At 42.0% G+C, this 69,389-nt stretch overlaps 1 long non-coding RNA gene across 1 annotated transcript; it reads right to left on the bottom strand.

Moving 5' to 3' along the window:
• Positions 1–13,841: 13,841 nt before the first annotated feature.
• Positions 13,842–56,449, bottom strand: LOC134809998 (uncharacterized). The gene is made up of 4 exons (XR_010157065.1): positions 56,062–56,449; positions 19,624–19,700; positions 15,971–16,115; positions 13,842–15,077 (listed from the first exon to the last, which is right to left on the bottom strand). It is a non-coding gene; the product is annotated as an uncharacterized LOC134809998 (long non-coding RNA).
• Positions 56,450–69,389: the final 12,940 nt, after the last annotated feature.

Here is a 69,389-nt window from a genome sequence, read left to right as displayed (position 1 = left end):
TGCCTGTTGACATTTTTCTGCCTGCTTATGTTCTAGCCACACTGGCAGCTGACTACATTGTGCCCACCTAGATTAAGGGTGGGTCTGCCTTTCCTAGCCCACTGACTTAAATGTTAATATACTTTGGCAACACTTTCACAGACACTCCCAGGACCAATATTTTGTATCCTTCAATGCGATGAAATTGACACTCAGTATTAACCATCACAATTTCCCACAAACACTGAGTTGTATCAATTCAGAAAGAATCAAAGAGTTGCCAAGTGAGAAGCTGCCAGTGGAGACAGGAATGATGTCTTCCCAAGGTCCAAGTTCACCTCCACCAAAACTGAGGGTACAGAAAAGTAGCCACAGACACCTTTGTTTAACTTGGGTCTGATAACCTACAGGTCACATTCGGCAGCTTCCAAATGAACCACCTAGGGAAGGTCTTATGATTCATAATGACATCCTGTTCCTAAGCCAAGAATCTTAAGTGAGTTTCTCAAACCTTATCCTGAGCTCCTCAAGCCGTTGATGTACTGATAAGTATGTAACCTACTGACATTGAAAAGGACCCTGATTTGTTTCTGAATCGTGAACTTTTGCCAATTGTCTTGCACATAGAACATTTTAGCCTGTATGTTGTTATCTGTAGCCAATGAGTGTAACCTCTGTATTGTACCCTTTAATGAAAACGACAACTGTGACATGAGAAGTCTCCCTCCCTCTTCCTAAACTTTCTTATAAAAGTCTCCAACTTGTAGCAAACTTTGGAATTCACCCAACTTTGTTGGTGTGTCTTCCTGAGTCAGTCCTCAAATTTGACTTCCAGTAAACTTATATCTAATTATTTCTGCCTCAACAGCCTTAATTTCGGTCAACAGGTCACACCCTCCTGGCTGGGAAGAAAAGTGACTAGATCAGCAGATCTCATAGCCCCAAGATCCCTGTGGGACAATTTCTGGTAAGGGCTAGAGTTCATACCTCACTGAGGCAGTGGTGCCTGTTTCAGACGTTATCTATTTATTTATTTTCATTGATATATAATAATTGTACATATTTATGGGATTGGTGGGATTTTTGATACATGCATAAAAAGTATAATGATCGAATCAGAGTAATTAGGATATCCATCACCTCAAATGTACTTTTTTTGTGTTGGGATGTTTCAGATGTTTAGAATGCTCAGCAGATTGTACCCTCTTCCTAAATTTATACTGATTTAAATCAACCAAGCTAACAATCAGACACTTGCTATTTACCTTTTTTCCCCAAACCAATTACACGTGTTGATAAATTACCCCCTCCTGAAATTAGCTTATCTATGTTATATTCCATACTTCTCCATAGTTTAAAGTAGAGATTAGAAATAGTAATTTGCCAGCCCTTATGTTAAAGCAAATGACTTGGGCCTCAGTGTATTTTTGTCTTAAATTTTCAAGATGCCAAGATCTTTTCCGAGTAAGTAAATCAGGTAATTTGAAATCCCTTTATGCTTTGTGCAATACAAATATTACCTAAATCTGAGGGCTCAATATATTTGGAAAACAACATGTAGTCAGAGAAATCAGGAGTGATGACAGCATTGAGTGGATTCATTGTTTAATTCAATCAATACCATCTTCAATGGAAAAGAAAACAATCCATGTTTAAATTTAACTGATTTATGATGCTTCCCTGGCCCTAAAGAAAAAGAATGTGTGTCATTTATAGATGGTGACATCTACATCAGAGTAATTGATGTTTACAGTGTGGGGTAGCCAGGGAAGTCTGAAGACAGATTTCCCATGTATTTTCATGCAGGCTAGTATAGAAGTTGTATTAATTATGGACAAAAATGATTTTGGTAAACGCATTGCAGATCTACTAATTCATGGGTGATTACAAGGCCCAGATATTCACCCCTTTTTTTTGGACCCCAGAAGATACTGTCCTATTCCTTCTGTTGCAAAATAATATTGTCACTTATAACCTGGAAGCAAGACTGTAGCAGATGAGTGTGTAAAGGGGCTCAGTGTATGTAGTATTGTCTCCAATAGCCACTGAGACCTCTCTGATAGCCAATTATATTTTATTTCTAAACCTGTCACTTTCAGTAACAAAGAAGCCTAATGGGGTGGACCACTTAAGTGTTCACCATGTGTAGGGATTGCAGGCACCAGGTATTCATGCCTGCTCCTCCCCATGTTCACATCAGTGAATTCGGTTGAGTTTGCTGCCAGGTCCTGAGAGTGTGCTGGATCTGGGTCTACAATATATAAAGGGGGTTTCCGATTCCTCCCGTGGAGGTGCTGGTGCCTACTGGGCATCTGTGTAGGTTATTCCTACTGCAGACTTTTAGGTTACTCCCAAAGCCTCACTGGTGTTACATCCAGAAGAACATAAAACAGGGAATCATGGTCATTTTCCCATCTCACTTTTATGTGGTTAGAAAATTCCATCTAGAGGCCCGTTCCTCAGTTTCTCTTCACGACTCCAAGTTCTTGGTGTTCATGTTAATCTTTCCACTGACTGAAATTCACTGAAAAAGGGATTCCCATGGAAACACAGGGGGCCATGTCTCTACCACAGCAGAAACTGGGCTGGTGTAGAGAGGCTGAGACCCATGAAGCATCTTTGCAGGAGCTCATGAGGCCTGTGGAAGGAGGCTGCTTTGGAAGCTGGAAGGAGGCGGCCATGGTGCGAGCAAAGGGCATCTGTCAGCTATGGGCAGCTCGTGACTTGTAGCCCTGCTCAGAGCCTCCAGTGCTGAGAACCCTCCTCCTGCCATCTTTCCTTCCCTTTTATCCCCACCCCTCCATTAAAGACATCTTCAGGGCACCAACACTGAGCTGCTGAGGGCAAGCCCTGTGTTTTCAGCCCTGAATGTTTCACACCCAGCTCAGGTCACAACACAGATGAGGCTCTGGCAGTGTTTGGTGATCGAGTGAGGCACTTTCAGCCTGAAGGTGCCCTGAGGGGAGATGAACCAGGTGAAGAGAGAGAGAGGGAGGTGGGGAGAGATGAAGGGAGAGAGAGGAAGGCTGAGAGAAAGGGAGGAAGACTGAATGGGCACAAGAAGTTCTAAGATGGACACTGGCCTCCCCATGTGACACTAGGGATGGGAGGTGATCCTCAGCACCCGAGCGTGTCATGTGTCACCCGATCCTTCAATTTCCAGAACACTGAGATTCCATAGCGCATCTGAAGGCTGCTGGGAGGCTCTCCAAGAATTAAAGGCAAAGACCATAGCAGTTAGGGTCAAAAAATGCAGAAAGCTGGAGGAGGACAAACAGAAGTTTCAGCTGCCTAGTGCCCAGTGACAGCAAGGCCAGGCCACATGGCCTATGATGGAGGCAGGTGGAACTGGCAGTAGGGTGTTCTCTTCTCAGGTCAATAAAGCCCCAGCTGTTTTAATGAAAAACAAAGGAACTATTTTAGCCACTCTATTTATTTTAAAGGTTACATAAATTCCAAGGTGTTTATATAAACTGTATTACCCTAATACAATCCATATAATTTAACTGCAAAATCACTGGTTTGCGAATTTGGTGGCACATTCCAGAGCCTATGCCGTGCCTCTCACAGTATAACGTGCACACAAATGTGACCATGCAAACTCCGATTGGCCCATATCACCCCGACGACTCCTGAGATTCTGAATTTATGAGGCTCCCACAGATGCTCACTCTGAGTAGCTTCTTGGCAGAGGGCTCTACAGGTTCCTAGGGTTCCCACCTGGGGTCTAATCCTGATTTCTCCACTTACCAGCTCGTGGTCTTGGACCAAGGTACTTAACTCCTCTGAGCGCAGGGTTCTCTCCTTTGTGTAAAGTGACTGATCCTGGAGGCTACATTCTGGAGTTTGTGTGAGGGATCCAGTGATTTGATACACACAAAATGTCTTGGACATTTCTTGGCCCATGGAACAGGTTCACAATGGTACCTGTTAGCCTTGTTCTCATTGGATGCTGTTGAAATGTATCCAGAACCATTAAGGGGGGACCTGGGGATCAGAAGGCATCAAGGCAGCCTCCCCGGCAAGCGCTCAGAGAGAGAGAGAGTCTGAAGACCACAAGCTCCCCAGTGCGGCTCAGCTCTCCTAGGCCCTAGGCATGGGTCTTCGAAACCCTGGGCTTTCTCCCAGTGCAGCGGCTAGCCACATGATTGCGTCCTCATTCATTGCTGTCCTGTGTCCAAGTTCCACATAAGCTATGGAATAAAATTACACTGAAGACTCAGACAAGTGACTCCTCAATGAGGACATTAAAGCTGCCTTCAAACTGCTGACCGCCCCTTTGGGTCTTCCTGAAGATACTTTCCAAACCGAAGACGACACCCAAACCTCTTTCATATAACTTTGAGAAGTGTACGGATCTCATCAGAAAGCCATTGATCAAACCTTCATATTCCAGACTAATTTCACAGGTGGCTAAGCTCATTATCTTATAATGATTTTTATTATAACTCTTGGAGAGTGATCTTTACCAATTTGTCTCTAAATTCTGGGAATATGTCTCTTTTTGAAGCATATACACCAACTATCCCTGGATATGAGAAATGAAATTTTGAGTAGCTATTATGTTTCTATATATTAAAATTATATCTACAAAACTTTCTTGGAAACCTTAATAACAAGCAAAATCTATATGATGTAACCATTTCCATGTATTATTTTTACTCATGTTTCCAGGGCAGGAGCTTCACGGTATTAAAGATAGCTGTGTCCAGTGGTGGAAAAGAGGGAAGAAAGCCTTAAAGATTATCTAATTCACCTTCCCTCTTTCTACCACGGTTGAAAAATGGGAGCCCAGGTAACATAAATGACTTGTCCAAGGTTACTGGATTTAGGTCTCATTTTAATATATTTTTAAATATGTATGAAAATAATTACCTGAATCGAAATGTGGGAACGAATGGGTCTAGATGAGATTAACTTTCAAGAAATAATCTCAATAAGACATTTAATTGTATGAATTAATAATTCTAACCAGGGTAAAAAGAAGCCTGTTCTTTGTATCCAGATAATATGCAACAGAGTTGGACCATGCCACTGCCCCTTATGGTGTGGTTCAAGAACACGTGCTCTACACCCGATAGGAGTTTGGTGGGAAATGAGTACAGGAAGTGAAAGAAAGAGTTGCTGGTGATCAACAAGGCCCTCAAGGAGCCAGGGGGACATCAGGACAGCTTCCACCTCTTCCTTCTCAGCAGGACCCTCATTGTTTCATCAGGGTGGTTTCTGACCGTCCCAGGAAAAAAAAAATGTCTGCAATGAAAAATGCATGTGCTACCTATCAACACAGGGCCACTGGGTTTTGGTCTTGAGTTCTAGGCACAGAGATTAAATCATCTAATAACAGTGGAGTCACTTCACAGCATCTACTTTTTTTGAGAAAGATTAACAACTGTCTTTTTTTTTTTTTAATGGAGTCTTGCTCTGTCACCCAGGCTGGAGTGCAGTGGCATGATTGTGGCTCACTGCAACCTCTGCATTCCCAGTTCAAGCAACTCTCTCTGCCTCACCCTCCCATGTAGCTGGGATTACAGGCACCTGCCACCACGCCTGGCTAATTTTTGTATGTTTTGGTAGAGACGGGGTTTCACCATGTTGGCCAGGCTGGTCTTGAAATCCTGACCTCAGGTGATCCACCCGCCTTGGCTCCCCCAAGTGCTGTGACTACAGGTGTGAGCCACCGTGCCCAGCTGCCTGCTGTAATTTTAAAAGAAAAAGTGAGTTGGCAGAGAGTGCCCCAGTCATCTACAAAAGAGACACTCGCTACCCCGATCAACCTTCCTGTTCATCCAGGATTAAATAAGCAACAAAGTAACTTTGTCCCACTCAACAAAAAGAATGTCTTTTCCGATAGAATAAAAATCCGGTAGGAGACTTTGACCCATTTTTTATTAGAAACCAGGGAGCAATGGTGTACAGAGAGGGAATGGCTTTATTGCTGCCCAAACAAGAACACTCCCCAGAATCTTTCCTCACACCATTAGTCTAAATATTTAATATACTATGGGATTAGCTGAGAGGAATCAGAAGTTTTACTAATGTCTGGGGATGTTTTACAGTCTGCCGCAAATGAGTTCTAGAAGGTTTAATGTATGGATCTGGATAATGAAAAACAATTATAAAGAAATAGCCAAGCTGAATGTAGGCAACACGAGTAATATACAGTAATAAAATGGAAACAAGCTTGGGGTGATAAGAAACTCAAATAAGTGTCTTAGGAGAAGTCAATATAATTATAAGTCGGAGGACTCAAGATGAGTGCTTTTTGAACATTTGAAATCAGTTCAAGAAAAGGGGCATGATGGTATTTTAAGTTTTCAGAGAGCTAATTGTCATTGTTTCCGATGAAGATGAAATTTCACTAAAGTCCCTCCTTGCCCACCAAGAGGGAAAGGCCCCGTTCTGACCCCAAATGTATTAATGTCCTATTCTTGGCGTAGGCACGTTTTCTTTTAAAATTACAGAGGGCGGCCGGGCACGGTGGCTCATGCCTGCAGTCACAGCACTCGGGGGAGCCAAGGCGGGTGGATCACATGAGGTCAGGAGTTCAAGACCAGCCTGGCCAACATGGTGAAACCCCATCTCTACCAAAACATACAAAAATTAGCCAGGCAAGGTGGCAGGTGCCTGTAATCCCAGCTACACGGGAGGGTGAGGCAGAGAGAGTTTAAACCACAAATTGTGTGGTTTAAAAAGGCAGAAATGTATTATCTCCCTGGTCTAGAGCCTGAAGTCCAATCAAGGCGTCAGAGGGCCTTGTTCCCCCTGAAGGATGGAGGGGAGGGTCCTTCCTTGCCTCTTCTTCATTTCCGGCCATGGCCATTGCTCTCCGGGGTTTCCTGGCTTGCAGCTGAGTCACTCCACTGTCTGACTTTATCTTCACGTTGCCATCTTACCTCTTTTCTTCTTGTCTTCTTTGTATAAGGGCAACAGTCACATTGGATTAAGGGCTCCCCTTCCTCCAGTATGGCCTCATACTAACTAGTGAAAAATGCACTGACATTATTTCCAAGCAAGGCCACATTATCAGGTGCTGGGGCTTGGAGCTTCAACGTATCTTTTGGGGGGACACAACTCAACCCATAGCACCAAGGAAGAACAGTACCTCCTCTGTAATTTGAACACGTGCCTTCCTTTGGGCGTAACTGCTGTTAGCTTCATGTTTTATGTTCTTTCCTGGTAACTACTGAGTATCTCTGCTTAAGGGAGGCCTATTCAAGAACTTTTTCAAGTATACACATGGCAGCAGACTGGCCACATTTGTAAGAATTTCACCGTCCCAGCAGTTCTCAGGGTCCAGGAAGCTCTCTTTGTTAGTGCATAACTGGGTCACAACCAGGAACTTAGAAATGAGAAGGCTGGGACTGGAGAACCGCACCAGGCTCCTGGTTCCTAGGAGTGACGACTTCTATTACTAGATTCCCTATGGGGTGTCTGTGTGTGCATGGACGCACGCTGGAGAGAGACAAGCAGATGTATTTAAATAAGTGACTTAAAATCTACCAGCATAGCTGAGCACACAGGGAAATCTGATTTACTGCAGGCTTACTCTTTGAAAATCAGTGATCCAGGGCATAAGTAGTATGCAAACATTTTTTATTTATCATTTTTCTCTTTTATCTCTCCAAATATTTCCACCCATCTTAACACAAGGTTTTACTAAGTCCCAGTATAGGAAATCTATGAAAAAAAAGAAACAAGAGCACTGGCTGAAGTGGATGGGGTGGCTTCCATTGCACCTCTTTTTTTCATGGATTCTCACCCAGCACAACTCGCATTGCAGCTGCAGCTGTGTGCACAGTTTGGTGCAAACTCAGACTCATCCGAAGTTAGTGGAGTGTGATGGGATGCTCAGTTTTATGTTCAGTTTTATGTGTCAGCTTGGTTAGGCTGCAATGCCCAGTGTTACGGTCAAACACTTGTCTAGATGTTAATGTAAAGGTATATTTTAGCTGTGACCAAAGGGCAGAGCTAAGAGCCTAGGTGGCAAAGTTAAGCCAAAAGCCTTAGGAGACGTGAATGAGTGAAACATGTCTAAGGACCAGGAAGGATCCTAAGCAAGGAGCATGCCCTTTTTCCAGTCTGGATTATCCTAGTGGGCCATAAATGTAATCACAAGTATCCCCATATGAGAGAGATCCAGGAAGTTTCAGCACAGAGGGAGGAAGAGGCACCGTGACCACAGAGGCGGCGGAGACGGGAATGATGTGGCCATAAGCCAAGGGTTGCCAGCAGCCACCCCAAACTGAAAAAGGCAAGGGACAGATTCTCCTCTTGAGCTTATGGAAGGGGAACAGCCCTGCTGACACCTTGATTTTGGAATACTGGCCTCCAGATATGTGTGAGAATAAATCTCTGTCATTTTAGACCATGTAATCTCTGGTGATTTGTTCTAGAAGACACACAAAACTCACAAAGAGAATGAGAATGACATGACAGGGCCCACAGAGAGATGGGCAGGCACATAGGTCTCCTCCAAGGTGCCCTGCCATGGTTAGAGCCACCCTCAGTGGGCAGCCACTCCCCTCACCACTGCACTCTCCTTGGTGCGTGGCTGCCACTTAGATGTAGGGTCTAGGCCTGGGCGTTGTGCGAGTAGCTGCAGGCCTGGGGTGGACACAGCTCCCAGCCAGCCTCCATCCCACTGCACAGACAATGCAGACATCTGTCCGGGTCCCTCTGCCAGCTGAGAAAACACATGATAAGGGAAGCATTTCCTTATTTGTCAACAGGGCAGTGGCGGGTTTGACACGGCTGCCAGCTCTGCCAGCTCCCACAGTGCTCCTGTTCTCCTTAGATGTGAGGCCCAGAGCAGTCTGACTGGCATGACCCTGGTGTCCCACAGCCAAGTGCCAGTGCTTAGAGCCGCGTTTTCACAAAAGCTCACAACAGTCCTAAAAGAAGAGCTTGGGGAAAGAAAACCTGACCAAGGCAAAGCCAGGAAGAGCCATTCAAGGCCCCGTCTTTCCATGATTTATGAACACAGCAAACCAGAAAAACTGGGGTATTTCCTGGGGGTTGAAAGATACTATACCCAGCCTAGAATCTGTCCCTAGACTGGGCTCAGAGACTGCAGCATCCCCTCTTCCCTGTGACCGTGGCTGACAGGGCCAGGACATGGGAGGATGCCAGCAATGGTACCGACTGCTCAAGGGTGAGGATGACAGGGTGAAGGACAAGGTGCCAGGCAGCACAGAGCAGGGAGTGCCCCCGGGCCAGGACTGTTGGAGTCTCACTGGGCTGAGAACTCCCAAATATTCTATGATTATTAGGAAATGGGAAAGAGACACACTGAATTAAAAGAACGTACAACAGAGAGGCAAACACAATAGCCGCTCATGCCACTTACCTGGATTCCAGTTCCCTCCTTCTGTGGTCTGGTGGGTGGGTGGGGTTCTGTGCTGACGGCCAAGAGCAGGTGGCATTTCTGCATCCCAAGTGTATCACCTGCTCAGAGCTGGCAGAAGGTCCAGTTCTACCTGCAGCCCTCTGAAGCTCTACCCTCCCCGTTCCTGACATCCTGGAAGACCCCTGGGAGGACTGGTCTGGTCTTCCTGGCCTTCAGGCCTTTGAGAGTGGCACAGGAGACCCGAAGCGTCTCTCCATTCAGAAATGAATCTTTCAGAGTGCAGCAGCAGAGCCCCAGTGTGGAAAATGATGTCATCCGCCACCCATGTATGCCTCGCGCACCTCACTCTTCACGCATTCAGAGCTTGGGAAGTACGTGATGATCTTTCACAGTGGGGAAACCTCCTATCTTGCAACCACTCCTTGTCTTTCTATTTATTTTTAAAATTAATCTCTTGATTCACTTTATGTTTGTTTTGTCTTTATGTTCTTTTGTATTCCCATCTGTTGAATTGTCTTAATCCTTAATGCCTGTGAATACCTCAGGATGCTTATTTGTGAAGGCTGCTGCTCTACCCATGAGGGTGCCTGACTCAAAATAAAAGCCACACCAGGTGGCCAAGAACAGTCATACTTTTCCAGGAAGGGGCACTACACCCCACTTGGAAATCTAGGCTTTTGCTCTCCTCATGGAGCAGGTATAGTGAATTTCACTGACATACAAAATTATCTTTTTGTTTCAGAATGAGACTCCCAGACAATATCCCCTAGAGGGTTATAGAACCGCAGCCTGAAGTAACATAGGGGATATCGGACTCATTACATTAACTGTGTTTATCCAAAATTTACATAATCATTTAGGAGCCTTGAAAACCCATTCAGGGTCGACTGACTTTGAAATATATTTCCATATTAGCAAGGTACCTAAAGAAAACCACCTCCACAGTGAAAGGTATTTGTAGGACCTAGGGCTTGAGGCAACTTTTCTAGTTTCTGTTTGGCCTGGACTTGGATTGTCCATTTTGCTTGATCTGAAAGAAAGCTGACAGTAATGGTTCCCAGTGACCTCCCAAGTACAAGACACCAACAGACTTCATTTTCCTGGGGCTTATGGTGAAGCCAGCTGTGCTGGGAGGCTTCCAAGGCCAGGTCAGGTTTGGGGGAGGCTTTCAGGTTGATGGCACCCCTGGGTGGGTTAGGGGGTTAGTGGGTGGTATTTGGGTTCCACATCTGCCGTGCCCTACGGATCCCCTCTTTCCCACCTATTTTTAGATTTGAACCTGTATCTGCTTAGTGGCAGATGTCCCAAAAACCTTTCACAATTACCTAAATAAGTATGGAACGAAGGTCTCATTTCTAACCAGTGTCAGAGGTAACTCATCTCACAAGCTCATTCTTTTCCAGTCGACTCACAAACTAAAGGCTCAAAGGTACAAGTAATGCATTTTTTTAGCTCCATCAGTGCTGTACATTGCTGTTTTATCATTCTCTAAATTCTAGTTTCCTTTTTTTTTTTGATCAGGGTGAAAGTTTATTAAAAAGCTTTAGAGCAGTAATGAAAGGAAGGAAAGTACACTTGGAAGAGGGCCGAGTGGGTGCCACGAGAGACCAAGTGCACCTCTAATTTACTTTTAAAGCAAATGAAAAACAATCTAAAGAGGAAAAAATGCTGGATTTGGTTTTGGAAAGTAACTGCAGTCTGCCATGGTCTGAGCATCTCAATGGTCAATAAAAACAAACAGAAAACCACTTAGAACAGCTGTCTTCGGCCTCCGTGGCCACTGGTAGGCAAAGCAAATTAAGCTTCACGTTCATTATAAAGCCAAAGGCTGTTTAAAGTCCCACAGGATCTTCTTGTGTTCCTGGAATGTTTGCTCCTCAGTGCCTTTGCTCACACTGGCCTGGCTGTCTGGAATCCCATTTTCTCTTCTGTTTAAGCCACACACATCACTCAAGACCCATTTCAAAAGATGTCTTCTCGAGGAAACCATCTCCAGCATGAGCTCTTCTCTGCTCTGTGCCCAGACACCTCTGCTTGGAGCATCACAGAGCTCCAGATAGCTTGATTCATTGCTGGGATCCTGTCTCATGGGCTTCCATAAAGGAGCTATGAGATGTTTCAGAGCTTCCCCTGTGCTTTTTTTTTTTTTTTTAGTTCAGTAATACATGACATCATTACTATTATAAGATTCACTTATCATATCTATTTCCTGCATTGGAATACGACTTGTTAAAGGTGGAGAATTGCCTTATTCAACTTTTTACTTTTTATTGTTCTCCTCCCACCGAATACTCATCCTTAGATAAAATAGGTAGTCAATTGTTTACTGGTTTTAGCCTTTCTTAAATCATATTATTCACTGTTTTGACTTTAATACAGTATATTATGTCCTGCCATCTGTGGTAGACAGAATAATCCCCTCCACCCCCGTGAAGGTGTCCATGATCTAATCCCTGGCAGCTGTAAGCATGTCACCTTGTGTGCAAAAGGGATTTTGTAGGTTAGATTAAGGTTACGGCCTTGAGATGGGGAGATTATCCTGAATTAGTCAGGTGGGCTCAATCTAGTTACATGAGTCCAACTTTTCCTGGTTCTGGTCAGAGGTAGATATGATGACAGACGCAGGTCAGAGACATGTGCTGTGAGAAGGACTCAGCCATCACCACTGATTGTGAAGGTGGCAGAGGCGACCGGGAACCATGGAAGGCAGAAGCCTCTAGGAGCTAGAAATGGCAAGGACTACATTCTCCCTGTGTTCCTTTCCTAGGGACCGTCACAGCCACTTACCACAAACATGGCAGCTTAAAGCAACAGAAATTAATCTTCTTATAGTTCTGGAGGCCAGAAGACCACAGTCAAGGTGACAGCAGGGCCCTCCTATCTTGACAGACTCTAGGGGATGGTCCTTTCTTGCCTCTTCTGGCATTTGGTGGTTGCTGGTGATTCTTGATGCTCCTAGACTTGTAGACACATCTCTCTAACCTCTGGCTTCCTTGTCCCGTGACCTCTTCCCTGAGTCTATCTGCATCTCTGTTTCTCTGTTTTATCTTCTTATAAAGGCATCAGTCATTGAATTATGGCTCACTCTAATCCACTGTGGTTGCATCTTAACTTCCCTAATTACATCTGAGATTCCAGGTTGACATAAATTTGGAAGAGGCATGATTCAATCTAGTGCACTCCCTAAGAGCCTCTAGAAGAAACATAGCACCGCCAGAGCCTTCACTTCATCCCAATAAGACCCAATTCCTACTTCTTTTCTCTAGAACTGTAAAATAGTGAATTTGCATTGTTTAAGCCACCCAGCTTGTGATAACTTGTCACAGCAACCATAGGAAACTGTCTGCCACTGAGACTGGGGTCACCAATTTTGTCTTATTATGAACCACAAACTTTACGGGTATCTGGTGCTATGTTCATTCCTGAGGACGACATATTCATAAATATGTCAGGGAAACAATTCACTGCCAGTGATCTCCTTAATACATTCCAACAAAGGTCACTGAGAGGTTTTGTAAAGTTTCTACTGGTGTTAAAATAGAAAGGACTGTATTATTATCATAAGATGCATTGCTTTGAGGCCTGGCTATACCTTCACCATCCTTGGAACTTCTTGCATTTGATACCTTGAGTTGCTTAACTCCAGTTTCCACATATGTGCTTTCTTGCAGTTTTTCATTAAAACTCACCAAGTGATGGTAAACAGAATAGCAGAAAATAGAGGGTTTTTTTCTATTTTTATAGCCAAATCTGAGAAATGCCGACAACAGCAAAAGCATCTTTCTGATTTCACACTCAAACCATTATAAATAACAGACTGGGGTAGCAGAGTGGCTTACCTGCTCCTAAACCACCACTTTCCAGGAACAGACATGCATTAGACACAGGTTTCAAAGCAAGGCTCACTCACTGATGGGCACTGCTGTGAAGAGGACACGCTCCTGCCCCCTCTTCCCCATGAAGGCCGTCCTTGTGTCTCAGTTCATGCTGGGGCTGGAAGATCCAGCAAACAAGGCACAGCTGCAGGATGAGAGTGCAGGGGCCCCAGAATCTGGTGAAATTCTTAATTAAGGGACGCAATTCTGCAGTAATAGTTGTGCTATTCTTATGGCCCCTGTCCCAGTCATTGCCTGAGAACCCACAGAACTGGGTTCCTTAGAATATGGCCAAGCACTATAAATCAGCCTGTTTGTCTAACCACGTGTCAAAACAATTGATGAGTCTTTTTTTTTTTTTTTTTTTGAGACGGCTAGGCTGGAGTGCAATGGGGTGATCTCAGCTCACTAGAACCTTTGCCTCCCAGGTTCAAGCAATTCTCCTGCCTCAGCCTTCAGAGTAGCTGGGATTACAGGCATGTGCCACCATGCCCAGCTAGTTTTTGTATTTTTTTGGTAGAGACGGGGTTTCACCAGGTTGGCCAGGCTGACCTCAGGTGATCCGCCTGCCTCGGTCTCCCAAAGTACTGAGATTACAGGCGTGAGCCACTGCTCCCAGCCCAATTGATGAGTCTTCATTATTCATTCCTCAATTTAGAATGTTTATTTCAGATTATTTTCCTGAACTTTGAGAATTATCATATAGAATTGTAATACATTTTTTCTGTAAAAATGGTTTACACTTTAAACACAGTAGCTCTCTCTAAAGGATCAGGGAAACAAACTGTGAAGAATATGGAAAGCATTATGCTGTAAGGGCTAAGTGCAATGTGGTTTCAGAATTTCTGACTTGACTCTATATATTTATACATATTGATGTCTATATATAAAAAGATGACAGCATAGCCATATATATTTCCTGACATAAATCAAGAAAATGGCATTGAATAAATTCCACATTTCTGTGTATCTGTTCAGGTTAAAAGAATTTCTATATGAAGTCCTGCTGATGAAATCAGAACTCTTTCAAATTAGCAAATGCAGGCAGTGGATAAATTTCATCCTTGACATGGTCTCTTGAGGGGCGTCTAGGCATTTTAATACAAAATAAGGAGCAAGATATTCTCTACAGTGAGCCCAATTTGCCTTTGCGTTCCTACCAAAGCATGTAATAATATTCATTCATTAGCGGTTTGGTTGGTGTTATCGTGCAGAAAAGAAATGAGATAAATAATAAGCACTCTCTAGGCCACTGGAGCACAATTCGGTCAGTGTCACCATGGATGTCACTGTCTGTTTCAGGGAGCTTATTCCATAAGCCCACAGGATTCCTAACCACTAAGAGAACGAGATGATCTTTGTCCTAACTGCAGCATCCAGACCATCCCTGTCCTGGAAGTCGTACTGGGATGGAGCTTTTTCTGAGGCAAGAGCAGTTATAAAAATAAACTCCAGTGTCAGCTGCAATGTACATTAGCACCAGCATCTTGAGACTGTGAGTTGAGAATCAAGTGACAAAAGTCAGTGCCCCAATCTGGTGAGCATGCTGGAAGATTGTCAGGTTTCCCTCTGGGTAAGACTCACATGGAGCCAGCTGGCCTCTCTGACAAGAGCTCTCCGAACTTCCGCTATCAGTGAGGCCGCATTACTGGAAATGACACGGTGGGGAGGTCAGCCATGCCCTGTGTTGAAACTCTCAGGGATCTCAAATAGAGGGTCTAGGCAGTTGGCTCAGAGCCTTGAGAGCTGATCGGGGCAGGGGTTTAGCCATACGTTACAGTGGCCACGGCTGGGCCAGCGGGCTGAAGACTGGCTTCTGGTGTCTTCTGTCTTTTATGTGTGCCATTGACAAGTCCTGGGAGTCTTGTTTCTCCTCCCTAAAATAGAGATGACATTACTGCTGTAACTATTTGATAAGGTTTGAGGAACAATCACAGGAAAATATATTGACAACTGTATATTTCTCTGTCAATGTGAAATAAAGTATTCCTATCATAACATTGTATTTCAAAAACTATTATTTTTTCCTCCTCTAAGTCAGAATCTACAATCCCCACTCCTCAGGTGGGAGACTCGGGCCACAGAGAAACTGATCACCTGGCCCCAGATCCCAGAACAAGGTGCTGTGAAAGGAAGCACCATCACCCCTCTTTCCTCATTTCCAACGGTGCAGGGGGCATGGGTGAGAGGTGGCTGCTGTCAGAGTTTCAATCCGGGACAGGCCAACTTCACGTCTACTTTTTTTTGACTCCCCAGGATATCTCTAATTATTTTAAAAGATACACTAAATTATCAAATGTATGTTTAGCCAAAAATCGATTTCGATTTGCTTTTGAGGAAGGTTGGCAGGTTATGCTAAAAGTGTATCCATTAGGCCAGCTCCTCAAAGAAAAAAAAAGACAGGTCTTTAAAATAACAGTCGCTAATATTAATCGCAGGTCTTGTCTCAAGAGACTCACAGCAAGATCCAGGAATTGATCTTATCGATCTGCATAAAAACCCCAGGGAAGGAGGAAGGAAAACAGGTGCAGCTTTTATTTTCTCACTGAAAGACAAGACAATTAAGCCTGGGAACCAGCGTCGGGGATCTGCCAGGATAGGGGCCTGGGGGTCTGACTCTGGGGGTTCATCCATGAAGGTCCCCTCTGTGGTGTGAGTGTTCTCATAACAGTGTTGCATGAATATTCATGGATGCAGCCACTTAACATGGGAGCCAGCTTTATCCCATTTGGGCCATCACCATCAACAGCAACCAGGCTTTTAAATTCACCTTTAACATGTTCAGCCCTTTGATTCCTTTCCTTTTAAGATAACACTCTTTATAAAAGAGCCGTCATGTTTAAATAATTTGTCGATGAGAATGTGAAGTTGGAAGGCTCTGAATTTACACTCACACAGTGGAAGGCATCTGTTCTCTGGAAAACAAAGGGTCATAAATATCAATATTAGACAAGAATTCCAGGCACCCTTCCCCCACAGGCACATTTCAGACTTAATCATTAGCAAGAACGAGCTCTGCTCATTAGTTCTACCCATGGGATAAGGCTGCTTTATTATTGTCAAGACTTAGGTCTCTAATTATTTACAGAACATTTAGTTGAGGGCAGAGAGACCACGAAAGAGACTCCTGACCTTCAGGACCTTGGTGAAGGCAACCTCCAGGCTAGCAGGGGGAACCCGGGACAGAGTTGCACACAGGAAATCGTGGTGGTTTTTCTCTGAAACCACAGCACAGCATCAGATGGAAAGATTCCCCAAACCTGTCAAAGGGGAGATGCTGGGATATGAATCCCATGATTTTAGTGCTCTACTCTAATTTTTCATAATGACTGTTTCTCAATGTTACCTATATTGTTTTGACAAGTACCTATTTAAGGACACAAAGAAGACGGATATTTTAAGGTGTGGGAGCTAATGTGTGTCAGACTCCATTATTTTCAGTGAAATAGATAGATTCTCTCTGTGTGGGAGGAAATGGGGCACAAGAGACAGAGAGACAGTTTCTCGGCATCCCCAAAGGTATTTCCAAGTTAAAACCTAGATGCCTGTGAGAAGATAGAGCAAGAAACATCGTATTGGATGTTCGAGCCAGAGGAATGACTGACTTATGTGAAGGGGAGGGACCATCAGTGTGTCCTCATGAGCCAGGATGGAGGCAGGCTCTCTGTGAAAGACTAACTCACAGCAGATGAGGACTCAGAAGGACAGGGCTCTTTAGAGATGCCTAGACTCCACAATCCTTGCTGTGGAACATCTGGGGCTGGCTTGTCACTCAACTGTGATTACATGTTCCTTGTGGCACATCCAGGTCAAGATGTCAAGATTCTTGCAAGTTGAGTGGCTTTTGGGGGGTCTGGTTGTAGATTTGAGCTTGACAATGTGATACTCATGCTCTTTGCATCTTAATTCAACAAATATTTATTGGATAACTCCCACTGCTGGACAGTGCTCTATGTGTTAGAACTTCTGACATAATATTGCACATATGACAAGATGGTCATAGATACAAATTGCAACAAGATCCCACCAGATAGACCCATCTGGGTAATTTGTATCCCATATACAAATTCATCTGGGTAATTCAAAATCTCGTATGTATAAGGAACCTTCCAAATAAAGTTCGAACTCTAGAATTGCCTCCAAAAGGGCTCTTTAGATAAAGGCAATAAAAAAGTATGAAACTTACAACTGCCTCACCCTCCTGTTTGTGCACTCACTTTCCTTCCCCAGCCCCACCTTCTCCTGACCATCCATACCACCCCAATATCCTTAAAATTACAAACTTCATGTGAAACATCCCAGTACTTCCTAGTCCATAGACTATGCACCTTTTCCTTTTCCATCTCTGAGCCATTGCTAAGGACTTCCGAATCCAAGGATCCCATGGAGTGAGAAACAGAAGAATTGAGACTTGTTTTAGATACAGAGCTTTCCCTGACTTCTTGCTCACGTGATCTTTGAGTGAGATCAGAAAATGCAAACACTTGGCTTGAAATGGCTAGCCGGCATGACCCTGAAAGGAATTTACAGCAAATAAAGAAGAGAGCCCTCCTACTGGCAAATGATGGCAAAAGGCTGCGATGATGATGATAGCTTGGTCTAGAATTTCTGCTTAAAAGCACAGCAGGGAGGAGAAGAATATCTGAGGTCAGGCAGGGAGTCCTGAGGTACCTCTTGGTGCCTCTCTGCCCTGTGGCCACAGGGGAGAGGCAATTACAGTAACCACAGCCTACAAAGAGAAATGGAATCAAAGACCAGACTCAGACAGAAGAGATGAGGCTAATGCAAGCAGCAAATGCGGAAAAGGGAGAGACAAATGTCAGTTACAACCTGAGACAACCCCAGCAATGGAGACTTAGCTTATTCTAGAAATTCCCTTCTTTGATGTCTTCTAAATTGTGGCAACATATGCATAACACGAAATTTACCATTGCAACCATTTTTAAAATGCACTGTTCAGTGACATTAAGTACATTCACATTGTTGTGCAACCATCACCACCACCAGAACTTTTTCATCTTTCCCAACAGAAACTCTGCACCCATTAAACACTAATCCCCTATATTCCTTCCCCCAGCCCCTGGCAACCACGATACTACATTCTGTCTCTATGAACTTGACTATTCTAGGTGCCTTATGTAAGTGGAATCATAGGGTATTTGTCTTTTGGTTACTGGCTTAGTTCCTTAGTTCACTTAGCATAATATCCTCAGAGTTCATTCAGGGTGTAGCGCATGTCAGAATTTCTTTTCTCTTCAATGCTGAAAATATTCCATTGTATGGAATAGTTTTGTCCATTCATCCATTGATGGACCCTTGAGTTGCTCCACCTCTTGGCTGTTGAACAATGCTACTATGAATATGAATGCATAAATATCTGTTTGAGTCCCTGCTTTTAAGTTTTGGGGTATATAATCAGAAGTAAAACTGCTCGATCATTTTATGTCTTTTTAATAGTCTGTGGCCAGCCACCACCTTGACGATTAAGATAGAGTGAGTTCAGTGTGATCACGCATAGATCCAAGTGGTGCTGGGGCACGGGGAACTGCAGCTTTGGGTACCCCATGTCCTGTGGTCATGTCCCCGCACAGACTTTATGTAGAGCAGGTAGGCCATTCCTACATGGGCTGACAGCATCCCACCCCAAGAGTTAGCCTCACCTCTGCCTCAGTTTTGTGTGTGTGTACATGAGTGTGTGTGTGTGTGTGTGTGTATGTTTCATTCCCCCCCCTTTTTTTTTTGAGACAGGGTATCACTTTGTCACGCAGGCTGGAGTGCAGTGGTGTGATCTCAGCTCACTGCAACCTCTACCTCCTGGGCTCCAGCAATCCTTCCACCTCAGCCTCCTCAGTAGCTGGGACCACCGGTATGCACCACCGTGCCCAGCTAATTTTTTGTATTTTTGGTGGAGATAGGGTTTTGCTATGTTTCCCAGTCTGTCATTTTATTTCATTGTTGTTTGCTTGCTTGTTTGCTAGTTTTCTGGAAAGTCAATGTAGCATTTTCAGCTTGAGGACAGGGCAGCCTGGAAATGTTTGGGAGAAACTTCCTCTGGGACACACCTTCAACCAATGGAGAATAAAATTAGTGACTAAAACCTGCAGCGTGTCATTCTCTAGATGGGCAGTTCTGAGGCATGTCCCTGTGATGCTTAAGTGTCCCTGGCAGGATCAAGCTCCAATTCCCTCAGTGGCAAAAGCTCAATAATTCACGAATCATCACTTCTATTTCCTCCCTGTCTTACTGTCTGCACTCTCAAATAAACCACCTGTGCCCAAGCCCAAACCTCAGGTTCTCTGTTAGGATGATGCCAGAAGAAGAAGATAATAAAAGTCCTCAGTTGGCCACATGGATGGGCAATAATTGCCAAAAATTATACATACATAAAGCAAAACAGCCCCCTCTGCTCACAGATTTCCTAACCTTCCAGAGTTGAGATCTTCTGTTTTGGAATAGGAGTCTGTCCGATCATTAGAGAAGAGAGAGCATGTTTTTCTTATCTGAAAAGAAGGAGGAGAGATTAAAAAAATTAGACAGAAATATGCCAAGAAACCTAACAAATCAGAAATATTCATTTGTACGTATTACCAGCCAAATAAAAGCAGAAGTTTATGATAGTGGTGTGTGTATAGTGGTGTGTGTGTGTGTGTGTGTGTATGAGGTGTGTGTGTATGAGGTATGTGTATGTATCATGTGTGTATGTGTATACATGTGTGTGTATATATACACATACTGTTTGTTATGACCATATTTTACCACTGTTTCTGAATTCATGGTATAGATATAACATTTTTTGCCCAACTCATAAATTTATAAAATATACAAAATCACGAGGGTATTTTTCAGGTTATAATTGCTCACCAGTTGATATTTCATGTCTAATTAGCTTGGTTTCTTTCTGAGAGTGTAGAAACCTCTGAGCAGGTACACACTGGAAAACTTATTTATTATGTGCATCTACATTTTGAAATGAATAGGTCATATAATAAAAAATGGTTGATCTTAATAGGCTCTGCTTAATTTCATACTTTATCATCTTTTGAAATATCCCAAGAGTGAACACCAAGGAAACTCTTAATGTTTATGATTGAGATGATTTATGTTTTACATTACAATGATTTCTTCAGTTTTAGAAACGAAGAAGTTCAGTTCATAGTACGAGAATTTTTTAGAATTCTTGGAATTTTAAGTGAGCATGTTACATTAGTGTCTATTTGTTTTATGCTAAATCACTGTAACAAAACAAAAAGTTGATACTGAAAAAAAAGTTGAAACAGAAAAAAAAAGATGGTTCCCATCTGTTGTGGACTGAACTGTGCCCCCCCAACCAAATTCACGTGTTGAAGCCCTAACCCTCCAGTGTGACTATATTAGAGATGGGGCCTTCAGGAAGGTAATTAAGGTCTAGTCAGGTCATAAGGGTGGGGCCCTAATCCAATAGGACTTGTGTGTTAGTCTATTTCCACACTGCTGATAAAGACATACCGAAGACTGGGTAATTTATAAAGAAAAAGAAGTTTAATGGACTCACAGTTCCACATGGCTGGAGAGGCCTCACAATCATGATGGAAGGCAAAAGACACATCTTACATGGCAGCAGGCAAGAGAGAATGAAAACCAAGCCAAGGGGAAACCCTTTATAAAATCATCAGATCTCATGAGACTTATTCACTACCATGAGAATAGTATGGGGAGAAACTACCCCCACGATTCAATTATCTCCCACCAGGTCCTCCCACAACAAGTAGGAATTATGGGAGCTACAATTCAAGATGAGATTTGGGTGGGGACACAGAGCCGAACCTTATTAACTAGTGTCATGAGAACAGGAAGAGGTGCCAGAGGCTGCCTGTTCTCCCTTTCTCTCTCTCTGTGCATGCACAGAGAAGAGGCCAAGCAAGCTCAAAGTGAAAAGGCACTGAGAGGCCTCGGCAGAAACGGTTGTGTAAGCACACAGCCTGTGATGTTCTGTGTGACAGCCCTTGCTGATGAATATGCCAGCGCTCCTGCATTGGATGATCCCTAAGAATGGGTGGTTTCACTTAACTCTGTGCACCCCAAACCACTAGGGCAGTATTTTAAATTTGGCAGATTATCCGTGAATTCATATTTATTGAATTTGGATCAATTCAGTAAGTGTTGATGGTGATTACACTGAAATGTGAGGTCTCTATCTTGAAGATGAACAAGTTACAGGCCTCACTTTTAGAGGTCTTGCACCCTCATGACTGGTGAGTGGGTAACTGAGCTGTTCCTGTGCATACATCCTATAATGCACACATCAGACAAGCCAGGGCAGCATGCCCATGCAAAGACAAGACGATCTACTTATCTGTGGTGGGATTACTCCTTGCAGTCCAAATGTCTAAACAGTAATGTCATCATCAGTCAAACTACTACAAGCAAACATCAAGCAGATCCAGTGAATCCTAGAGATGGGGTCAGAGGTTGCCCCCAATCTCGCTGCATCCCCCAACAAGATATCAGCCTAAGGCCCACTTCTTTCCATGGACAACCCTTTTGGTATTTGTACTCAAATCCCATAAAAAAGTTTTGGCAAAACACTTTAAATGTACTGCACTCTCTCTTTGCACCTCACTCCCATGGAAGTGCCAGAAGCTGGGCTGGGCCACTGACTTCTGCCCCTGCCAGGACTCCTTCCCAAAGAAGCTGGGGGAACACATGAAAAATCCCATGATGCTGAATTCGACAGCCACCTACAAATCATAAAACATGGAAGGATGTCCCTGTGTGGCCCTGTGTGCACTGCCTTGGTCACTGGGAAAGGTCAGGTGCAGCCTGCACTTCTTCAGAGATATTGCTGCCTCCACAGCTGTCCTGGCTGGTTCCCATCCACATGCCATCTCTTCAGATACTGACATAGGAAGGCAGCAAATTTGTGTCCCCCTTGTCAGCTGAGATGGGTTCACACTTTGATGAGGTTCATCAACTTCCAAAAGCTGTGTTAAGCAGCATCAAAACATGTTTCCTAAGGAAATAATTTGGGAAAGACTGAGTGTCTAACTCATAAGCCACCTTATGTTGAAGGATATCTAGGAATAATTTTACCAATACTTTAAAGAAATTTGTGGAGCAGAAGACGGGCAGAGTCAAAGTGCCACACCCACAGCAGAGGGCTCCAGCTTTCTAGTAACACTTTGCAACTCACTCAGGACCCAGCTGAGGTAGGAGAGAAACAAAGCCCAGGAAACAAAAGGAGAGAGGGAGAATCATTACAGTACCAACAATGACATAAAAAAACTACATAAAATAGAAATGAGCTGCAGCTGCTTCCCCATCCTAGGGATGGCAGGGCCCTCCTTCCAGTGGAATAAATCATTGTCTCTTGGGTCCCCATTGCAAAACTCACAGCAATATCTGGAAGGAGGAGTCAAGAGGCTGAGTTGTGCTGCGAAATCATGAAGGGAAGTAATTTGAAGTTCCTGCAGGCAGTTCACAATCAATGTGCGGAGGGGTGTGAAAATGAAAAGAAAAAGAGAGCAGAGGGACAGAAGAGAGAGGAGCCTGTGAACTGGGTGGGAGGCCTAGGCCCTTCCAAAATATACCATCAGTAAAAGAAATCCCTGGTGCTAGGAAGAGTCAATGCCTTTCTAAGGATGGAAATGCTGGCCAGGACAGCTGGAACTGTTTGCATCCCAGCAGACAAATAATTCCTCCCAGATTCATCCTTTGCTAGGCCCTAAATGTCAGTAAGATTTTCTATACATGTTAGCTTTATGTTCCACGTGCTTTAAGTTGATGAAGGAAAAGGGAACTTGTTATCTGCAGCATTTCTCCACCCTACTCCCCACTTCTGGTAATCAATGTTAAAAACAGGTCAAGCCTCCCCCACTCTTCCCCACTCACATTTTCATTTGCAAACTCATAATCAGCCTCCTCTGCTCCTGGCTTCTCTTGCATAACAAATAAGTGCTCTGTGAAAAGCCTGCTGGGTCAGTGAGGAGCTTTGGAAAGACCACATAACGTTTTCATATTTACAAACGTGTTTGCATTCTTGTTTCTTTTTTTACAGCTTCCATTTCTTTGCTGAGATTTTCTATCTTTCCATTTGTTTCAACAATGTTTGCCATTACTTCTTGGCACATTTTATAATAGCTTCAACTTTTTAACATATATTTCCAAAATCTCTGCCATCTTGGCATTGAAATGTATTGAATGCCTTTTCACGGGTAATTTGAGATCTTCCTAGTTCTTTCTATGATGAATTTTGAATTATATTTTGGACAACTGAGTATTATGTTATGAGACTTTATGTCTTGTTTAAATTTTATGAAAAATGTTGACATTTTCTGTTTCAGGTGACAATCATTGGGTCCAAGCTATAAGTTATATTTAGCCTTCTGTAGGTCCACTATTCCATTTTCAAAGACTTTGCTGCACCATTATGATCTGTAGCTCTGTAGGTGACATCCAGTCTAAAACCTAGGCAGTAGAGTATATCCTTTATTCTAATTCTTGGGGTTTTTGGCATGCTGTTTTAGAAAAGCACTATGCATCTGTAATTTGAGTTGAGCCTAGGAACTGGTAAATAATTTCATGGGGTTGTTTTCTAAGTTATTCTCTCTCTATAATGCTCTCAAGTACTTTTTGGTTTTCTAGAATTCCCCTTTTTTTAATTCTATACCCCAAAAAGCTAGGGCTTTATTTAGCCTACCTACTATACACTTCCCTGACTATGCCAATCATTAGGGCCATGGAATGGGAGGACATTAAAAAAAATGAAACAAAACTGTTTACCCCACCTTCTTAAGATGAAAGCTCCCTCGATCAGAGAAGTTTCCTTCCTTCATAGATTTAGGCACTTATGGGTCCAGCTGCCCTTGTATCTCCAGGAGACAACTTTATTGCTTCTTGTGCTGAGCTAGAAGTTTTCTTCTGGAGCTTTCTTTGTCCACACTGATGCCTACCTCTGAGTTTCATGTTATCTTACATCTGGGACAGGAGAAATTACAAACTTGGCCCTGGTTTGATGGTCCTCCAAATTCTGGCCATTTTCTTCAGTGCACCTGGTACTATTTAAATCCAGACTTCTCAAATAGTTGATCCCTGCATTCTGTCCGGGTCTTATAGCTTCATTCATAGAGGCACACAAGGTAACATGTGCTTACTCAATCTTACCTGGAACTAGATTCTTGCCAAATGTGTTCATCATCCTGATTTCATGTCTTGTGATTGAAATAATCACTCCCCTGTTTAAGTGGAAATGAATTTAAGTTTTTCATATACATTTCTTAATTGATTTCTTATAAGATCCTTATTATTTCACCACTCTAACAGAAGAGGAAATTCAGACAAAGAGCCTAGAGTCACAAAGCTAATATGTGGCAGAAGGGGCTCAGAACTGTACCTTTAAATGCCGAGTCTAGCACTTTCAGTGCCACTTCCTAGAATTTTTTATAAGCAACATAATCAGCTGGGACACATATTCTTACAGAACCAAGATTTTCCTTCTGGAATGAGGAATCAAAAGCTTTGCATAAAACAGAATTTTCTTCTCATAGACTTGAATTAGAGTGATGATGATGATGATAATGGTAACAACGATGGTGATTTAAGAATTTGTCATAGCTGATGTTCAAAGAAGTAATTTTCAAAAAAATTTGTGTGTGTATGCCCCTACAAACCTCCTCTATCAATATATCCACCAAGGATAAAGTATAACCATTATCATACTGTTCTCCCAAATCTTGATATGTATGTATTTATTCTTTATATAACCCATGTAGCGTTTCCTTAGGGACCTTCGTGATGAAGAGTATCAAGACCTCAGATTGGGTAGATCACATTTCCGTGGTAGAAAATATTGTTTTATTTTCTTGGAGCTTGATGAATAAGAAAAGAAATGAGTTATATTCTCTTCCTGTTTACAGAAAAAGTATTACTGAGAATGGATGGCTAATAGTAATTTCAAAATTTCTGAAACAGAATATTGAAACTAATGAACATATATTTTCCAATTTGTGTGTGTATATATAGAGAGAGATTATATAGATAGCTTTATAAATCACCTCCTTTCCTATTGAGAAGTAGGAATTTTATATTTTCTACTAAAATTGAAAATGGAAATTCCGGTTATTTAAAACTCTGAAAATGAAAGCCCTCTCACAAGAATTCCCCTGATGATGAAACTTGCTAGAGGCATCTGGTGTCTCTGAATTTTAATAATCTCTTTTTTTAAAAAGTTTTCTTTTTTATCACACACATTGAATGTAAGCATTTGTTTTCAAGCTTTCACCTCACTTCCATGTAATCAGAATAATAAATATGGTAACTCCGTCTTTCAGCCGGAGGCTTAGAGAAGTATGCCACTGAAAACCTTCCACATCCTTTGATAAACACTCCCTTAAGGCTTTCTGCATGCCTTGGAAGCTTCCAGGGTGTCTTTGCATTTTTCCCTTTTAAAAGGATGAAAACGAAAGATATATTAGAGAAGGAAAGGAAACAAATTTGGCATACGATTCCATAATAGGAAGTCCTATTTGGCATTGAAAGGAAGAAAACTACAAAGAGATTCAGGAGAAACTTTGCTTCAAATAGACCTTTTTTATTCTAACAAAAACAAATAATAAACAATGCCTCCTTCCTTTCACTTCATCTGTTCTGGGGAAAGAATAATTTGTCACAATGACGTCACTAGAAGCAGACTGCCTCTTGGAAAGCCCTTTCTCCACTCTGCTCCCTCACAAGGGAAGCCACATCTTCAGGGGCCAAATCCCTATCCCTCCGGTTCCAAACATGCGTATGTATGCTAAGAGCCAGTGCTAGGAGTCAGAGAGAGGCTATTAATGTAAATATGTTTTCTGATGGTTACAGTCTCCGTTTTAAGTTCCTGTCTCTCCTCACTAAAGAATATAGTTGTCATGACAAAATACAATGTACAAGACAATAAAGTTTCTTTTTTTTAATTATTATTATTATACTTTAAGTTTTAGGGTACATGTGCACAACGTGCAGGTTAGTTGCATATGTATACATGTGCCATGTTGGTGTGCTGCACCCACTAACTCATCATTTAACATTAGGTATATCTCCAAATGCTAAACCTTCCCCCTCCCCCCACCCCACAACAGGCCCTGTGTGTGATGTTCCCCTTCCTGTGTCCAGACAATGAAGTTTCTAATTATCCAACAGATATGAATGCTGACCATTACATTTGTACCTTAATGTAAGTAAATCCAATAAAAATGTGTCTCAGTGCCAAACTACATATCCAAAGTCTCTTCTAATTTTAATAGCTTATGATTCTAGAAAACTATTAGAGTTAATATCTAATCCAAATTATAAATAGATGTATATATATATATATATATATATATACATGAATACTTGTGGTGTTTGACTACCTTGTAAATTATTTTGAATAGTTGAGTCTAAGTATCTAAAATATTTAGTCTTTGAATTTCATGAAACTATTATATTGATTCCACAGTATCATTGCAAAAAAGAATCTACTCAGCAAAGAAAAATTTTAGCCTGGTCACATTATAACTTCTGAATGAACTGGAACTTAAAAGCTGAAATGTAACTGCATTGTTAACCAAGTTTCATCTTAAACTGAGCAGGACTTAAGGAAAACCCTGGCTTCTGTTTAAAAATATTACTTTTTAACAGAACAATGGTTATGATAATTCAGTCATTGCTTCGAAGGAATTTATAAAGAATGTGAATTATTAAGATTGGCACCATGCCTCTCACTTGGAATGTCATTCCATGAGTGTTCAGAAAGACAAATGCATACATTCACCAGAACTGATCACAGAGCTACTTTGTGACAGCAAGTCCATGCGAAGGCTACAGGATTAACCAAAATAGAGCTCTATTCTGCATGGGTCAGTCCATACTGACAGTCATTCATTGTTGTTATTCTGAACATTATAGGAAAGACTCATTTCTTCTTGATGATTCTAAGAAATTATCCTAATCTGTTACTAAAGAGTCTGTTACTATGGTTTCATTGTAGAAAATTTGGAAGAAAAAAATTTAAATGTATCTATATCTCAATACACAGATATAACCACTGATAATAATTTGATGATACAGTGTCTTTCTTACAAGTGCTTTTCTATGCAAATACACACACACTGTATAGGTATATGTATGTGTACATGTACATGTAGAGATAGCTAGATTGATGTTTTGAAAGTGAAGTTTACCTAAGTTGGTGTTTTATGTGTGTGTTTGTTTGTCTCAACATCTGTAATGTAACTGCTTCCCATGGGAGTAGGGTGTGGCTATCCGGCTCTGAAGTTTAGGACTGTAGCCTGAATGGGTGGTTGTGAGCCATTGAAGCCATGGTCTAGGCTCAACACCTCAGGAATCTTGTGTCTTTTGTCTGTTAAGCACCTGCTATGTGCCCCACTAGGTGGGCTTATATTTGTTTGTTTCCTTCCCATGAATCAGCCAGGTGCCTCCTGGTTTAAAGTCAGGGAGGGTGAGCAGCGAGGCTGGGTCCATCCCACAGGGATATGGATTTGCAATATGGACTCCTGACCATTTAAGTGTTGCCGCTATCAAAATTAAGCCCAGGCGTATCTTCATCCTACTGCCTCATTCTTTCACATTCAGCTGGTAGCCAGTGGACAAGATATTTTTTTTTTGAGACTGAATATCCACCCAGGCTGGAGTGCAATGGTGCGATCTCAGCTCATTGCAACCTCTGCCTCCCAGGTTCAAGCGATTCTTCTGCCTCAGCCTCCCAAGTAGCTGGGACTACAGGCCTGCACCACCACGCCTGGCTAATTTTTATATTTTTAGTAGAAACGGGGTTTCACCATATTGGCCAGGCTGGTCTTGAACTCCTGACCTTGTGATCCACATGCCTCAGCCTTCCAAAGTGCTGGGATTACAGGCATGAGCCACTGCACCCCGCCTAGTGGACCAGATCTTAGGGTTCTCTAGCTGAAGGCAGAGGGCACATGCAGAGCCTGTGGGTCCAGAGACAAGTTATCCGTGGCCACTGCCCAACACACTTCTGCAATCGGAAGCTGGAAATAATAAGAAGCAAGAGCAAAGGTGATTGGTTAAATCATTTTCTATTGTTAGAGAGAAACATTTCCTGATGGGACCCAAGATTGTAGAGAAAGAATACAAAAATCACTCCTGTTAATGGGACAGCAACAAATATTTTACCGTCTCCAAAAATCAAAGCTTAAAAGGTGGCAAAGAAAAAGCTGAGCCTTAGAAATTTATTTCTAAGAGAAATATATCTATTTCTCTTAGCTCTCAGGCTACCCTGATTTGTGTGCCCCTGCATGTATGGCAGATGATAAGGGCTCTTCCGTGGAGAGGAGCTCATTAAATATCCAGCAACTTAATACGATCAGCCATGGAGCCCCACCCACATGACATGCATGAGCATCTTCCAGATGAGAACTGCTAATACCAGAATGTCCTCTAGATGAGGTATCTATGTACCCTCCCACCAGCTTTCAGGGGAGTCCCAGCTTGCCACAACCTAGCCATATTGGATCTAATCAGTCATGTCCTTTCTGTATCAATTAGATGTATGAAAGCATGTCACTGTTGCTTTAATTCTGTTTCTGTTATTGTTAGTGGATGGATGTCCTTCCACCATGCCTTCCCCTCTAGATCTCATCTTCTGCTATGGCCATCTTTGCTCCATGTGCGCCTTGCTCTTTTACCTGTGAAGTTGCCTTTTTTCCATAAAAAATAATAGTAATAACTACATTTTCTGAACTCTTACTATGGTCCAGACATAATGCTAAGGACGTAATAGATATTACTTACTTGGGCTGGGCATGGTATCTCACATCTGTAATCCCACCACTTTGGGAGGCAGAGGCAGGTGGATCACTTAAGGTCAGAAGTTCCAGACCAGCCTGGCCAACATGGCAAAACCTCATCTCTACTGAAAAAAAAATACAAAAATTAGCCAAGTGTGGTGGTGCCTGCCTGTAGTCCCAGCTACTTGGGAGGCTGAGACAGGAGAATCGCTTGAACCCAGGAGCCGGAGGTTGCAGTGAGCCAAGATCAAGCCACTACACTCCAGCCTGGGTGACAGAGTGAAACTGTGTCTCAAAACAACAACAAAAAAGATATTACTTGAATCTTCAGAACAACCCGATGAAGTAAGTACAATCATTATCATCCCATATTACAGAAGGACAAGGTAAGGTGCCAGGGGGTTAAATGACTTGACCAAGATCACACAGGTAAGGATTACACATAGTACTGGACAAATAGTAGATCCTCGTTAACTAGTAGCTACTATTATTACTGGTATTATTGTCTTATTTATGTATTTTTAAACAGACCTTAATGTTTAGAGCAGTTTTAGGTTCACAACAAAATTCAGGGGACAGCACAAACAGTTGCCATATAGTTCCAACCCCCTTCACACACACACAGCCTACCCTGCTGTCAACCTCCCCGCCACAGTGATAAATTTGTCATGCTTAATTAACCTGTGCTGACACATCATGATCACCAACGTCCCTAATTCACATTAGGGCTCACTCTTGATATTGCGCACTCTGTGGATTTGGACAAATGTATAATGACATGGACCCACTATTACAGTATCATACAGAATCATTTCACTGCCTTAAAATCACCTGTTCTCTATTTATTTTTCCTCCCCTTGACTCCTAGCAACCACTAAATTCTTTCTTTTTTCTTTTTCTTTTTTTTGAGATGGAGCCTCACACTGTTACCCAGGCTGGAGGGCAGTGGCATGATCTCAGCTCACTGCAACCTCCACCTCTAGGGTTCAGGTGATTCTCTTGCCTCAGCCTCCCCACTAGCTGAGTTTGCAGGCACCTGCCACCACGCCTAGCTACTTCTTGTATTTTTAGTAGGGACGGGTTCCACCATGTTAACCAGGCTGGTCTCGAACTCGTGACCTGAAGTGATCTGCCTGCCTCAGCCTCCCAAAGTGCTGGGATTACAGGTGTGAGCCACCTCGCCTGGCCTAACCAATGAACTTTTTAATGTCTCCATAATTTTACCCTTTACATAATATCATAGATTTCGAACCATATAGTATGTAGCCTTTTCAGATTGGCTTCTTTGAGTCAATACACATTTAAGGTCTCCACGCATTTTTATTGTTGTTTTGGTTGTGTGTGTGTGTGTCTGTGGGTATGTGTGTGTGTGTGTGGCTTGATAGCTCATTTCTTTTGGTGCTGAAAAATATTCCATGGTCTGGATGTATCACAGTTTGTTTATCTACTCATCTACTGAAGGACATCTTGGATGTCTCCAAATTTTGGCAATTATGAATAAGCTATTATAAACATTTGAGTGCAGATTTTTGTGTGGACATAAGTTTTCAACTTATTTGGGTAAATACCAAGGAGTGCAACTGCTGGATGATATTGTTAGAGTATGATGAGTTTTGTAAGAAACTGCCAAGTTGTCTTCCACAGTGCCTGTACCATGTTGCACTCCCACCAGCAACGAATGAATGCTCCTATTGCTCCACCTCCTTGCCACCATTGGGTGTTGTCAGTGTTTTGGATTTGTGACATTTAAAAGAGTACCGTGGCATCCCAGTGTTGTTTTGATTAGCTGTTCCCTAATGACGTACGATGCTCAGCACCTCTGCATGTGCTCATGCCACCCTACGTCTGCCTTGGTGAAGTGTCTGTTCAAGCCTTTGCTCACTTATTAATCAGGTTGCTTATTTCCTTATTGATGAGTTTTAAGGATTCTTTATATGTTGTGGTTGACGGCCCTTTATCAGATATGCCATTTGCAAATATTTTCTCCCAGTTTGTGGCTTGCCTTCTCATTCTCTTGACAGTATTTTCCACAGAGGAGAAGCTTTAATTTTAATGAAGTCCAGCTCATTAGTTATTCCTTTCATAAATTGTGCCTTTGGTGTTGTGTCCAAGGAGTCACCACCATGCCCAAGGTCATCTAGATTTTCTCCTGGGTTATCTTCTAAGAATTTTATAGTTTTGCATTTTTCATTCAGGTATATTATCCACTTTGTTAATTTTTATGAAGGGTATAATGTTTGGGCCTAGATTTATTTTTTTGCATGTACATGTCTAGTTGTTCCAGCATCATTTGTTTAAAAGACTACTTTTTCTCCATTGCATTCTCATTACTTCTTTATCAAAAATTGGTTTACTATACTTATATGAATCTATTGGGTTGCATTTTAAAAGGATTTTAGAAACATTCATGCATCATGAACATTAATCCCTTGTTTATTTTATATGCTTAAATCCTTTCCTTCTAGACTGTTGCTTACCTTAATTTTTTTCATGGGACAGAGATTTTAACATGCAACATTTTAACCTATTGTTTCTCTAAGCCTCTGTGTTTTCTATTTCACATAGACAGGTAGGTATATTATATTACTAACATTATTATTATATATTATTAGCATAACAAAAGGAAGATGATGAGGTGTTTAAAAGAAAATGAAGAATAGTAACATAATAATAGAAAATTTAATAAAATAATATAATATATAATATAATCATAATTTTCTGTCATACAAATATTCTATATTTCAAATAATATATTTTCTATATATTATTTATATATAACAATATTCCATTCGGTTATATAATATAATATTCTTATTATATTTTAATATAATATTTTATAATTATATATTTATATAATGATTAATAAAATATTAAATACATATCAATTAATATATAACATTATATAACAGTAATAATATTATATATTTTGTTCTCACAGCCTCATCATCCTGTTTTTATGTTATACTGATTCATCTGACATTTATCTTTGTGTGTGACATAAAATAGAAATATATCAAACTTTATTTTTCCCAAATTGATGGCTTTTCTAAAAAATATGAGACCTATTCCATATGTTCCCCACTCTATTGAAATAGCTTTTCCACACACTTACTATAAAAAGGATAAGTTATTCTCCACTGTGTTTTTTTATTTTGAAATTTTTATAATGCTTATCATGAACTTTACAATGCTTTTTCCTTCCACACAAATTTTATAATTGGATTGTCCAGTCCCCCAAAGCATATTTTGTGACCTTGCCAGGTGTGCATTAATCCGTCTGTTTCCTTGAGAGTGGGACACAGGCTGACGCTCCACCCAGGATCCCACGTGCATCTCCTCACATTTCTTTTACGTTCTAAAGATTGTTATAGATTTCACATATATTTAGGGAATTATTTCTTTACTTTTCTATTAGTGCAGCTGTAAAATTTTAGTTATAAAATGTTCTAATTGCTTATTCTAGTACAGGGAAGGTTATTGTTTACAGTTCTGATAAGTGGCTGTTTTACTCAGTGTGCAAAGGGCTTTCCGTTTATCCTCCTGGCTTTCCTAGGCATCTAATTACACTGTTGGTAAGTTCCAGTTTCCTCTAACTGATTTATTTTTATTTTCATCACCGTGATGAGGACATTGGGCGACAGGTGCTGTTAGCAGGAAGAACAGGAATCTCTGGCTTACACATGACTCTTACAGAAATGGTCCGAGTTCACAAATCTCTGGCTTACATATGACTAACGGAAATGGTCTGAGTTCACGCACATGGAAGATTTAGTGCAGGGTTCTAGTAGACAGCATGTATCAACTTAAAGAACTTTCCACTTTTACTACTTTGCCAGTTTTTTTCCCTTTTGAAAGGAATGGTGGTGAATTTTGTTACATTCTATTTCAGCATCTGAGATAATTTTCTACTTGAAAATTACCTAGTTGAAAATGCTGATGTGATTAATTTCAAAACAGATCACTTACCTTTCTAGGTCCTTTAGTGACTTAGAAAGGTAAGTATTGCTGTGCCTGTCTTTACAGATCACCACATCGATGCTCAGAGAAGCCAGTTAACTTGCCCGTGGTCACAGCTATTGAGTTTTGGAGTGAAGGTTAAATTAGGTTTGTCTGGCACCAAAGCTTATGACCTCACTTGGGCTGGACCTTAGGGCTAAAGTACTCTTTTAATCCTCCCTTTAGACTGTGGGACACTTTTGAATTCTGGAGAGGGAGGAATGGCAGGGAATCATCATCAGTATAAAGTGTCCCTGTAGAAAGCTTTTGTCCTGCTGCTGTGGATGCAGTTCCACCTGGTCCCAGGGGAGCAGGGATGGAGCTATGGCGAGCACCTCCTTCAGGGATTCCTCAGCCACTACTCTCATAGGCAAGCTGTCTGCAGTGCCACCTGAGAGCCCATGGCCTCAGCACTGCTGACTGATGGTGGGGACAGAGGAGGGGAGATGGTGTCTCCCTTTTGGCCAAGGATGGCAGTTTTCTCATCTACTCCCTGCTCAGGGTGGGACAGACCAGTGTCTCCACTAAGCTGCAGGCCTGAGACACTTTGTCATCACCCCCCAGTCTTTTTGTCAGATGTGGGCAATTCCATGTTGTGGCAGCACCTGTCTCCCCAGGGTTGCCCTGGGTCCTCATCCTCCTGGGCAGTTTCTTCCATTCATGAAAACAGGTGAGTCACCTGGGCCAGCCTAGACCCACCTGGACAGCCGGCCAACCTCAGTTTCACCTCAGTGGAGGTTTCCATCACCTTCCCAGCAATCTATGCCCTCCTCCCTCCTCCTGCATCCCAGGGGACATGGATGCCCAGCCTAGAAGTTGATCCCAACTGCTTCTGCCCTACGCACAGCCAGTCTCTCCAGGCTGTATTAGTCTGTTTCCACACTGCTGATAAAGACATACCTGAGACTGGGCAGTTTACAAAAGAAAGAGGTTTAATTGGACTTACAGTTCCCTATGGTTGGGGAAACCTCACAATCATGGTGGAAGGCAAGGAAGAGCAAGTCCCATTTTACATGGATGGCAGCAGGCAAAGACAGAATGAGGAAGATGCAAAAGCGGAAACCCATGATCAAACCATCAGAACTCGTGAGATTCATTCACTACCAGGAGAACAGTATGGGGGAAACCGACCCCATGATTCAATTAGCTCCCACCAGGTCCTTCCCACAACACACTGGAATCAAGGGAGTACAGTTTAAGATGAGATTTGGGTGGGGACACAGCCAAACCCTATCGCAGGCTCTGTTGGTTCTGCCTCCTCAATGTTTCTTGGCTTCGTGCCCTTTTCACATCTCCATGAGAACAGTCTCAGCCACCCCACCTTCTGTAGGTATCACAGAGCTCCGTGGTCTGCCTCTACATGGCTTCTTCCAGGCCTTTCTTTATTCTGCACCATGGTGGTCCTTCCAGAAAATAAGCCCCTGAACGTCCACCTCCATGGCTGTCAATTGCTCTTAGGACAAAATCTATGCAAGGTTTTCAAAATCTGTACCATCTGGCCCCTGCTTCCTTCCACACCTCACAACCCCCTCCTCCCTTGTATTCTACTTCCCATGCCAAGTGAAATTCTTCAGCCTGGTCCCTCTTACCTCCAGGCCCACACAGACTGCCTGGTCACTCTGGGGTCCTCACACCCTGTCTCCCCAGTGCAACCCTGGCAACGTTACCTGCAACTGCAAGCAAGGCACATCTCCACCGGGGAGACAGTGGGACATCTGTGTGTCCATTGCTACAGCCAGAAGGATTCTCAAAACAGAGCCTGGAACTGAAGATGCTTGGGAAGGACCTGTTGAAATGGTGTCGTGTCAGGGCTATGGGTTGAACTGATCCCCACCCCCTACCAAATTCTTATGTTGAAGTCTTAACTTCTGCTGTTTCAGGACAGAACCTTATTTGAAGATAGGCCCTTTAATGAGGTAATTAGGCTAAATAAGGTCATATGAGTGGGCTCTAATCCAATATGGCTGATATCCTTATAGGGATTGGAGACTGGCCTGGGCAAAAAAGCAAGACCTCCTCTCCAAGAAGAAGATGAAAGAGAGCAAGAGAAGAAGAAGCAGCAGAAGAAGAAGGAGAAGGAGAAGGAAAAGGAGAAGGAGAAGGAGAAGGAGAAGGAAAAGGAGAAGGAGAAGGAGAAGGGGAGGAAGGGGAAGGGAAGGGGGAAGGAGGAGGAGAAGAAGAAGAAGAAGGAGAAAAAGACGGGGGAGGAGAAGAAAAAGAAAGAAGAAAGAAGGAAGAAGGAGAACAAGAAAAAGAAGGAAGAAGGAGAAGAAGGAGAAGGAAGAGGAGGAGGAAAGGAGGAGAAGGCGGAGGGGAGGTAGAGGAGAAAGGGGAGGAGGAGTGGGGGAGTAGAAGGAGGGGAAGGAGGAGGGGGAGGGGGTGATTGGGATGCAGATAGGACACAAAGAAGGATGACCATGTGAGGTCACAACAAGAAAGCAGGCAAGAAATTGAGGTCTCACCGGAAACCAAACCTGCCAATACTGTGATCTTGAACTCCTAGTTTCCAGAAGAGTGAGAAAATAGACTTGAGATGTTTAAGCCCTCCAGTCTGTGGTGCTTTGTGATGGCATTCCTATGATACTAATGCAATGAGCACACATGGTTTACCTAAGAGAGCAACACTTTTCAAGTTCTTATAGCCACAGGGAGCAAACACACAGGCAACGGGCTTCAGTTCACATGTCCATGTCTGCTTCTTGCACTCGCTGCTACTGACCCCCACTGGCTTTTGTCTTCGGTGGTAGTTTGGCATATAATCCCTCTCCTCATCAGTTTAAAATCCAAATTATACAAAAGATATTACACCTTGTCTTTAATTTAGGCATGACCAAGCTAGCATTCTATATCAATCTATAGGCTATAACAAATAAATATAAAAACTGATGCCCTCACAAGCTAAAGAATGCAGGTGGTAGAAATAAACTGCAGAAACAAATACACACATACACACATGCATAAACACACATGTAGAAACACACACATGCATAAACACACATGCCCACAGAAGGGCATGCACACATACACATGTGCACAACACACAGGCATGAACATGTATATATACACATGCACACACTTATAACAAATATGCACACATACCTACAAGAGTTGTAAAATACTCAGTTACTGTGAGTTTCAGCTAACTGAGTCTGAGGGGTATTTGGACTGCCTTTAAAATTTGTCACATTAATTTTTATGCAGTCCAGAGGCTGTATTGGTGGCTGTCACTTCTCCCTGCTTTATTTTATTTTATTTTATTTTATTTTATTTTATTATTTTATTTTATTTTATTTGAGACAGAGTCTTGCTCTGTTGCCCAGGCTGGGGTGCAGTGGCACGATCTCGGATCACTGCAGCCTCTGCCTCTCGTGTTCCAGCAATTCTTCTGCCTCAGCCTCCTGGATAGCTGGGATTACAGGCACACACCACCACGCCTTGCTAATTTTTGTATTTTTAGTAGAAACAGGGTTTCACCATGTTGGCCAGGCTGGTCTTGAACTCCTGACCTCAAGTGATCCCCCCGCCTTGCCCTCCCAAAATGCTGGGATTACAGGCATGAGCCACTGCGCCTGGCCCTCCCTGCTTGATGTTTATTTATTGCCTTTCTACTTGGCTGCTTTTTTCCAGAGATGGCATGGTTGAGTTTAGGTCCATGATCATATTCATTGTCATGTCAGCAACCATAGCAAATGCCACCGTCTCTTCTCCCTGTGCTGTTACAATGCTGGGGAGATGCAGAAAGGACAGAGACTTATTGACATAGAGTTATTTAATTATCTTGGTAGCCTTTTGAAAAACCAGGAAGGAAGTGTTCCAGGCAGCCGCCTCACTATCTCAGGCAGCATTTTTTGGTCACTGTGTTTCTGCCTCTCACTTTCATATCCTTGCTACTTGCTCTCCTGGGCTTTCTCAAGAAAATGAAATTCCTCCGGATTCGTAGCCTTGGATATGAGCAGCCATGTCCCGTACTGCAGGCAGCTGCCACTGAACTTTCAAAGCATGCCTGCCCAAATCCCAGGGCTTGACTCTTCACCATCATAATAAAACAAGATTTCTAATGCAGTGCTGAAGCTCAAGATAGAAAGATTCCTGTTTTGCCAATGTTAGCTTTGCCAACAAAATAATGCATTTGCCTGGGCCCAGTCTTTTTATTGAGGATTCCTGGTGCTCTAAGTTTATGTCACTGACATTTATTAAAATTAAAAAAAAAAAGGTCTCAGTGCAGAGCTGAAGCATGAAGCATGCAGACGAAGCCACGCAGCTCTATGAGGTCTCATCACCACCAGGGGTTCCCTCCCACTACCCCCACAGAGGGTGGGCCAGGCCGCACCCCAGCCCTGTATCCTCTCCAATGCTCTGAGATGCATGGGGTCTGCCTACAGGGGATTTCATGGAGAGAGGCCTTCAGGCCATGGCCTCAAGCAATACCTCATTCCTCATTCCTGAGCAAGAGCAGAGGCCTGCTTGCACTTGCACCCAGCTAAGGGGAGTGAGATGAGCCATGCATTCGTGTGGGCTTTTGCTCAGCAAAGGCATAGAAAGCAGGGTGCCTGGACGGAAGGATCTGGCAGGGTCTTTGAAAGAGGCAGACTAAGGGACGCTGTTGCTGGAAGGTGAGCATCCTCAGTTTATTTGTTACTGATCAATGGCTGCACCTGTTGGTGCCAGCGATAGTTCTGTGCACTCCCCCTGAGTGAGCCTCCATGGGAACCCTGAACCCCACTTTGCAGAGGGCCTTGTGTCTCCATCTGTAAACACCATCTCCCTGTACTACTTCTGCTTTCTCAGCTTCAAAGAAAGAGGCTGAGCTTTCTCTCTGAGTTCTCAACCCTTTGTACCAGCTAACTCTGTTTCAGATATATGGATAACCCAATTCAAATTGGCATGAGCGTAATAACAGGGCATCTATCTATTCATATTACTGAAAGCCCATGAAGTAGGACTGGCTTCTATCAGGACTTGACCCAAAAGCTCAAGTAACACTAGCAGTCTTGGTCTCCTTCCCCGACTGAGCTCTGCCTCCCTAGCCCCTCCCCTGAGTGCAGAAGTCACATTGATTTTCCTCATGATAGCAAGGTGGCTGCAGGAGCTCCAAGCGTGAAGCTGTTATACCATCTTTCAGGGGCTGAATTGTAGCTCCTGCAAAGATCTCCACACTGCAATTCCCAGAACCCTTGAATGTTACCTTTTGTGGAAAAAGGAACTCTGTCGATGTGACAGAGTGAAGGGTCTTGAGGTAGGGAGATTATCCTGGATTTTCCAGATGGACCCACATGTAACCCAAGGGTCCTTATGTGAGGCAGCCTGCAAGGTCAGAGACAGGGAAGGGGGCATGATTACGCTGCATGGCTGGATTGAGGGTGGAGGAACACAGGAGCCTCTAGAAGCTGGAAAGCAAGGACATGGATCCCCACCCCAAGAGCCTGCAGAAGGGCCTAGTTCTTCCAACATCCTGACTTTAACCTAGGTAGACTGACTGGGGACACTGGCCTCCAGGACTATAAAGTAATAAATATTGTTTCATGCATGCCAGTAGGTGTACACTCACTTTTCAGAGCAGCAGGAGGAAATTAATATACCACCAAACTTCTTTTTCTTTCCAGAAGCCACAGCAGATATCTCTCCTTGCCCTACTGGCTCTAACAGTGTTTTGTTATCACACCCGGATCAATAGCACAACCAGAGGGATGGGACAGGTACTGATGGACATACACCTGGAAAATAACTATGGAGTTTTGAATATTCTATGAGTGAGGCAACATGAGAGTTTCTTTATAGGAATGCTCTTGAATCTAAAAAGAGAAAAAATAATAATAAAAATAACCTCACGAGGTTTCAATATCCCTACTGTCAAAACGAGAACAAATATCTTGCAAAAGGGCATCTAAGTTGCAGAGCTGGGGCTTTCTGCCTCCAAACCCCAATTCTTTCCATCCCTTTGCCTCCATGTCATGTCACATTCCTTTTGTCACATCCCACAACCATCACCATCATCATCACTGCTGCAATATGGGCCAAAGAACCCGAAAAAAAGATGCTGCTGTATTTCACAACTTTAGCATGTGAGAGGAAGGCCTTGCTTCATCTGACAGGCTGAGAGTTGCTCCTGGGAAATAACCAATCCTGTTTAAAGCTGAGGTTAGGGCCTTGCCCAACCCACTTCTTCTGTAGTTGACACTTGAATTGCATGACATGGGGCCAAGGTCTCTGCAATTTCAATTTCTCCTGAGTCTAAGTCCCTTAAGACCAATGAAGCAATGAGGGGGCCTCATCCTTAAGGAGATGCTGCTACTGACCCACTGGAGTTTGGAGGGACTGGTCCACCCAGACTGGTTTTGTTCATGTCACCCCACCCAGTCTTCCTGTTCCCTGGGGCTTGCCTTGATATCTTGCGCCTTGTTTATGCAACATCATTTCACCTCCTCGTGAGCAGAAACCTCCCTTTCCATGTGCAGAGACTTAGCAACATGAAATACTTATTGCATTCATGCCATGGGGTTTGCCCTCCTGTTTCTCTGCCTTACTGTGCCAAGATGGAAGCACTTTCCACCTGCAAGGCCAGATCCCCCACCCCAACCCCTCAGGCTGGTTCCTGCAGTGTTTCATGAGGTGGCCTGGGACTGAGGCCCCTGGATCCCTTCATGTTCCAGGTGACCTGATCCTTGAATCACAACAGCACCAACCTGTAATTGGATCTGCTCCGTCTTCCATCCCCATGAAGACACACGCTCCTGCAGCCGGGCTTCATGCCGCCCTGCAAAGCTGCCACCCACAGCCCCTGCTGAGGAAGCTTGGACCCCACCAAACCCTCCACACCCAGGCTGCCCTCCAGAAAGAGCCCCATTCCTGATGGTTTGTTACTTGCTATTGCAAAGTTTAAAAGCAAGCATCTCTCATAACAGTAGCCTGCATATGCTCAATCTTTTTGCTTTTCTTTCTTTTACCCTAAATGTATTCCTTAAAAAATGACAATCCATATGAGCCCATCAATCTCTATTTTTAAAGCATAGCACCTCTCCCTTCCTCTTCCTTTCCTGCTCATCTGTGCAGAGGAAAGACAAGCATTCCTGCTCCTTATGTTAGCTCTAGGAATTGCCTGGCTCTCCTCAAGGAGAAAGCTTCACTCATGTTACAGGGAAGGCTGACTTTTGCCTGTAGATAGTAATTGTTTAGGCAATGTGAGATGCAACTTGGAAGAAAGTCATATCATGTTTTTGTTTTATTCTGGATTTCTGCCTACGAAAATGCTGACTAAGCAAAGAACATGGGGATAAATATAAGTCAGAATTTATTTATTGGGGGAGCAATCAACACAAAAAGCTTAGTGGCTTGGTGGATTTCTCTCTCTCTCTCTCGTGCTCTCTCTCTCTCTCTCTCTCTATATATATATAGGTCTTCACCATCATAATAAAACAATAGGTATATACAGAGAGACAGAGATGTGTATGTATATATATATATGTGTGTATATATATATATCTTTTTTAAAAAGTAATGTCATTTCGAACCGTTTTCTTCATTATTAATTTAAAGAAGAGTCATGAAGACAGAATTACTAGTATGAACAGGAGCCAGCATTCAGAACTGGAAAAGAGATCCTTATTTCTGCTTCCACTCACTGAGGGAGAGTCTGAGAAGCAGAAGATGAAGGGGAGACAGTAACTACAGTCACGTGCTGTATAAGGACATTTTGATCAAGGATGGACTGCCTACATGACAGTGTCTCATAAAATTGTAACTGTATTTCTATTGTGTCCTTTCTGTGTTTAGATATGATATATTCAGAGTCACAAATACTTACCATTGTGTTACAGTTGCTTACAGTATTCAGTAGAGTAACACACTGAAGGTGTTTGTAGCCAAGGAGCAATAGGCTCTACCATACAGCCGATGTGTGTAGGAGGCTGGACCATTGGCATTTGTGTGCGTACACTTTGTGATGTTCACAGGACGGAATCACCTGTGTCTTAAATTGTATCCCCACTGTTAAGAGATGCCTGACTGCATTCAAGTCACCAGCAACGGATAATAGCAGCACGCCCAGGACAGAGCCCCTGGCCCCCAGCCCAGAGCATAGCCCCATGTGGCTGTCACACAGGCCGTCAGCTTGGTTTTACGACCCTTCTTAGGTTGCAAACTTATCAATATTTTTCACCATGGAAAAATAAATTATGAGCGATTGGCTTGCAGATAATCTTTGCATGATCATTTCTGTGTAGCTGAATTCAAATATCATCAAATATTTGATAAGGCTTGGATATTTAAGGAAAAATGGTAATAATTTAATGTGCTTTTAAACATTTACACAAGTGATTAAAATCTTCACTGTATCCTTTGCTATTTGTCTGCAGGAGAACACTGCAGAGTGTCTTTGACAGACAGCAATGTCCCTCTCTTGTGTCCCTGCAAGGCCATCACTGTGGGGGCTGGAACTGACTGACCCGACCCTCAGGCCCCTGGCACGTCTGGGAGCCAGGGAGGTTCTAAATATTAGGCATAATTTACATTGTGTAGTGACATTTGGAAGTGTGAAATAAATCCTCATCTTTTGGTGTTCATTGCTTTCTGAAGGAAATCTTTATTGTTACATTTTAAATTACATCATTAATAAAATCTAGCTATTAAAAACAATTTCTTTTGGTAGAAAATAATCACTCTTTACATGCATCAATTATTTTGTCTATTTGATCTAAAGTCACTTTGGGAAAGAATGTAATAAATATTTGTAGTGGGGGGGTAGAAATGCAGGGAACTGAGTTGTTTCTATGGCTAAGAGTGAGTGCCACACAAGAGCAGGATTCATGGGATTTGTGATATTAACGGACTTTAAGCAGCCATGGAAGAGTGGATGCAATGGTGCCCTTGGTGATGTAGAGACTTGGGATCAATGAAGGGTGCCTGCTAGATAGGGATCAGCTGATGCCTGCCTCCCTGGCCACCTCAGTGTTAATGTTCCCATGCGTCTCTGGACATCCCCATCTACTGATGGAGAGAAGTGATGAAAGCCACCCCTGGTAGGTCTTCAGTTCTCATTAGGATGTAACGTGTGCATCAGAGCTCTGGGCGCTCTGTGCATTGCCCAGGTCACCCTGGTGATAGCCTAAGAAACAGTGCAACAAATCACCAACAACTTTTGTCTCTTTTATGCAAAAATGGTGATTTTTTTTAACAACTTAAGACCTTAAAGCCAATTTCTATTAAAGGAAATCACTGTTAAAAGCAACTACTGCAATGAATAAAATGTGACTACTGTAACCTCATGAAGGAGGACACCCCTTTCTTGTAACAGGAGCCATTTTACAACATTAGGGTTGGAAATGCGTTTTGTTCCTACAGGCCTGCACAGCTATGACCCTTGACACATACCGACTCTCAGAGGCACTCAGGAATCCAAAGCGCCTCTAAAAATCAGTGCCTGCCATGGTCGTGAAGGTCTGAAGCTAGATCTAAGGGGCATGTTACAGGCTTTGCCCTGCTTGATCTCTGTGACCTGGTGTAAGCTATAATTATGACATCCCGCAGGGTCCAAGCGGGAGAAAATAAAGCACCCTCAAAACAGCACTACAAAGTGCATCCAGTCAAGGGACTATTTACAGAGTTGTGCACAGGGCCAAGGGAAGCCAAGAAGAGGCGGCTGGGCACCCAGGACTGGAACAGTGCAGACCTGGGACCACTGCCAGATCTTTCACAGCAAATGACGAGTGTGGCAACCAGAACTCAGAAAGAGCAGCCTTTTCAGAACTGTGGCCTGTGGTGGGGGCACCCAGTCTGCAGTCTAGTGGCAACGGAGCTGGGGGAATGATACCCCAGGCTTGGCACCTGTCACCCACCCACCTTCTGTCTGGGCCTCCCATTGGCTGCACCCAATCTAAAGCTAAAGACAGGGGAGTCCATTCATGCCATCCATATGAGGGACCCTGGGGGTCTCAGATCTGGGCACAGAAAGGTAAAGGATTTCGGGGGTGATTGGCTTCTCACTGCCTCATCTGATTTTCCCGGTCCCCCTCCCACAAACTTCGGGCTGCTCTTTCACGGTATCTCTTGTGGCAGCCTCCTCCTCTGCTCATCTGCAGAAGTGGCTCTTCCCCAGGGGTCTACCCTAGCCTTCTGTTTGTGCACCCCCACCCCAGGGAAGTGTGGCCATGCCCCTCAGGCCAACTACCATCACATAATCTCTCCACAGTTTCATCTGCCATTCAGATCTGTTCAGGGAACCCCTATCTGCTGTCTCCACTCTAAAGATGCCGCCAACATACTGCTTTTCAAACTAGTCTGCCAGGTAGTATTTATAGCACCTGCTGCCACTAATGCCTGTCGCCTCACCATCCTAGTCTTTCCTTTTTTTTTTTTTTTTTTTGAGATCAAGTCTTATTCTGTTGCCCAGCCTGAAGTGCAGTGGCATGATCTCGGCTCACTGCAACCTCTGCCTCCCGGGTTCAAGTGATTCTCCTGCCTCAACCTCCTGAGTAGCTGGGACTATAGGCATGAGCCACCACGCCCGGCTAATTTTTGTATTTTTAGTAGAGACGGGGTTTCACCATGTTGGCCAGGCTGGTCTCAAACTCCTGACCTCAGGTGATCCACCTGCCTCAGCCTCCCAAAGTGCTGGGATTACAGGCATGAGCCACCACACCCGGCCAACCACCCTAGTCTTTCTAGCCCAGTTATCCTTCCCTTCTGTCTCTTGTTCCTACCTCCCATGGGTCACCAAATCCAAGCCGAGTACCTCTCAAATATGATTCACTGTATTCCTTCTGCCCAAGTCCTGGCAGGCCACATTTCTCCCTTAATTCCTGCAAGTATTTCCTAACTAGACCCCTGATCCCAGGCCTTCTTTCACACAATACAACCCTCTCTGTACACAACTCATATTTTTTTTTCCTAAGCATATCTAAAATGTTCACATTTAATCAAGGGGAATTGTGAAGAGTTCAAACAATAGACAAAACAGTCTACTAACATAGGAATAAAACTAAATAAACATGTAAGTCTTTATGAATCCTAAAATTCTATAACATTACAAGGTTGGATGAAAAATTAAAACCTAAATATCAATGAACTGCATATTAAGCTTTGGAAGAGGAAGGCCTATATTGAGCTAATAGCACACCTTCTTTTCTAAAGAAATTGTTTAACAATTGCTCAACGTTACTGTTTACTAATGACTAGCATGAAGAAGAAGGAAAAACTTAAATTTAAAAAAATAGATATCAAATGTAAAAAGACCCCATGTTTTAGGACCTGCATACCCAGACTCACGAAGGGAGGGGGATAAGACATGAACTCAGGTCTCCTGGCTCCATGCTTACTGATTTTACAAATCTCTCCCTGCATTATCAGGAAGAGGAGGGGGGCAAATTAATTGCATGGTTCCTAATTTTGACCATTCAGGAAGGTTTTTCCTTACAAAGCGGTACCCCGCCCAGGGTCCTTCTCATATATTTATTACTAATCTGGAAGGGAAAAGGCCAGTGAGTTGTCACAGAAACTACAATTGGCAGAACAGATAACACCTCTATTTTACCCAGAAAAAAATACATCCTGAGCTTCAAACACCAGCCAGTGCCAGTCAGTCCTGGCCGGGACCACCACCCTCACCTCCCCTTCTACACTGCCTTGGCTCCAGCCCTGATCACCTCTGTCCTGAGTCTCAGAGCAACGACTCTTGGCATCACCCACCTGTTGTCCTTCAAGAATGTGTAACAGTGCTTAAAAATGAAAACCTTCTCAAGTCCCTCCATTCAGGACAGCCTTGCCCGAGCTGCCCTGCCTACATCTCCAGCATCACCTCTCACCTGCTTACCACCCCAGCCCTGCAGGCTTTCCTTAAGCAACTCATCCACAAGCATGCTGCCTCAGGGCATTCGCACACAGGCTCACTTAACCTAGAACATCCCCAGGGGTGATTTTCTATTTTGTTCACCATTATATTCTCCATTCCCAGCAAGTTCCCAGCAATTTGGCATTAGAAGCATGAAGGCAGTAAGAACATACAGGTCCATAAGAGGGCTAAAACAACCTGGCTGAAACAGACAGCTGGGAGGGTGTGGCTCAATTAGGAGGAAGAAACTGACACCCTGGGGGTTCCTATGTATGGCAGGTTAGAGAAGGTGAGGTTTTCCAACAATATCAGCATCTAGCAAAGGTGACATCAACTGAGGTTCAGTACATAGGGGTTCTATAGTTTTATAATCAATAACTGCATTGACTTTCTAGAAGATCTTATCTGCTTTCACACTTTTCTCCCTCATCAGACTGAACCTGGCGGAACAAAGTTCTTATTTCCCTTTATTTTCAAAGCACAGGGTCTGGCACATAGCAGATGATTAATAATTGTTTAATTTGCTATCTTGTGATTTATGGTTTTATGTGGTCAATTCAGCAAGTCTCTAAGTATATTCTGCACTATTAGTTTAATTCAGAGTGTAGTCTTAAAAGTATACTTTGAATGTGTAGACATACACGATTTTCATTTCTCACAGTAACTCATATATGAGAAGAGCCAAACTCATAGGGACAGCCAGACAGGGGTGCTCCACCTGCCACTTGGCCCAGGTGCTGCCGCCACAGTGCTGCCCTTGAATTCCAAAACCCAGTCAGGGTGAAATGGCCTGTGTTGAGTCATTTAGAAGGTAAATCACTAGTAGCACATATCCAATAATAACGTGATCAGGACTGTGCACAGCCAGCCTCATTAGCATATACTTTTATTCCAGTCATGACTAGCACAATTAATTACACAAGCTGTGACTCAGACTTCCAATTTCCATGGTGCTATCTATTAATTTCAAATTAATGTTCTGCCCTTTGTCAATGAGCTCAGGGTACTTTATGCTAAGAGAATAAACATAAGTACATAATGTAAGAACATTTTTGGCTTCCAAAGTTTTTTTTTTTTAATGAATGAGAAATGAAGCCAGTTTCCAGCCCAAATTTAAATATGAAAGCTAAGTGGCACTAGAAACAATGATGCTCTAAGTTGCACTAGAAAGAATGATGCTAAGAAGAAACAGTCTAGGGGGGTAAAAGGGGTGGGTGTTAAGAGACGCCTATCACCAGCCAGCCTCTGTCAATTACCAGCTTTTTGATCTTGAGTAAGCTGGTCCAACGCTCTACACTCCAACTTCATTCTATGTTAGTCAGAGATAAACATGAATGGCCTCCCTCTTCGTGGATCTTTTGTAAGCACCTTGTGAGATAATGGATGTTCTGGAACCCTCCAATGGGATAGTTGAGGAGTGCCTCATAAAATGATTATTTACAAAGCTGCAGGGAGGAGGTAGGGAATGCCCAAAGGCATAGTGCTTTGTTGTCAGGAGTGAGGGCATGGAGGATGTATTAGTCCATTTTCATACTGCTATGAAGAAATACCCAAGATTGGGTAATTTACAAAGAAAAAGAGGTTTAACAGACTCACAGTTTGACATGGCTGGGGAGGCCTCACAATCATAGTGGAAGGTGAAGGAGGAGCAAAGACACATCTTACATGGTGGCAGGCAAGAGAGTGTGTACAGGGGAACTGCCCTTTATAAAACCATCAGATCTTGTGAGACTTCTTCACTACCAGGAGAACAGCACCGAAAAGACCCACCCCCATGATTCAATTACCTCCCACTGGGTCCCTCCCATGACATGTGGGGATTATGGGAGCCACAATTCAAGATTTAGGTGGGGACACAGCCAAACCATATCAGAGAAGCTGAGAACCCAGGCAGAGAGAGTCATATGAAGAGGGACTCCTGGCAAGAGGTGGGACCCTCAGTGGCCAGCCACAGGTGCTGCCAGTCGTTAACCTGACCTCACCTTTCTCCCTCCTGAGGTAACTGTCACTGGTTGTTTATTACATGAACACAAATGGAAGGCAGAGAACAAGGAAGCCTGTTGGTGCAACCCATAGAGGTCAAGCCGAAGATGCTGGAAGCATCAGGAGGGGCAAGTCCAGCAAGATTGCTTCACCAAAAAAGCTCATCATGTGCTCTGAAAGAGGGCTTTTTAAAACCACCCAGTTTGAAGTGAGAGTTAAAGAACCAAATAGAGAAAGGCTATAATTTTTTAAGCAGGTATAAATTCTCAGAATCAAAGAAGCTTTGCAGTCTGCAAATGTGTTATGACTGGAGCATGTAGTCTTATCCATCATACACAAGGGGATTTTGGTCATAAAACTGTACTACACCTAGCTCTGGAAATAGACCAATATCAGAGCTGCTCCTAGACAAGGAAGAAAGGCAACAGAGAGTGTTCCTTTCCCTCAAGGCCCCTTCCAGGGCATATAACACAGTTCTCCTTCACTACTCAAACACACAGTAGAATAGCAGGCCAGCCCTTCCCTGTGGATAGCAAGTCAGATACCAAGAGGCCACCTCTATTCCTGGGGAGCAGGGAGTCCTCGCTCTAGCTTTGGGTACTAATTCCACTGATGTGGTAGTGAAAACACTCCAGTAGATGCAGAAAATTATAAATTCTCATTTTTAAAATTATATTTTGAGAAGTTTCTGGTAAGATGAATGTTGGTTAAAAAATTCCTCATTTCTATATATTGTTATTGTTAAGTTATATCCTCAGAGAAGAAAATGGAAACTGACAATATGAAAGACTGGCTATCAAAATACCCCTGTAAACCAAAAAGTATCTGGGACGGGCTTCAATCAATTTAGAACGTTTATTTTGCCAAGGTTAAGGATACACCAGTGACACTGGCTCAGGAGATCCCGATGACATGTGCCCAAGATGGTTGGGGCACCGCTTGGTTTCATTCACTTTAGGGAAACATGAGACATCAATCAATATATGTAAGATGTATCTTGGTTCGGTTCAGAAAGGGGGGACTACTCAAAGTGAGGAGGGGGCTTCCAGGTCATAGGTAGATAAGAGACACACAGTTGCATTCTTTTGAGTTTCTGATTAATCTTTTGCTGAGTGCACAATTTACTGGAATAGTCACTTATGCCTGAGTCGGGCTTAGCCAAACAACAGGACAAAGGCAGCAATCAGATATGCATCTGTCTCACGTGAGCAGAGGGATGACTTTGAGTTCTGTCTGTCCTTCATCCACAAAGAATTTACTTGTGGGCAAACTGTGAGGGAGGTATGTAGCTTTTTAAAATATTTGTAGCTATCTTATTTAGGAGTAGAATGGGAGGCAGACAGTTCCCAGCTTGACTTTTCCCTTCGGCTTAGTGATTTGGGGGTCCTGAGATTTATTTTCCTTTCACAATCCTTAATCTTCCACCTAAGGAAAAAAATTCCAGACACTTCTCAGATGCTAAGAAAATAACCGCTAAGATGAGGAAAGGGTCATTCTTTGACCATCTTTAGCTTTCCCATTATTTGGGCAAATCATGCTGCCACATCTAAACATTAGGAGAGCCAGCCCAGATCTTATTACATCTCTTTAAAGAACACACAAGGAAACCAGCATAGAAAACCCAGAACTGTGACTAAGAAAGTAGTGATGCATATTTGATTATTGAATATGTAGTTTGATGTTTTTCGGATCAGAAATATACTGGCATTTCATTATAATATAGCCTATTTTTTCTATACTATACTATATACTATACAACTTTATATACTACAAAACATGAATGACAATTTCATACAGAAACCTCCATATAGAATAATTACTGCCTCCAGACGTGCTTTAAGATTGCCAAATCTCTCATCTAGTGCTCTGCATCCCCAATCACAGATAGATTCGTGCTGAATGTCCAGCAAGTGGCTGATACGCCATACGTCCTCAGTCTGCTGTCCCTACACTTCAGCCCCTCTGCCTCCATTCCTTTTCCCCTTCCCATATGTACAGAACAAGGAACGTGGTGCATATTTGGTGGTGGGATCACTGGGCCCTGTGAATCATTTTCAAAGGCATTCTTTCACTTCAACATATTTTAATAAAGCCCAACTCTTATTTTAAGTTAATCTTTACCAAAGTACAACCAATACGTCTAAATAACTGAGTAGGAATACTAACTGAAAGCCCAGTAAAACTACAAAATTATCTCAAATACATGTCATTCTTGAACTCCTGACCTCAGGGGACCTGTCCACCTTGGCCTCCCCAAGTGCTGGGATTACAGGTGTGAGCCACCACATCCAGCCTCAAATACATGGCATACTATAACACTCTGGTTGACAGTGGCTGCCAAGTGATCAGAAAGAAGCAGACTGAGAGGATGAGAACATTCACACAAAAACCTGTTTTCTTCTTCTGTGTTTGCCTCTTAGTCACCTAGTTCTGTGTAACACATTACCACAACTCCAACAGCTAAGACAACAGAGATCTATCAGCTCAGAGTTTCTGCGGGTTAGGAATTCAGGTGCTACTGATTAAGCTGGGTCCTCCACTTATGGAAGTCCCAAGGCTGCAGTCATTCAAAGTGTCACCCTGGACTGAGTTCTCATCTGAAGGCTCAGTCAGGGCATGGTCCATTCCCAAGGTCCTTCTGGCTGTTGGCAGAATTCGTTTTCTTGAGGTCCTGGGATGGAAGGCCCTGGCTCCTCACTGGTTGGCAGGTGGGGGCTGCCCTTAGGCCCTTGCAATGTGGTAACTGACTTCTCCAAAGTCAGCAAAGGAGGGCCTCTCTCAAACCAGCCTACTAAGACAGACTTACATAATGTGATGTAATCCCAGAAGTAACACCGCATTACCTTGGCTATATTCAATTGATAAGGATCAAGTCCCACTCATACTTCAGGATGTAACTACATTTCTCCAGGAGATAACAGGCCAACTTGGAAGTATGGCTTCTAGAAACCCTACACTAAAGACCTCTCCATGCAAATAATCACTATCCTCCTTCTTTGTATGATTCATTCACATGTTTTTCTGAAAGTAAAGAATATCTGTATTAGATGAGAACATATTCATTTGAAATTAATCATGTGAAAGAGGCCACACACACAACAGATTCAGCATATCATGACAAGGTGCTACAAATGTTAGATATAGTTGTAATGTTGGAACACAAGTTAGTCTTCAATTTAAAGTGACCTAAAATATATGCTTTATTTTTTTAAAATAGAGCTAAAACAGGCCACAGGTAAATTTTGTATTTCTTTTTACTAATGGTAAGTTCATGAGAGACTAAATCTTCCCATCACTAAACCAGGATTGTGTGTATAGACTCAGTAATTCAGAATTATAATAGTAATTTTATAATAGAACTAAAGACACACACACTCTCATGCATGCACACATACAACATACATAATTATAAGCATATATACATATAGCATAAATATAAAAACATATGCATAAATATTGATTATATAAATACATATTCAAATAAATATGTTTATAAATATAAATCTATGCTATGCTGATAACACACATATGCTTATAACATACACACAGACATATGCTTATTACCAAAAGATAATAGATTAAGATGTTTTGAAACTTTCATCCTGGAAGCCTGTTTCCACGATGTGCAAATGGTGAAAAATGCTTAGAAACAGCAGATTTAGCAAACTGGCAGACAAAAATTATGATCCCTTTGCAAAAGGCAAGGGCAAATCATACAATTAATAGTGCTGTAATATAAGAATTAAAGTACAATAAAAATATCACTGACATACTAATTATACTGAGTCTAATCATAATTATCACAGCTCTTGAATTCTGAAAGAAAAATTCAAGTATAAACAATAGTTCAAACTAGAAGAAAATATTTTAAAAGAAGTGTTCTGCTGGGCTAACCTTCCTTAATAGGTTTATATTACATAACATCACATTAGCATATGTTTCTAAAAATACCACTGAAGTTATAGATTCCAAATCTCAGAATTAAAAGGGTTTTGACAAGCTAGTTACCCCATCTGTCTAACCCCACTATGTGTCCAAGACAGCACACTCCTTTCTGCAATACCCCTTACTAGCATCCTTTACTCAACATGTATTCAGTAAGCACCTTTTATATAAAGGTTTTGTGAACAATAAGCCAAACATATTCCCCATCCTCCTCAGAGTATATTCAAGTAGGGAAGGATAGAAGAAAAGCAGTGGCAGCAGACGTGGTAAACTCTGATATAAAGCACAGAACATGGTCAGGAATGCTGGCTCACTCCTGTAATCCCAGCTCTTTGGGAAGCCAAGGCGGGAGGATCACTAGAGGTCAGGAGTTTGAGACTAGCCTGGCCAACATGGTGAAACACCGTCTCTACTGAAAATACAAAAATTAGCCGGGCGTGGGTGGCACACACCTGTGATCCCAGGTGATCACACTTGTGAGGCACTCACTTGTGAGGCTGAGGCATGAGAATCGCTTGAACCCAGGAGGTGGAGGTTGTAGTGAGCCGAGATCATGCCACTGTACTCCAGCCTGGGTGACAGAGCAAGACTCTGTCTCAAAACACACACACACACACACACACACACAGACACACACACACAGACACCACTATATAACTGGAGTTTCTAATCCAGGATAGGAGTAGCATAGTGGTAGGCATGGCTTCCTGGAGGAAGTGACAACTAATCTAAGCCTTGAAGAATAAATTGGGAGTTAGCCAGGAAAAGAGAAGAAGGGTTAAGTCGTATTCTAGTCTAAGGACATCAGAGAGCAAGTGCCAAGGTCTGACAGCAAAGCCAGATATGACATATTCTGGGAACTGTGAATTCAACATGGAGGTGCAGAGACTGAGGAAGGTGGTGGAGTGGAGAGAGAGGCCGCATAGGATGGTCAGGGAAATTTTAAAAGCATGTTGTGAAGGGAATTTGGACCCTATCCTAAGGGCAATCAGAATCCATTTCCAGTGTCTTTTAAGCAGAAGAACAGCAAGAGTAAGTTTTTTTTGGAGAGGGATCATCCTGGCTATTTTGCAAAGGTTGAAATTGATTGAGGTGAGATTGGAGTCAGGTGAGTCTGTGTGAAGATCATTGCTGTAACATGGCAGGAGGTGACAGTGGCCCAGCATGTGATGACAATGATAAGGATGAAAAAATGAAATTAATGAGAAAATATGGAGGAGACAGACTCCACCAGACTTATGAAGAGCCGATATGAGGACTGAAGAAGGCGGAATCTGCAAAGATGATGTCCTGTCTACTTAGGGGAGCACTGGTGTTGCCATTCTTCTCAATGGAAAGCCAAAAGGTGGCAGAAGGTTTAGGAAGGAAAGAAGGAAGATTATAAATCCCGCTTTGAAACTATTAAGTTGCCCAAATGACATCTAAGTGAACATGGCTGATAGTCTGCTATAGATGTGGTTTGAGTATACGGATTTGGACCCTGAGTCATTCTGTGCTCAGTCACAAAAATAAGAACCATTCTGGGTGAATGCAAGCAATTGGTATGTTTCTTAAACACTTCTATATCATGAAAAATGTATTTGGGTTTATTTCCTTGTTAATTCGTATTTATTTTTTCCAATAATATGGCAACATATAATCTAGAATTTGTGATTCCATTAAAATATTTTTCCCATTTTAGAGATCTGAAACTCTCATGGTAGGGTCCAAAACTCTCCTGAAGATAAGGCACAGACAGAACGGACAGTGGGTGTGCCTGACAGGTCCTCTGAGAAGTGGATGTGAAGATGGGATGAGAAATGCAACCAATTAATTGAAAGAAATTAATGTATACAATAAAGGACAGAGAGCAGAAGAAAAAGATGAGAAGAACCTTGAGACCGTGATGCAGATTTGCTACCTGTGAGAGAAGAAGGGATTGAATAGGAAGGGTCTGAAACCTCAACAGACCTAAGGCAGCTTCAGCCAGGCCATGGGGAGTCCTGGAGCAAAGACTTCCTGTTGGAGCCACTCATGGGCAGGAATGGGACAGTTCTTGTTCTCTGGCTATGCCAAAGCATGGGTGCAGAGCAGCCTAGGGTGAATACAGAGGAATGGGAATAAGGGCTGTCAGTCAACTTAGGTTCCCGAAGCAGATTTCACTGAGGAAGGCCAAAGTGCTGCACTTCATGGCCACCAGTGGGAGACAGAGCCAGAACTCAACGCCCACTTCTTCAACTCCATAGCGAAAAGATCATCTGCTTTTCACAAATTATTCTTTAATTTGGACATTCCACTACAATATTTAATACATACTTTAATTTTGAAGGCTTTAATGAGGCAAAACTTTGAAAGCTTTGATGGATAAAATTGGAAGTGCGTTTTCAGTTTATTTTAAAACTTCCCATAATAGAGAGCTCTCAGGTAAGGAGAAATTGCTATTCAGTCTTCAAATCTACAAGATGATTTCACCGAGATACTAGTCAAGACTTCTACTGGGAAATAAGAGCTGAGGACCTTCACTTCTTTGGTGTATTACTGGGTTTCATGTTATTATTTTAATCTTGGGATTATCTAATATATAAGTCACAGATTTATCTTATTATATAGGCCTTGTGTATGTATGGATACACACATACACATATATATGATGTGTGATATATATATATTTAGTTTATACTACATATATGTATGTATATATATGGATGTGCATGTGTGTATATATAGCGAATATTGAAGATCTTAGGTTAGAAGCAAAAGAAATGGAAGAAAATTGCTGTAAATGCCTCAAAACCAAATATCTAAGAATATCTGTCTCCTAGATAGAACAGACTATAAATGGGTTTCTGTTGTTGTTATTATTGTTTTACCTAAAAGAATATGGTAAAAATTATGTAGAAAAGCAAAATTCCGAAAGCAAACCTTAGTCATTTACAGTTAAAACATGTTTTAGCTAAGACAGGCATTTACAATTAACAAATGTTTCAGCTAAACATGTTTTACATTTTCTTTGAAGGTGTCAAGTGTTTTGCCTGCATCAGCCGCTGGACACACACTCATTTAATTCTCACAACAGCTGTAGACAACAGGTGCTGTCAACGTCCCCTTTTAGAGGTGAAGGACTCAAGATTTGAAAAAATGATGCGACTTGCCCTAATTTACATGGCCCAAGAGGTTTGGTGTTTTGCCTTCATTTTAAATTCAATTTATTTGCAATTATATATGATGACGGAAACATCACTTTTGCAGGGTAGAAGCTGGATGTAAGGATGCTAGCCATGAAACAGTCTAAGATGCCTTTGTGGTTTAAACAGCATTCCAAAATGAAATGTACAAATAACCTCTGAAGGTTGAAGCTAATAATCAGGCTTGAACGCCCTTCATTTTTCCTCTTGAGCTGAGGAAAGCTGATGTCTGCACACATGAGCAGGTTGGGGGTGGACTAATCAGTAGTGCCACTCTGCAAAATTTAAGAAACACTGCAACAAAATTAGGCAATTTAGTAGTGACATGGCCACAGCCTGCTTTGCTGGGGCACTACATATATTTGGACAGCAAGGATAGGCATGGAAAGAGTGTTCTGTCACACACCGAATGTGCAGAGCCCCGGACTACAAGAAGAGCACAGCGCAGTGCAGCCCCCTAGAGAGTTGTAACTGCAAATCATACTGAATCCAGCAGTGTTTATGACATTCTCATCATTACGGTTTGTGGAGCCAGGCTCTAAACCCAGCTGCTGGTTGTTAATGTAAAGCTTCTGAGTCCAGCTGCAGAGCTCAACCTGGAGATGATGAAAGCACCTTCCACACATGGAGAGACCTGGTCCTCAGTGGGCAGAGCCTGTCCTCACATGGCTATAATGACTGAAACTAACAGAAGTAAGCCAATTTCACTAACCAACCAATCACATACAAAACAAAACAAAAACAAAAAGGACAATAACAAAAGTTACAGGTGCATGAAATGATCTGAAATGGTTTAAACTGCAACAATCAGCAAAGGAAGGCATGGATTATGCAAACACACACTGCCTGTAATTGGTGAGAGAATTAGAAGCTCCACACAATAGGAACAGCAAAGAGGATGGGTGGAAAAGAAACCGTGTTTGGCCAGGCATGGTGGCTCTCGCCTGTAATTCCAGCACTTTGGGGAGCTGAGGCAAGCAGGTCACTTGAGGCCAGGAGTTCAAGACCAGCCTGGGCAACATAGTGGGGCCTCATGTCTACAAAATTTTAAAAATTAGCCAGGCATAGTGGTGTGTGCTTATAGTCCCAGCTAGTCAAGAGGCCGAGGTGGGAGGATTGCTAGAGCTGGGCGGGTCAAGGCTGCAGTGAGCTGTGATCACTCAGTCCCACAAAAAAACAAAAAGGAAAGAAACAAAGAAACAGTGCAAAAAGTTTAATACTGAAAATGGGAAGGAAGTTACCAGCCCTCTCAATTTCAATAACCTCAAATTGCTTGCATGTCTCACAAAACAACAGGTTAAGGTATGAAGAAAAAGTTGGGTAGCCAGGGTCTGCTGTCTGAGGAGTCAGATGCAGCCTCCAGAGAAGTGTCACTCCCGTCCATTCTCACACACAGATGCACCAATGGGCACCTGCAGTGATTACCGTGAGGAACAGACCAGTTCATTTCTAGCCCCAAAGTCTCTGCCCACAAGCTCAATGGTGCATGAATACATTTTTATTTTAGTTTGGGGCAGAATGTATTGACATCTTTAGGAATTATTTGCATACCACACATTCTTAACATTGTCTAAGACAATTGATAAACATTTATTTAAAATAGTTCTTATTCCAAATATTGCTGCTGTTATTGTTCATAAAAGTGTGACTTGAACTGACATACAGAGTAGATTTTGAGTATCTACAAGTTTTGCCACAATGAATGCTATGAACGTCACAGACTTTCCTAAGGTTAAGAAATACTTCAAATCCTATGTTCATGGAGGTTCTGAAAACAAGAGAGAAAGGCAATCCAGTACAAAGGATGAGGCCACCGAAATGCCAGAGCATTTGTTATTATTTCGCTTCTGAACTTGATGACAAGGGAGGACCTCCACCCAAGGAAACACCAGGACTCAGGCCCAACCCACATCACTCATCTTGAAAATGGAGAGTCCGTGAGCATTTGAATAAAAAGATAAGCATTATAACAGCAGGGAGAAATCTCAACAGGGAAATACTCTATTTATAAGCTGAGTAGAAAATATATCTATTTCATCCTCATTTTAATGTCTCAAGTGAATGCTAATTTCCATAAATATCCCAGCGTCCTTTCAATTTTCTAACATTTACTCATTCTGTGATGTAAACAGTCTTAACACAAAGACAGGAAGCTTTCACTATGATCACTTAAAGAAGAAATACTCACTTTTCTCCTGGCATGATCTTCTCTAGTTTAACTTGAACGGGAGGAAGTTCAGGAAAACAGAGACTGTTCCTTCCTTGTAATACCTATTCAGTTTCCGGCTGGGTGCGGTGGCTCACGCCTGTAATCCCAGCACTTTGGGAGGCCGAGGCGGGTGGATCATGAGCTCAAGAGATCGAGACCATCCTGGATAACACAGTGAAACCCTGTCTCTACTAAAAATACAAACAATTAGCCGGGCATGGTGGCGGGTGCCCGAGTAGTCCCAGCTACTCGGGAGGCTGAGGCAGGAGAATCACTTGAACCTGGGAGGTGGAGGTTGCCATGAGCCGAGATTGCACCACTGCACTCCAGCCTGGCGACAGAGTGAGACTACATCTCAAAAACAAAACAAAACAAAGCAAAAAACATATTCAGTTTCCAATGAAACTGGAAATCACTAATCACACCTATTTTTTTTTCTGCTTACAGTAGCAAACCAAACTTTCAAGTCACTGAGACAGAATGAGTCTTGTTTTTCTTAACATGTAAGTGAAGCAAACAACCAGATGAACAATTTAATTATAATCGAAGCACAGGTGCAAATGTAAGGCAGGATCCCCCAGGGCTGTCTCTATTGGGTTCAATTTCTAAAACTGATCATCTGGCTGACTCTGGCTAAGGCTGTTGCTGTTAGATGTCAGGACAGGGACCTCTGGAAAGTTAGCTTGGAATTACCTAGTTTCATGCATATCTTGTAAGCACCAAAGAAAGGAAGTGATTGGTCAGAAAAACACATTGAGTCAGGGGCCTTCCCCATGGGATTCTCCTTGTTCTACTTCAGGTAAAGACCAGTAGTGAATTTACAAAAATGTATTACAAGAGCATAACCTCACTAAAATGGGATACCCATTCCTGTGAAGCAGAAATGGGACCCAAACACACTGTGTTTAGTAGAGTCAAGACTCAGACCTCAGAATCAGATGGGAGACCCATTCCTGCTGAGCAGCATAGACTGGAGGAGACCTCTGTGAGCAGGGACCAGTGAGGCTCACTTACCATCGTGTGTCCCTGCAGCGACACGGCTGAAGAGCTGATATGAACCGAGTTCTGAACTAGGCCTTAATGGGCCCCTGAAGCCTTAGTAGCACTGTAGTCTCCCTTTCTCCAAGGAGGATGTGTCCCAAAGCCCCCAGTGAACACTGAAACCACAGGTTGCACCAAACCTTCTATGTACTATGTTTTCTCTTATATGTGTACCTATGGTAAAGTTCAATTTATAAACTAGGCACAGAAAGAGTTAACACCAATAACTAATAATACAACAATTATGATAATATGCCAGCATCACTACCTTTGCATTTTGGGGCCGTTCTTAAGTAAAACGAGGGTGACTTGAATATAAGGACTGTGATACCACAACAGTCAATCTGATAACTGAGATGGCTGCTATGTGACTACGAGGCAGGGAGTGTAGAGAGTGTGGATCCACTGGACATAGGGAGGATTTTTGTCCTGGGCAGGATGAGAAGGATGGTGAGAGATTTCATCATGCTATTCAGAAAGAATTTAAAACTTATGATTGCTTATTTCTGGAATTTTTTATTTAATATTTCTGGGCCACTGTAGACCTATAAACAAAAAATAAAACTCTAAGGCCCCAGTCTTGGCCAAGGGCATTCCAGAGTTAACCTGAAAATCTAGTTCAGGCCATGATGGAAGAGGGGGTTGGACCTAACCTCATTCTACCCTTCCAGCATGAACATCAACACAGACTTTAAGTCTGATAAGAAACATGTACAACCTATTCTCTCTGAAGCCTGCTACCTGGAGGCTTCATCTGCATGATAAAACCTTGGTCTCCACAACCCCTTATCTTAACCCAGACATTCTGTTCTACTGATAATAGCTCTTTCAACCAATTGCCAATTAAAATATGTTTACATCTATCTACGACCTGGAAGTCCCCCCTCCCACCTTCAAGTTGTCCCGCCCTTCCAGATCAAATCAGTGTAAATCTTACATGTATTGATTGATGTATTATGTCTCCCTAAAATGTATAAAAGCAAGCTGTACCCCAACCACCTTGGACACATGTTATCAGGACCTCCTGAGGCTGAGTCACTGGTGCGTCCTTAACCTTGGCAAAATAAACTTTCTAAATTGACTGAGATATGACTGAGTTATTTTGGGTTCACAGACCAAAGGTAACTGAAAACACAGAAGTGAAACTGCAAATAAGTGGGTGCTATTATATCTGTGTGCAGACAGGGAGGGGAAAATTAAGCACAGGTGAACATACACATGAAACAACTTGAGACAAGCCTGGAAACTAAAATTCCAAAGCACATGAAGAAAGACAGTCCCAGTGATGGAAGTCTGAGCTCCACAAACTCACTAAAGAAAGCAGTCATCCCAAAGAAAGTGCAAGTGAGAGAGCAGTCTTCCAAAAGAGAGAATGGCATCCAAAGAGACAAAATAAGAGCAATAGAACAGAAAGCGAACACAAACCAAGTAGAAAGAGACTATTTAAAGAGCCAGTTAGAAAGTATAAAAAAATAAATTTCAACAGGGTAATTAATGTGTAATAAGAATAAGGTGTTAGGGAATTAAAATGTTGTGGTGGCAAATATCCAAGTCTCATGGCCCCAAATATGTTACCAGTGGAAGGTATCCAAGTAACTGGCGGTGAGTCCGTAGAGCTCTGCAGCAACCTTAGTTCTTTCCTCCTCAAAAGAAAGAATTCAACTGAGGGGCATAAGGCGGAAGAGGAGACCGGGACAAGTTTCAGAGCAGGAGTGGAAGTTTATTTAAAAAGGCTTTAGAACAGGGAAGAAAACAAAGTACGCCTGGAAGAGTCCCAAGTGGGCACTGAGGTCAGATGCAGTGTTTAACCTTGACCCCAGGACTTTGTAGGCCTTTCCCATGATCCTTCCCTCAGGGTGGGCATTATTTCCCAGATGCACGGTGTCCTCCTTCACCTTGGGAAGTGAGCACAGGCAGTGTGTTTAAGAAGCTGTGCACATGCCGGTCTGAGGCTTTCTTCCCTTTTCCTGTGGAGTGCCCCCAGTGGGTCATACTCCGCCATTTTGTCTCTTCATGCACATGCCCAGGAAGTTACTTCTCCCAGGCGCCTGCATTCAATGAACACTTTACTGCAACAGATGTGGGGTATCAGGAAATGGCCTCTCCCTGGCACACGCTGACAATTTATCACTTTTAGAGAGGCAATGTGATCATTGTCGAACCATCACCTGACATTCCTAGTGGATGAGGGAGGGCCCTTTCCTGGCCTGCTTATGCTTGTCTAAATACCTGTAACAAAAGACAGTACCAGAGTACCCAACCTGAATTACAGAGAAATTTAGAACAAAGAAAATATAAAAATGATCCTAAAAGAGTAAGGATAAATTGAGAAGCTCCGACATTCACCTGGAGTTGGAGTTAGATGGAATGGTGAACAGGCAACATTTGAAGAGATAGTGGCTTAGAATATCCCTGAAGTAAAAAGAGACATAACTTCACAGGTGTTTCCTGGGTGTATGTGCAACAGGGTAAACTTCCAAAGTCTGTATCTAGTTACGTCATAATGAAACTGAAGAATATCAGGGGTAGAAACAAACTTATAAAAGTTTCCAGGAGATAGAAAAAAAAACAGTTAACCCACAAAAGACTGATAATTTCTTAACTAAATATTAAAATTAACCGCTGCCTAGAAAAATCCATTAAAGGATTAAGTATATCAATTAAAAGATTTAGTTCATGCAGACAGCATAATTATTCATGATACAAATTGAAGCATCCCATTCAAAAAAGGCAATTCCAGGCACAACCATAAACAAGAGGTTATGGTTATAATAAGAACCATAAACTCTTATCACTAGAGTATATCTTTGAGTTCTGTTCAACCTCTTACTCTGTCTACACTTTCAAAGTCTGCAAATCTTTGGATTTGCACATGAATAACCCTCAGATCTGCCCTTTCAGTCCTGCTGCCTTCCTCCCCACGCAAATACCTGTGACCATCTCCTCCACTTCGATACTCAGCCCCACTCAAGGAACTCTTCAAGCAGTAGGATAACATCATGTGAGGTGCCTTTTTTTCTTATCTTGGTGAATGCTATCTGCATCCATTGCACAGTACTAACACACTATCTTATGATTTATTTACATGGTGCAGCAGTATGTTTCTTCAGTGTAAAGCAAAACATAATTTTTATCTGATATTGTATTTTGCAAGCAAACCCTCAAATAGTTCATTAATTGTTAAATAATTATGTAGATGACTTGAAAATTATTTTATAATGTGCACAAATCTTTTGCAAATTTTCATTTTTAAGTTTAAATGTTTTTTAATGATATTGGGAGAAATCAGTGGGCATTTCTGTTGGGCTGGGGACATTACAATTTTCCCAATGTAAAATAACAAAACATAGTCTTCTGCTTTTTGAAAATTCAGATTTGTGTAATGAAAGTTACTTGGATTTGCAATGTAGTCATTATTGCAGTCACAATTGATTTTTCACCTTCTGGTTTAAGATCTTGTTGTGCAACAAGACAAGAAACTCATCTACAGAAAGCTCTGCAATGGAACCCGTATTGTAAGAGGGATTCGGTGACCCAACAGAGTGGGACTAGCACACCCATTACTTCGGGTCTGACCCTACCTGACTCTTCATCTGTGCACCATTCCTCTCCCACCCCTAGAACCAGTTCATGCAACTTGAGTTTGTCTGATCAGTCATGATTTTAAGTAGGATGAGAGGTCCTGCATGTGAGGATTCAGTATTGAATTATACTTGCAGCTTGGACTAGCATGAGGGTTCTAGGTCCTTTGTTCCCTTGACAATGTTGAATTTTACCTGAGCCTTGTGATCCTGAACAATAGTGATAATTGAAGAAACCCTCCCACCCTCTTTTGTCCTGGGAAACAGTTTATTGCAAAGAACCACTCTTCTCTGTGTAACGTATACAAGACTCACAGTTGCTCCCCTGTATACCTACGGAAAAAACAGACACAGATCCTTCAAATTCCCATTCCTTGCCTCCTAAATAATGAGCTGAACTCTTTGCACTCACTCACCAATCTGAGGAAAATACCTGATCCACCAAACTTCTCTCCTTCTCCCAGGTCTCTACACTTCAATTTATCCTCCATCTGAAGCAGCAGACAATCTCTCCTTAACCACCTCTCTCAGGAATCAGTTAGGGAAAAACACTCCCTGATGCCATCACACCACCTACTCTCCTAAAGCCAGCTCTTTCTAGCCTCATTCACTTCTTTCTATAAAAGAAGAGTCTTTTCTGCTGACCTCTGAGACAAGTGCAGATGTTATGGCCAGAGCACACTCCCTACATCAGTAGTTCCCCTCCCTTCATTGAAACAGTCCCTTTGGATAAAGTCTTTCTTTATCTAGTTCCAGGTTTGTTCTTATTTGACACCATGTACTTAAATCTTTATATCTGAGTTCCTGGATCTAGGCTTTTATTTCTGAAATACCCCCAGGGTCAAAAATCCTGTCTTTAAATTCTGAGCTTGGGAGCCAGCACTCATTCCTCTAACACCTAACAGTGAGGTCAGACACTGCCTCAGCTTGGGAAAACTGTAGTCCCTGTTTCCTGTCAGCCTCTGACTCCACGGGATTCTACTACCTTACTTAATTCCTATAGTCTCAGTGTATTCTTCATCATGTGATAAATACTTATTAAGTCACGTGGGTGAATTCACTAGGCTAACCTAGGCTTCCTCCTGCATCCTGTTGCTGTGGGCTTTCCTACAGTGTCTACCTCAGTCCAGTGAGTGGGTATGATCTCATATTCTAGCTTCTCAGAGTCTTCTCAATTCCCCTGTATCTCAAAATTTGAAAAAAAAATCATCGCAGCACTTCTATTTTAAAATAATGAGGGAGTACTGGGGAAGAATTTTTACAAAACTCATGGAAGCCAAGATATTTTATAGGGTTTATAACATTAAAACAAACTATACACAACATAATTGCCCTTCTTTAAAGAACTGTGTTTAAAAATTTCATCTATGTATATGACAAACCATTATAAAACATTTAAATAAGCAATCCAGATCTTTAAAAATCAATACAGTTAGATCTCAGAAAATATGCTGAGTTTAAACATTTTGGATTAAATTTCTCTAAGCATTACAAATATCAATTTCCAGTAGAATGGCCTATCTTCAGATATCAAACTATTCAGCAAGTAAGATATTTTGGCAGCAACTTTTCACTAAGATTTACATTTTGGAATAACTTAAATTGAACTGTGATTATCTCTATATTAGGATGTTCACTGCTTTCTACCATAGCAACCATCTCCTAAATAATCTCTGCATGCTTGGAATTTATGCATAAACTTTGCTGAAATAATTTAATTTGGAAATATAAGGCCCTCCCTGAAGTAATTTGGCACTCATGAGACATTGGCTGTTTTTCCTTGAGTATTTTTCTGATAACTAACATTAATGTAAGCTTGTGTGGCTAGATGATACCTCATCTTATACACGCATATGTCAACCACAGGATTGCAGACGCAGAACTACAGGGTACAGTACTCAATAATAGCCCAATGGAATCAAAGTATCCTTGTCTCTTAGCTAGAATTGTTCTCATGCAGATTCAGCTGTTTAAGCAATATGGTTATTATACACTAGAAACTTTCAGAAGACTGCTTCCTGCCCTTCCTCTGTCACCTCAGTAAGAGCAAGTCCTCTCCAAGTTGTCCTCCATGAAAAAAGGTGTGGAGAGAGGAGAGAGCACAGATGCATGTCAGATTTGGTTGGATCAAGTTGTACCTGTACCACCTTCAAGCTTTTGACCATGGCCAAGTCACCTAAACACTGGTTCTCATCTCCTTCACTGGTGAAATCATCTAAGTCCCTCTTTATAAAATTGTTATTCTGCAGTGAGATAACACATGCCAATGCACTTGAGAGGCTGAAAGCATGACTCAGTGAAAGTCACCACCAAAAACAGAGAAAACTTCCATGCCAGCTTTGATTTCAATCCCCATGTTTCAGATAACAAGTGCCACCAACTCAAATATAATTTCAGTCAAGAGCCCCTTATACAACTGTGGTAATTTCCTTCTGCACATAAAATGCACATTATTTTATAAACCCAGAGTAAACTGCTATTAAAGACTTAAAATATAACAAGCCCCCCAAATATTCTAATTATATGTGACTAAGTCATAGGGGTTACAGCAGATTTGAATCTGACTTCAACCAGAGGTAAATTGTCCTAGCAACTCAGAGACCCGTGAAAGACAAACTGATGTTGTTACTGAAATTCAATGAGATTTTGGGAAAGTGTGTTATGCAGCATTGTTACAGTAAATCTTCCCTAATATAAAAATTGGTATCAGAAATGGGGTGCTGCCCTAACAAATACAGAAATTACATGGCATTGGCAGGGTGGCAAGCAATAGATAAATGATATTGGAGACTGAAAAAAATGGTTATTTATGTTATGCAATGGCAAAATATTTGGTCAAATTATTATCTCTGATAATCTAAAGTCAGAAAATTTTCTAATGGACTGACCTGGTGGCACTGGACAAAGAGGTTATAACTCAGATTGTGGTAGTATGAGTTTATTGTTATTATTCTATTTGACAAAGTTCTTTAAGGGGGTTTGATTTCATAAAAGAACTACAGAGTTTCAAGCAGAATTAAAGGGAATAGGTAGCATCTAGAAATTTCAGATTCTGAGGATTTGAAAAATAAGACATTTCTCATTCATATTTACACAATGCATGGGGTTCAGCATACCTTCTCATCACACTGAAGGCACTTGTAAGCAATGTTGCAAGATAGATTACAGAGCATCTGAAGGTTTTAATATATCCAGGATGTATGGAATGGATGGCCTCCTGGGTATCCATTTCCCATATTGCTAGATATGTTACTTTTTTCTTTCCATATTCTCAGTTATTTTCCTTCCACTTCAAGAAGTGGCAATAAGGAGCTGCTTTGTATTAATTTATTGAGGGCTAAATCCACCTTGATTCTGGTAACCCAGCTGCCAATAGGTGTGCCATGATGGGTGTTCCTGCATAGCCTAGCTTCTCCCTGACTGAAGGTCAGACTGTGTTATCTGTCTAACCAGGCAATATGTCAAGACTTTCTTTTAGTGTTGGTCTTTTATGAAAACATATGAATGGTCTTTTGTTTTGCCTTTGAAACTTACAGAGCCAACAATTATAAAAACTTTCAAGGCACATTACATATGCTTGGTGATGAAGTGTCAAACATAGGGTGTTGATACATATAATGATGCTTGAAGAAGAACTGAGGAAGAATTTTGACATTATGAAGGAAATAACTGATCAGTCTATCTTGAAAAGAAAACATTACATTTAAAAATCAAAAGACACCACATACTCATTAAAATAGCTGAAGTCTAGAACACTTACAATATGTGAAGCAATAGTAGCTCTCATTTATTTCTGGTGAAAATGAAAAATGATACAGCAACTCTGAAAGGTAGATTGGCAATTTGTTACAAAGTAAACATAGTCTTCCCCTAGAATCTAGCAATGGTGCAGCTATGTATTTACCTAACCAATTTGAAAACTGATGCCCCAACAAAAACCTGAACATAAATATTTATGGCATTTCATTCATAACTGCTGAAAACTGAAAGCAATCAAGAAGTCCTTCAATAAATGAATGGATAAATGATCTGTGATAGATTTATACAATGGAATAATACTCAGTGATAAAAAGGAAATGAGCTCTCAAGCCAAAAGAAAATGTAAATGAATCTTAACTGCATATTGCTTAGTGAAAGAAGGCAATCTGAAAAGGCTGTATGATTCCAATTATACGACATTCTGGGAAAGGCAAAACTATAATGACACTAAAAAGATCAGAGGTTTCCAGGGGTTCACAGGAAAAGGGGAAATAGGTGAAGCACAGAAGGATTTTTTTAGAGCAGTAAAACCATTCCGTATGGTACTGTAATGGTAGATACCTGACATTGTACATCTGTCAAAACCCATAAAAATTTACAACACAAAGAAAGAACTTTTACATATGCAAATTAAAAGAAGATCAATTAGGAATTTGGAGGATCTCCATGGGAATGCAGTCTGTGACAAAAGAATATAACTGTATTACAAATACATGAAACAACTTCACTAAAGGGGATGGGGGAAACTATGAAGAGGACTGGAGTTTGTAAGACTAAGGACAAAAGAAACTGCACTTAAGCACTGTACTCTGGTTGATAAAGTTGTTACATATGGAGGTACAGATTAACAATTCTGATACTATTATACATGTGTACTAGAATTGAAAAATGAACTGAACAGATTTGATTGGTAGGAGGCAGATTTATCTCTGTTGGAGGAAGAGTTTACAGATAATCAAGAGAAAGGCTAGAATAATTCAGATAGTAATGGATTACATTAGGAGATGTTGAGGCTCAGAAACCAATACCCCAAAATTTTAACATGCCGAACTAAAGAAGCCTCAAGTTTCTCTGACCTTTCCCTCTCCCACTTTCTTTCCCAAAGAAGTTAGATTTTCTTTATCTGCCTGAGATTCAGACCCACCAAGGAGGATAATTGTTTTTTCTTCCCCTCCCTGTAAGATCACGCATGTGACCAAACCTGAACAGACCCTTTTGCAAGATAATGATTGTGTCCAAGGATCCTTTGAATCCCAAAAATACCAATTTGCAAGTTAATGTATGTTCCCCATCCAATAATTCTCCATACCAATCATTTATTGCCCCTCAACGAAATTCTTCTCTTCCCATAACAAAAATCCAAGCCCCCCTTACTTCTGTAACTTCAAGATGGTATATAAGCTTCTGTAACTCATTGAAGGGATGGGTTTTCATTCTGAAGGCTCCAGTGTATGCACATTAAATAAGTCTGTATACCTTTTCTCCTATTAATCAATCTACCTCAGGTCAGTGATTTTTCAGCAAACCTTGACCCTTTTAACCTCCTTGTGGCCCTTGACCCCACAGAGACATCAATATAAACTTGTAGTTAGCTTAATAGAGATGCATGGCTAGGTATAGAAATGTTTATAGACATGTGTACTTCTGGGGTTAGTATATATGTATATTCCTTTGATCCGTCAGGTGAGAGGACCTAGCAACAGACACTCTTGTAGAAAAGAGCACACAAGCACTCAGATCTTGGTTCCTAATACTATTCAATAAGCAAGGAACAAGGACTACTTGGAGAAAGGGCATATGATAAGACTGGGAAGAACATATACAAGGTGACACATCTTATAGCATCAAACAATGATGGAATGTTATGTTCTGAATGTTTGTGTGTCCCCAAAATTCATATGTTGAAATTCTAACTCCCAATGTGATGGCATTAGGATGTAGAAGGTAGGCCATTCTCTGGGAAGTGATTAAATCATGAGGATAGAGCCATCATTGAAACTGCCTTTGCAAAAGTTATAAGGGTAGCGGTCTAGAGACTTGGTGTGACTTATTGGTTGGGGATGAAACCATAAGAGTATACAAACCGTCTTCATGTGCTAAGTCAGTTCCTGTGGGATTGGGGGTCACAGTAGAGTCAGTTCATTGGTATGAGTCATGGGTCCCATTGGAGTCAGTTGGTTGCCAGAATGCCAAAGTCTGAAAAATATATCAAAGACCAGTCTTAGGTTTAGACAATAGTGATGTGATCTGTAGGAGCAATCAGGGAAGTTATTGAAAAGAGGCAAGCTAGGAAACAACAGCTGATTAATGTTTATGCCTACATTTTAGCAGAATTCAGGCCCCTTCTGTAATTCTAAACTTGTGGCCTTGTATTAGTCTTACAGAGGTGGTTTTGGCTCCCAGCAAGGAGGGGTCAGTTTCAGGAAGGAACTATTATTATCTTTGTTTTAAATTTAACACATGCAGTTAGCTTATGAGGTTAGAAGCAAGATGAAGTCAGTTAGGCATCACATATGATGAAGAGAGACCACCCACCATTTGTGTGAATTCAGATGTGGACCAGCCCCAAGTCATGGACACTCTCTCTTTCACCTGCTTACTCTTGTTGACATTCGCCATCCACCAAACAGCAATAGTGACAGCAGACTCCTATCTTTCTCCAACAAACTCCAATCAACAACATGTGTATTCATAAAAAAAACTTTAGTATTTCCTTGTTTATACATTTGATTTTGCAAAGTCTTTTTGTATTAATTATGTATGTTTAATATATTGTTTTATTATTTTTGTTACATTACATGTTCATGTCAGTGTAGAAGGAAAATATAATTAGCATCTTTGTCTTTACAGTATCATTGCATACTGCAAACAAATGCACAATCTAATGAGTTCACTAAGTGTTAAATAACTAGGTACCTGGTATTTTCAATTATTTACATTGTGGAGAAAGTGAAAGTTTTTTTTAAAAAAAAAGTCTTTAAAATTTAAAATGGTGATAGTTTTGGTTAGCTGTGATACAGTATTTTTGTCCCATTGTGGCTACACTGCTCTCCAACATGAGTCATGAATCAGCAGATCCAATGGCACTCAAAGGATCTGTGACAAGCAAGGCTACTGAACAGGCACTAAGGTCCATTCCAACCAATGACTCAAATCACAGAACCTTAGGTTTCTAAAATAAAACTTCAGAAAAATATTCCTCTTTTGATGCACATCTTCCAACTTGCTACTGAACCCTTATAGTCTCCAAGACATAAGATTGGATGTGAGTAGCAGGAAACCCATCAAGTAGAAACACATGCAACATATAGGGTTTCATAGAGTCCTGAAAGCACAAATGAGCAGCATGACCATTTGGCACAGATCTCATGCAACTCACTTCTTCTCTTGATCCTGTCCCTCACCTCACACCTAGGACCTCATGCAGAGTTCCCTATGGATTAGTTGACTGAGGAAGAAGAATAATATTCAGGCTTTGTATGTAGATCATTTTTACAATATGGTGGCACTAACCAATGGTTGACAGCTACAATATTATGGCATCACACAGGGATGTCCCTAAATGACATAGGTGAGGGAAAATTATCCAGGTAGCCAGAATTTTGAGCAATATAATTTGCTGTTCACATTTTCCAGGCTAAAAGACAGAAGAGAAACAGCTGTATATTGATTTACAAGCTATGGTTAATGAGTTGGTTTTATGGTCAGAGACTTGGAATGAACAGTCTTTTGGGGTTGAAAGGCTGGGTAACAGGTGCATAGAAAGATCTTTCAGGATAGGCGCAGGCCGTGAAGATGTTTGCAAGCCTTACGATTGCCTGTCAGAGGGCATCTCTGCAGAGGAGGAGGCTGTTAGAACCAGGTGAACTGTCTGTTCATTGTCGTCCTTCCTCAGCCACACCAGTGCCAAACTAAAGGGCGTGATGTCTGCTATGAGACAATCCATGGGGTCAACAACATGGAATTTTTCCCACCAACATGGATCTGGCTCCTGTTGCTGTTGAATTCCATTCTGACAAGAGCTCCATGCTCTGGCATGGTCATCTTTCCTTGAGGGGCCGTCCAAGTACCTTGCTCCAAGCTGATTAAGTGAAACAACTTCTATGATGAAAGGCGCAATGATTTATACTCTCTGAAAAATACACATATTTTGCATATGAATATAGATACGTATTTGTTTTTCTGATCTTTAATGCTTCTGTCAGCAAAATCCTCTGTGGTATGTGGAATACCCGATTCACCATCACGCTGTCTCACCATCACAGCTCATAATAAAGCAATGAGTGTTACACGGGAAGATGCTAATTCCCCGGAGGACTCAGTGGTGTTGCTACACAGTAAGGGCAGAAGGGACTAAGTTTAGAACCTAGGGGATCCTCAGGGGTTCATATTACTGCTCACATGCTATGTAAAATATAAGTGGGAAACTATAGCATCCTAAATGGAAAAACAAGATCACTTTAAAAATAAAGATTTGGGTTACTTAAAAAATAAAAGTTTGGGACACCCTAACTCACCCAGGAGTAGCTGTAGTACTACCTGAGAACAGAGGAAACGTGGACTGGAATTACAGTTATCAACTATGTTTCCATTGCAGAAGCATGGACTCTAGCAGCTTTGCATATTTCCTTTCTAGCTTGTTATAACTTGCATGTATTTACTAATTTTTCTCCTTCCTCTTTTCCTCTATATTTTGTGTAAGAATTGTTAGTTGTTATGAATTTTACAATTTAGTCTTTAATTTACAGAATGTTCACATGGGATTGTGACTGAACTACCAGAGAAATGAGCATTATCTGAAGGTAGATACAGGGACTTTTGAGAGTGGAGTCTGCCCTCTTTGTAGGTGAGACTGTCTTCATCTTGATGAGGCATAGTTGTATTTTCTAAGCAGAAGTCTGCAGTTGCTAAAATGGAAAGGGTTTT

Source organism: Pan troglodytes, chromosome 4 (assembly GCF_028858775.2).
Source record: "Pan troglodytes isolate AG18354 chromosome 4, NHGRI_mPanTro3-v2.0_pri, whole genome shotgun sequence".
NCBI lineage: Eukaryota > Metazoa > Chordata > Mammalia > Primates > Hominidae > Pan > Pan troglodytes.
The sequence above is the reverse complement of the archived record's forward strand: the minus strand, read 5'-3'. Positions and strand labels throughout refer to the sequence as shown.